This window comes from Hordeum vulgare, chromosome 5H (assembly GCF_904849725.1).
Source record: "Hordeum vulgare subsp. vulgare chromosome 5H, MorexV3_pseudomolecules_assembly, whole genome shotgun sequence".
NCBI classification, from domain to species: domain Eukaryota; kingdom Viridiplantae; phylum Streptophyta; class Magnoliopsida; order Poales; family Poaceae; genus Hordeum; species Hordeum vulgare.
Window position 1 is genome coordinate 169,282,649 of NC_058522.1, and position 72,089 is coordinate 169,354,737.

General features: G+C 46.5%; 1 protein-coding gene and 1 long non-coding RNA gene across 3 annotated transcripts; both read left to right on the forward strand.

Moving 5' to 3' along the window:
- Nucleotides 1-13,740: 13,740 nt before the first annotated feature.
- Nucleotides 13,741-46,748, forward strand: LOC123397937 (oxysterol-binding protein-related protein 1D-like). 2 transcript variants are annotated; one of them, XM_045092449.1, is made up of 8 exons: nucleotides 13,741-14,300; nucleotides 14,598-14,954; nucleotides 15,676-15,760; nucleotides 16,109-16,557; nucleotides 25,633-25,788; nucleotides 32,747-33,055; nucleotides 45,314-45,658; nucleotides 46,325-46,748. In XM_045092449.1, exons 1-8 carry the CDS (start codon nucleotides 13,920-13,922, stop codon nucleotides 46,481-46,483), a joined length of 2,241 nt encoding a protein of 746 aa, XP_044948384.1. In that variant the 5' UTR covers nucleotides 13,741-13,919; the 3' UTR covers nucleotides 46,484-46,748. The 2 variants fall into 2 exon arrangements, with proteins under 2 accessions (XP_044948384.1, XP_044948385.1); XM_045092450.1 differs by lacking the exon at nucleotides 32,747-33,055.
- Nucleotides 25,796-28,751, forward strand: LOC123397938. Its single transcript, XR_006610048.1, has 2 exons — nucleotides 25,796-28,229; nucleotides 28,367-28,751. It is a non-coding gene; the product is annotated as an uncharacterized LOC123397938 (long non-coding RNA).
- Nucleotides 46,749-72,089: the final 25,341 nt, after the last annotated feature.

Consider the following 72,089-nt stretch of genomic DNA (forward strand, 5'->3'; position numbering starts at 1 on the left):
GCACCCTCCAAGCAGCTTCAGCACAACCAGTAGACACTCCCTAGCCACCCAATCGAGCTCGCAGAGCCCCGGTGCTCGAGATCGACCGAGGCCCCTCCGCCTCGGAGCTCCGGTCGATCTCCGGCTACACGTCGGCTCCTGCGCTGCCCGACCTCTCATTACACTCCCCTCGACGCCAGGAACGTTTCCCCTAACTCTCCCGAGCGAATCCATACTTCTAGCCCCTAGTTCAACACGAACCCGAAACCCTTCCGCCACGAGCACCTCGTCGCCGGCGACCCAGACCATCTCCGGTGACGTCCCGACCACGAGCAGGTAGGCGGAGGCACGAGGAACCCGTTCCCGTTCCTAGCTAGGCCTGAGGACAATGGCAGCCTCGTTGGCGTCCATCTCCACCTCTCTGGCCAGAGGTAGGAGAAGGACCCAAAAGGTGGAGCCCACCTGTCGATGTCCTGGGGCAGCCAGCGCGCGCAGCCGTTGACGCTGACCCCAGGGCCCCGCAAGTCAGGTTTGAACCTAGCCCGCGCGCGCATGGTGGCCAGGCCTGCTGGCTGGGCCGGCTCGATCTGTTTCCCTAGCCTTTTTCTTTTGTTTTAATCCAGCAAACTAAATGATTTTTATAAAAAGATTTAGCTAGTAGAAAAATATAATTCTTCCACCAGTATTTTTCTAAAATGAGTAGTATTTGATTCTGTAATAGTTGACATTTATCAATAACAGAAACTATTTTGGTATAATAAATTGATATTAAAAAGCACTTGTTTGCTTCTGTTTGCTTTTACATAAATATGCTTAGCAAATAAAACAGTAGGGAACATTTTTCAAAATAATAACCTGAATTTATTCAATCCTTGCAACATTTTTAAAAGCACTTTGTGAACTGTTTTAGTAAAAGCTAGTATTTATTTATTCCTTTCTCGACGGTAGAGTTATCGAGTGACGGAGGATCCGGAGCGGAAGACCTCGAAGACCCCGGATACCTAGCTGACCAAGGCAAGCATGCCCATTTCCCATGACTTAAGTAAATAAAATGATGCATGCTAGAATAGCAAGTATTTCCCGTTGCATGAGATCACGATGCCGGTTCATCACCGATGTGATGGTACCGAAGGCTTCTTCGAAGCACTTGCATTATAGTAGTGATATTCACATGGCTCCTCGGAGCACAAACATGATGAGCTTGATCCTACCATCTACGAGGATTATGCTACTGTCATGTTGACTAGTAGAGTAGAATCACTGCATTGAGCTTGACCCCGTGAGTGTCATGATATTATCATGTTGACAAGTAATAATAGAGCATTTTATCATGAGCATGATGATGAGTTAAATAAAGAGTTTATGAAAACCCCGTCGGGTGCCACTAATGCCCGAGGGTGATGATGAGTTGGTGATCACTTTTGGTGAAGTGATGCACCGGTGATTTTGGTGTGAGTATGGTTTCGGAAATGGATTAGATTTATGATGTGTCGACCGTCCCAACCTTACCCAGTACGACCACGATACCCCTTTATGGGACGGGGCTTTGTTGATTACTCTGGTCGGTGCTAGCAAAGAGCCACATTACTAGTGGCGGGAGTGATCGGTGTCACTCTCGTGATGGGGTCGTGCCAGGTAGGACGACTATGCCATTATTATGAGTTCCAGGCACACCGTTGGTCCCTGCATGGTTGATACAGTCCAGAGTCGGTGCTCGTAAGACGTACAACATGTGGGCTGGGTACCAATCGAGTGGATCTCTTTGTCTAGTATCGTCGGGGGAAAGATGATGATCGGATACTTACCTCGGGTATATGTGATATACCGCGAGTCGTGGATGACACGGAAGTATTCCGTTTCTCGTGGGTCCAGCGTACTACCTCTGCAGAGTGTAAACTATTCGAATAGCCGTGTCCACGGTCAAGGACAGTTGGGTGGTGCTGCTTAAACTACGTCCTGAGTTTCCGCATAAACCAAGTGTGTGTGTGTGTGTGTGGTGTTAAAAAGGTGTTGTTATAATCATGATAATCACAATAATATGATCAAGTTCGGTGACTTGACATATAGGGTAAACCCGGATGGTTTAGCCCTCATTAATACCTTGAGATTATGACAAGTCCGATGACTTGGCATTTAGGGTGAACCCGGTGTGTTCAACCCTTTACGGATATGTCAATATCTGTAACCTAATATTCACAAGTAATTCTTTAACCTGATGCATATACATGATCATACCACCTCATCGCATTCCACTCAAGATAACTGTCACTGTTATTCATTACAATTTATGTCATGGGCTGTTTGCGAGTACATTCAAAGTACTCATTGGCTTGCCACTGGTTATGTTATTGACCATACATGGAAGGACCAGAGTTTGGCGATGAGTACGCCATCGGAGACGGACCTGCGATCTAGGACGCTTCCGAGTCAGAATGCCTGTCGGTGTAGGCTTGATGGCATGGGCACCGCTTAGCCCTTACGAGTTTCCGCTACTCGATGTATCCCTTTATTTGGCTTTAGGCCTTGCTCTTGAACCCGACCTTCTGGTCATTTGATGTAATAATTTGGTACTTGGATGTAAGACTCTATTATTCAGTATCTGTGTTCAGTGAACATTGATCCTTGGGGTCACTGGGCACGGCGAACTCGACTTGCTAGTCGGGGTCCCCACACATTATGTTCCTCCGTTGGCCTTGGCACTAAATCCCACACTTGGTTGCGCTCGAAGTTGTTAAGTTCTTCATGCATGGCCATAAGCCAATCCTCATCATCGAGCGCTTCCTGTACCTGTTGAGGTTCACAATACGAAACAAACGCGTGATGCTCACAATAATTTCAAATCTGTTGACGGGTGGATACTCCCCTTTTTAAACTGCCAAGTACATTCTTCATAAGATGTGACTTGACTCTCAGCTTGTTCGCAATCTTGGCTGCTCGACGCTCCAAGAGTTCTTCATTGGATAGCGGGGAAGCATCGACTTGTTTACTTTGCTTGCCCTTGCGTCTTGAGCCTCCCTTGGCACCGGCTGTTGGTGCTGCAGAAGGGAATTGTGAGACAGTATCCTCATCATCTTGACTTTCGACTTGAGCAGGTTCACTGGTTTGTTCTTGTATTTGTGGTTGCTCTTGATCTTGTGCTTCTACTTGGTCTGGATCTCGTGGTTGCACTTGATCTTGATCATGAGCAGGTTCAGAGTCTTGGGAGAGTGCTTGAATATCATGAGATATATCATCATTGTTGGGCAATTTATCTTGACCTTGAGCTTGTTCATTTTGTTGAGAGTCTTCTCTTTGTTCATCGGAAGCGTGTGGGGCTTGTGGAGGTGATGGCTCCATTTGAGTAGAGCATTGTCCTTCTCCTTCGGCTACAAGGGGTTCCTCGATGGGGAGTATTTGACCAATCCCCATTCTTCTTATGGCTTGGGGAGGAATTTCATCACCTACATCACAAAGACCACTTTGCTCCACTTGGGAGCCATTATTTTCATCAAACTCCACGTTACACGTCTCCTCAATGAGTCCGGTGGACTTGTTGAGGACACGGTAAGCATGAGAGTTTGTAGCATAACCAACAAAGATGCCCTCATGTGCTCTAGAATCAAATTTAGCTAAACGTGCACCTTTCTTGAGAATAAAACACTTACAACTGAATACCCGGAAGTACTTGAGATTGGGTTTGTTTCCAGTTAGAATCTCATATGGAGTCTTGTTCAAGCCTTTGCGGATATAGAGCCGATTGGACGCATGACATGCTGTGTTCATGGCTTCTGCCGAGAAGTTATATGGAGATTTGAATTCTGCCATCATTGTCCTTGCAGCGTCTATCAAGGTCCGGTTCTTCCTTTGTGCCACGCTGGTTTGTTGATGGGTATATGGTGCTGAATATTGGTGTTTTATTCCCTCATCACCTAGAAACTCATCCAAGGTGTAGTTCTTGAAGTCGGTGCCATTGTCACTTCTAATCATCAAGATCTTTGCTTCATGTTGACGTTGGGCTTCATTAGCAAAGTTGATGACAGTTTGTTGAGTTTCACTCTTCTTTTTGAAGAAATATACCCAAGTGTATCTTGAGTAGTCGTCAACGATCACCAAGCAATACTTTCTGCCTCCAAGACTATCAAATGATGGAGGGCCAAACAGATCCATATGGAGAAGCTCCAATGGCCTCTTAGTGTAGATGAGAGTCGTTGGACGATGAGCAGTTTCATGAATCTTTCCTTCAATGCAGGCACTGCAAACACGATCTTTAGCAAAACTCACATTTGTTAGTCCACGAATATGGTCCCCTGTCAGAAGACTTTGCAAATATCTCATATTGACATGAGCTAAACGGAGATGCCAAAGCCAGCCCACATCAACTTTAGCCATTAAACACGTCGCGGTCTTAGTGGGTCGCTTTGAGAAGTTCACCACATAAAGACCATTTTCGACATATCCAACATAGGCTACTTTAAGAGTCTTTCTCCTCAGGAGGACCACAATATCAAGATTAAAGAATGTGGAAAAGCCCATAATTGCAAGTTGACGAACCGAAAGTAAATTGTAGGCAAGTGACTCAACAAGCATGACCTTCTCAATAGATAACTCTTAAGAGACGACCACCTTACCAAATCCCAATACCTTTGACGAGGATGCATCGGCGAATTGGACATGGGTGGGCATAGATGGAGAAGGATGCACATCCACCACTAAGTCCTTGCTTCTGGTCATATGATTTGTTGCTCCACTATCGAGCAACCATGACACCCCACCGGAAGCAAACTCCTGCAATAGATCAAAGCTTGGTTTTAGGTACCCATTTTTAATGGGTCCTTTCATGTTAGAGACAAGGGTCTTAGGAACCCAGATAGCCCATTCAATGTACTCATCGTAGGAACCAACAAATCTGGCATAAACATGCCCATCACTAGCACGACATAAGACATAAGAAGAATTGAGTTTGTCGGCTGTGTTAGTAGGAATGGTTTTGCCCTTCTTGTGGTTTCCATAGTCCACCTTGTTCCTGTTCACCTTCTGAGTCCCCTCACACTCTTTGACAAAGATGTCCATGAGGGTAGGAGATCGTTTGTTCCTGTTCCTCCTTTTACCTTTTGACTTGGAGGTAAGTCCAAGTCCCTCCTTTCCTACAACACCTTTTTGAGTGCTCAAGAGGTCGTTCGGGCTCTTCTCACCTTGTATGCATGCCACAAGGCCCTTCTCAAGTTTCTCCTTTAACTTGGCATTTTCCTCCACAAGATGTACATGCTCACAACAGGGATTAGTTGCACAAGCATTATCAATTAACACAAAGGGAGGACAAGTAGAGATCTCCTTGGTGAGCTTTGCTTGGAGTTGATCTTGAGACTCTTTCAGAGAGAAATGAACACCTTTCAAGACCTTGTGGGTCTTGTCAAGTGTGTCAAACTCCTCTTTGAGTCTATCATGGCCAACCCCAAGAGCATACTTTTCAGACTTAAGCATACGAGTAAGAACAACATCATGATCTAGTTTCTTTTGCATTTTAGCGCAGTCATCGTTATATGACTCCTCAAGAGCCAAACGAAGAGTGCGCTCCTTTTCTAGAGCAATAGATAATTCAGCAATTTCATCGGCATAGTCACGACTATGTCCCTGAAGCTCGGAGATGGTCTCCTCATGAGACTCAATGAGGTCAGTGGCCTCACCCAGTTGTTCCAAGAGAGCAACAAAGTGCTTCTTGGATTCTCCCTTAATAGTGCACAGAAACTTGTCAAGATCATGCTCATTAAGTTCCCCAACATCACTATCATCAACACAATTTAACAATGAAGGAGCAGTAGCGATGTTGGTCTTAATGATGGGGGTTACCTAATTTATACCTTTTGCCATGAGGCACTTGGTGATGTGGTTCTCGTTGGGGGCGTCGAAGAGGGACACCTTCTGGGGAGAGGTAGTGGCAATAGCAACAGTTGCCGTTGCCACTGTATCATCATCATCATCATCATCATCGAAAAGGTACTCTTCAAGGGCCACCATCCCTTTTGGGTGGGGTTTCTTCACAAGGTTGTTCTTGATTGGAAATGATTTGGTTTTGTCTTTGCGAATGATCTTGCCCCCCTTGTCTTCCCTTTTCTCATAGGGACATTCGGCCACGAAGTGGCTCACGTTACCACAGTTATAACATGTCCTCACTTGTTGTTTGGGTTTGAATCCACTCGAGTTGTTCTTGGTGAAGGTGGGTCTTGAGTTCCTCTTGTTGCCCCAGAATTGCCTTGATGCAAGAGCCATGTGCTCATGATAGGCATACTTTGTGTCTTCAGGGCAGCTCTCCTCTTCCTCATGCTCTTCTTCTTCTTCAAACATTGCTTTTGCTATTAACGCAAGGTTGGGTGAAGTTGTTTTTGAGCGAACACGAGCAAGTGCATTGTCGGCTATTTCGTTCATGATTGACATTGCAATGAATTCATCCAACATCTCACTGGAAGACAAGGAGTGGAAGTCTGGCCGCTGACGAATGACAGATGACATGGCTTTGTTGAAAGGCATGATGGCTTTGAGAAACTTGCGCTTGACCCATGTATCATCCACATCCTTGCTCCCATTATCCTTGAGTGCCACAGCAGTAGTAGTCACCCTCCAATAGAGATCACGAGGGTCCTCGTCTTCCTTCACCACAAACTCATCGGCCTTATCAAGTATCACTTCATAGTTGGATCGTTGAATGCTTGAGCTTCCCTTGTACAACACCATAATATGCTCCCAACAATCCTTGGCCAAAGTGAAGGGACGCAAGTGAGGAAGATCTTCAGGTGGCACTGCGGACTGGAGAATAAACAAGGCGGAGTGATTGTATTGATTGTCTGCATCTTCTCTTGGAGTGAGGTTGCTTGGATCATGGGGATAATATCCTTGCTCGATGATTCTCCACAAGTTTGTTGAGCTGTGATTCAAATGAGACTTAATAGAAAATACCCAGTTAGCAAACTCACCTTTCACAAGCTTAGGAGGAGGACCAACAGGATTAAGACGCGGTGTGGGAACGGATCCTCCATAGACCATGGGGGGTGGAACTGAGGCATATGTTCCAGTCCCATCCTTTTCGTGAGATGAGGAAGGTCGCATACCTTTAGCCGCTTCCTTAGAGGAATTGGCCTCCGAATCGGTGATGGTGGGTTTAACCACTAACGTCGGTTCGGGTGGACTTTTAAATCCCTCAATTAACTCTTTAAGCATGGTCTTGACTTCGTTCGTCAAGGACGTCTTGAGGGCGGCCATAGCCGTATTCAAGTCGTCCCTTGTGACCGAAGTCAAGTCCATGGCCTCGGGTTGCCCATGGTTAATTCCCTCTTCGCCTTCCATACTCTTCGGGTGGTGAAACCCTTAATAAAGAGACGTGGCTCTGATACCAATTGAAAGGATCGATATGGTTGACTAGAGGGGGGGTGAATAGGCAACGACCACTTTTTAATTAATCTTAGCAAGTTAGGGTAAACAACATACGGGTTCACAAATATTACAACAATGGGGTGAACCTTAATGAAGCTAACAATGAGAGCTACTAAGACAAGTAAGAGATAGACAACAACATAAGCATACACAAAGTAAAGGTTAGAGATAACCACAAGTGGAACCAATGGAGACGAGGATGTGTTACCGAAGTTCCTTCCCTTTGACAGGAAGTACGTCTCTGTTGGAGCGGTGTGGAGGCACAATGCTCCCCAATAAGCCACTAAGGCCACCGTATTCTCCTCACACCCTCGCACGATGCAAGGTACCGTGATTCCACTATAGGTGCCCTTGAAGGCGGCGACCGAACCTTTACAAACGAGGTTGGGGCAAACTCCACACAAAGCTTGGAGGCTCCCAACAAGACCACGGAGCTTCACCACAATGGAATGTGGCTTCGAGGTGACCTCAACCGTCTAGGATGCTCAAACACCCAAGAGTAACAAGATCCGCAAGGGATTGGTGGGGGAATCAACTTTTCTCTTGGTGGAAGTGTGGATCTAGGCCTTCTCAACCAATCCCTAAAGAATCAATAAGTTTGATTGGCTAGGGAGAGAGATCGGGCACTTTTGAGCTTAGGGAGCAACAATGGAGCTTGGGAGGGTAAGAGATAGGGTTCCACAGCTAGAAGAACCCTTTATATAGTGTGTGGGGGGGAATCCAACCGTTTTCCCACTCACAGCCCGTGCCTAGCGGTACTACCGCTAGCACTCCAGCGGTACTACCACTAGCTGCAGCGGTACTACCGCTGGCACTCCAGCGGTACTACCGCTGGGCCCCTGGTAGTGCATAAGCACTACCACCGCCAAGAAAGTCTTCGCAAAAAGGTCCGTCCACGTACAACCGCTAGGCAGGCGGTACTAAGCTCCTCGAGCGGTACTACCGCTGACCAGGGGCGGTACTACCACTGGCTGTAGCGGTACTACCGCTAGCACTCCAGCGGTACTACCGCTAGGCCTAGCGGTACTACCGTTGGGGGACCATTTGCAAAGAAGAAAGAAACACCAAGGCGGGAGCCACTCCAAAGTTGCTGGCAAGGGGGAAAATAGGTGAAGTGTGCGCGTGCAAGATTGATTCCACCCAAACCTTTCCACTACGGTTCCCCTCTTAATAGTACGATTTTCCTATGACTCAAATAAAGAGAATCGTAGAGAACACCGTGCTTCCGTTCCACGAAAGAGGGGGGCGAGTCGTCTTGTGCCGTTGACATGTGTTATCTGAAATCTTAACACACACGATTAGTCCTTTGCGGTACTGTCATCAATCACCAAAATTACTTAGGCATAAACTATGCCCCAACATGAAGCTGAAAGGACGTGGATGTCGCCTAGAGGGGGGGTGAATAGGCGCTTGAAAATAATTACGGATTAGACTTGAACAAATGCGGAATAAAACTAACGTTTAATATGTTAAGCACAAAACCTAAAACGACTAGGCTCACCTATGTGCACGAACAAGTTATGCTAAGCAAGATAAACAACTAAGTGATAGCAAGATATATGACAAGAAACAATATGGCTATCACAAAGTAAAGTGTAAAGGGTTCGGTTAAGAGATAACTGAGGCACGCGGAGACGATGATGTATCCCGAAGTTCACACCCTTGCGGATGCTAACCTCCGTTGGAGCGGTGTGGAGGCACAATGCTCCCCAAGATGCCACTAAGGCCACCGTAATCTCCTCACGCCCTTGCATAATGCAAGATGTCGTGGTTCCACTAAGGGACCCTTGAGGGCGGTCACCGAACCCGTACAAAATGGCAACCCTTGGGGGCGGTTACCGGTACCCGTACAAATTGCTCGGGGTAATCTCCACAACCCAATTGGAGACCCCGACGCTTGCCCAGAGCTTTACACCACAACGATTGAGCTCCAAGACACCACCAAGCTTCTAGGACGCCAAAGCATCCACGAAGAACAATCTCTAGGGTACTAAGTACCAAAGGGTAATAAGCTTCTCAACTTCTCACGTCCACGTATCACCGCGGAGAACTCAAACCGATGCAACTAATGCAATGGCAAGAACAAACGAAGTGGTCAAGTCCCTCACACTCAAATCCCTCCACAACAACAAAAGCTATGGAGAAATATGAGAGGAAGAACAAGGAGCTCACAAAGAACTCCAAGATCTAGATCCAAGGGGTTCCCCTCACAAAGAGGAGAAACTGATTGGTGGAGATGTGGATCTAGATCTCCTCTCTCTTTTCCCTCAAGAACAAGCAAGAATCATTGGAGGGATTGAGAGTAAGCAAGCTCTAAGAAGGTCAACAATGGAGGTGAGCACAACGGATAAGTAGAGACCAAGGGGAAGAAGACCCCCTTTATATAGTGGGGGAAGGAATCAGACCGTTACCCTCACTTACACCCCGAGCCCAGCGGTACTACCGCTGGCAGCAGCGGTACTACCGCTGACCCTCCAGCGGTACTACCGCTGACCCTCCAGCGGTACTACCGCTGAGCCCATGATAGTGCAAAGATACTACCGGGCCAACCACCGCCAAGAAAGTCTTCGCAAAAAGTCCGACGTAGTACAGCCGCAAAGATGACGGTAGTAAAGTCTTGGAGCGGTACTACCGCTGACTAGGGGCGGTACTACCGCTGGGCCAGCGGTACTACCGCCAGCTCTAGCGGTACCACCGCTAGGGCGAGCGGTACTACCGCTAGGTCCAGCGGTACTACCGCTCGCCACTGAAACAACCATAACTTTCGCATACGAGCTCCGAATCGAGCAAACCCAAGCTTGTTGGATTCAGGACGACAAGAGCTATCCAAACATCTTAAGACCATGCCGACATGAAAAATGCCAATGATATAGAGATGTGAGACCTCTATGAATGAAGAACCGGCAAAAACTCCAACATCGAAAACATCATAGTAGATGCATATGGACTCCGTTTTCGATGAACTCGAGCTTGTCATGAAGATGACCATAAGCTCTAGAACTCACAAAGATAAACACCAAATAAGAACCAAGAAGTATGATGCAAGGACGCAAGTGGTTTGAGCTCTCAACGAACAATATGATGAAGCTACTCACTTGAGAGCCCCCCTTGACAAGTACATCAATCTATCCTAAAATCGAAAACCTATCAAGGGCAAACCTATACCTTGCACCTCGACCTCTTGAGCTAGATGATGATGATCTTGGCTTCCTCAAGATGGACCACCTTTCTTGATTGCATTGGCTTGATGAAGACTAGTTGATTGCTCCCCCATACTCACTATGGGTGAGCCACTCTTCAGCATATCTTCACAAGTCCATTGCCACCACAATGGACGACAAGCTTCAAGCATGATATATTCGTGGTGATCCACTTTAACTTGCACACCGCAATCTTGATGACGATCACCACTTGACGTCATCCTTCATGGGTTGTATGAGATCTTCCTTTTGACGCAAGCCCATGGAAACACACCTACCCCCCACATAGAACTCTCACGAAGACCATGGGTTAGTACACAAACACGTAATGGACAATGCTTACCATACCATGGGATCACTTGATCCCTCTCGGTACATCTTGTACGCTTTGTGTGTTGATCATCTTGATTTACTCTTTGTCTGAGATCTTGATCAACCTTGTGTCTCTATGACCATTCTTTGGATAATACCTTGAATACCATCTTGGTCATCATATAAACTCCTTGAACCCAACAGATGGACTTCAAGAAGTGCCTATGGACAAATCCTATAAATATAACTTAAGGCAACCATTAGTCCATAGGAATTGCCATCAATTACCAAAACCACATATGGAGATATATGCTCTAACAGAAGCGATGTTCACATATTGGGAAATAGTGAACATATTGCTGAAGCACCTGGAAAACCCTACAACGGTGTACAAATATGACCATGGCTACACAAATTTCCCCACGACAGTTGAGGGAGGATTTGAGCTAGAGCTTTATCGCAAGCCACACGGACGAGGGACCAAAAATACAGGCATGATTTGACAAACTATGTGATACAGTGAAACAAAAAATCTTTGAGTGTTAAGCATATTTTAGTCATCCAATGAAAGTTGGATCACAAATGTATGGTCATGCATAATGTCAATCCTGGAACAAATTTACTAATGATGGTCTTAGTCTTAGTTGCAATGCGAACTTATAATTTACAAGAGAGAATTACATGCTTGTGTCTTCATTAGAGCAAATGGACTACACACTGCTCAACTGAATGGTATGATCGAGGACAAGGAGCAATACCGACAACAAGAAACTTCAGTATGATGTGGTTGGATTAGTTACAAATTTCTTATCTTACTATTTAAAAAGGTATGCTTAGTTATGAACTAATAAAAATAATATTCAAAACAAATTAGGCATCGCTATTTCCTTTGATGTATTCGTCAAAACACACTTCATAATTCCTATATGTGTCATATTATCCAAAGGTTCATCTTACAACAATTATGATGCATTTATCATCAAATGGTAGAAACAAGCATGCACCTAGAAGTAGTCGTACACAACATTTGTACATATCTCCAAGATTCAAAATTCTTGAAAACGCCATGACACCTTTAATAAAAGCCAATGTCTCAAATAGTGGGCAGAAATATTTCTAGAGAGAAAACACCATGGCACCTTCAATAAAGGCTAATGTCTAAAATAGTTGTGTGAGATATTTTCACAGAGAACAACTAATCACTAATCAGTAAAACCTGCAACACCTGCTCTACTCTCTTCAGGTAAAATTCAAGTACGTTTAATTGAATAGGTAGTATAGAGGAACAAACACGTGTAAGTGAATGACATATGTTATATTACCTAGATTTTTATCTAAGTAGTTCAGGAAGATACCAATAATCGTTAGAGACCACAACTTGGTGGCCGGACGCTTGAACATAACTTGCCATCTTCACATATTTAAATGCTACAAACCATTAACTTCACCTATAGATGCACGCCGTTAACATGATGAAATATTTTCTTTTCTTGCAAAAATCAACGCACACTATCAAATTGCTAGCCATGGATTATTACAGTTAGCATTGTCACTGTGAGATTCACTTTGATCCCTCCCATAATCAAACAAATTTCAAAGGAAGATTATACATGGATTATAAATTGAAACCCCGCGGGTATTGATTCTACTTGAGGAATCAAAGTCCTAGAAACGAACATGTCCTTAGGGAGGGATGGGGTGCACCCGCAGATTAATGAACAATAAGGTTCGTCTTGAGCGACTGCTCGTCGGCCCGCCTAGGGTTCTAGGGTCGCTTCCATCACCGAAAAGTCAAATCGCAGTGGGACCTCCCACTTGTGGTCAACATCGATGGAGGCGACGGGTCCTTCCATGATTCGTCGGTGGCCTAACAGTGGAGTATCGAACCCCTCGTCACCACCGATCTAAGAACGGAGCCCCTACCTGTTGCAACCTTGGCGAAGAAGCTGCAAAGCGGAGGGGGAAGGGAGATGGATCGCTGCCCCTTCGATGTCCGTCTTCTTACCTGGAGCGACCTCACACGCTCCTTGGTGGGTTGTGCTTTCCCCAACCGCTAGATGGGCTGCTTGGCCCAATCAACGAGATGCCATCGATTTTTCCTCCGGAATAGCCTCCCAAGGACACACAACCCACTAATTAATTATGAAATTAAGTCATCCGATGGCCAACAACGACCCAAAATTGATATCTAACGGTCAAAAACCTTGATGGCCTAGGAGGGCACGGAAGGTGCCCAGTTTTAGTGTCCTTAATGGCAAATTTTATCTACCATCGATGATAGTTACCACCACTTGCGTTTTGTATATTGTATGTAGTATTTATTAAAACGAAGAGTATGTACGCGTAATATGTATATATAATAATGTTTAGGTAGTATATATACTTAATTTTTAGTAGTATATATCATATTTTGTATATGCTCTTTTTTACGTATAAATATATATGTATTTTACAAATATAATAAAAATTATGAGTTAACTTGTAATTTTTCATGCAACTCAATTTGAAATCTTTTATACTCCCTCGGTTCCTAAATATAAGACCTTTTAGAGATTACACTATGGACTATATACGGATGTATATAGACATATTTTAGAGTATACATTCACTCATTTTACTCCGTATGTAGTCTATAGTGTAATCTCTAGAAGGTCTTGTATTTAATAACGGATGTGCTCAATCTTCGTCAAAACACCACTTCACATTGTTACTACAGGCACTACCACCACCGCTGGCTACTGGCTAGTACCAGTGTACCACTACCACTCTTACATGCGCTACTTGATTATATATTATGGAGCAGTGCTCAATCTTATACCTCACGTGTCTAACTCTGTATCCGACGGATGTGATTCGTGTGTATCGACGAGCGAATGCAATGCATTGAGTAAAAAAAAAAGTACCACTACCACTCTCGCGGGAATGCCACTACGGTTTCCATGGCCTCGCAAACCCTAGCCGCCGGCGGAAGACCCTCCTGAGCGAACGACCCACCACATCGCGGCGGCTGTGTCTGGCTTCCCCATGAACCCGCTTTGCTGCATCGCGCCCGTATCGGTCGACTACGCCGCGGACTACCACCATCACCAACCCCGCAATGTCGCGGCCGCGACATTATCTGCACCTCCAGAGGCGGCTCCGCCTCAGCCCACTCCCCCTGTCGTCTCGGGGGTGCTGCACAAGTGGGTGAACTACGGCAAGGGGTGGCGGTCGAGGTGGTTCGTGCTCGAGGACGGGGTCCTCTCCTACTACAAGCTCCGCGACGGCGGAGGGGAAAGCGGTGAATCGTCGGCGTCGACAGCGGCGGCAAGGTTGATCGGGGAGGGTGACGCGCTGCGGCGGGCGCGGGAGGACGCTGCAGCTGCGGGGAAGCAGTGGAAGCCCTTCGGGGATATACACCTCAAGGTTCGCTACACTTCTGTTTGGCAGCGCTAGATTGGGTTTGTTCACACCTGGGGTTGCGCCATTGGGAAGTTAGATTGTTGAAGTACCATTGCTCGGGTAATGATTGGCCGAAGGAATATTGTTTCCTACCGGGCTAGATGTGTTTACAACTATCTATGATTTTGTTTGCAAAGAATTTAGTTTAATGCTGAAATTTACCATTATTACGGGATTATCCGAATGTTTTGACAGAATGCTAGAGAGAAGAACAAGACCAACATTGCTTAACAGTAAAAAGTTTCCTGCTCTGCTGTTCAGGTTTCGTCTATCCGTGCAAGCAGGTCGGATGATAAGAGGTTGTATATATTCAGTGGAACTAAGACGTTACATTTGAGGTGTGAAACTGAGGAGGATAGGAATGCATGGCTAGAGGCTTTGTTGGTGGCGAAGGATCGGTTTCCAAGGTCGCTGATGACCAATGATTTTGCTCCCGTGGCTGATATTATGCTGTCCACTGAGAAGCTGAGGATGCGTCTGCTACATGAGGGACTGAATGAAACAGTGGTCAATGAATGCGAGTCTATTATGATGACTGAGTTGCTGGAACTGCACAGTCAGATAAAGTCTCAGCAGCAGCAGCACTCTGTTTTAGTAGACCGGCTCCGTCAGCTTGAGGTAACTTTCTATTTCTAGTATTGTTTACTTCACAATGTTCTGAATTTTTATTGTGTTTACCATACTTACATAATGCACTTTTCAGAATCCTGGTAATATTAAAGGTGTTTATTATTTTAGCACACAGTAACATTTGGTTCTTCACATCACATATTAGTGATGAACTGAATATTAGCAGGGATTTTCATATTACTTCTTGTATACCATCACCACTACTAGTTTCGTTCTGATTGTTGCGTAATTGTAACCTTGCAGACGAGCATTTCTACTTTTCTTGAGACAGGATAATACTGTGTATGCATGGACATTTTGTGCATGCATGTAATGTTTGTGTAAGTCTGGGGCATTTTGGTGGACATTGGGATATAAACTGTCGATGGTTATAAATCCTGTCATAAATGTGAGATTCATTTAAATTTTATCCATTCATTTGAGAACCAGTTGTGGTTAATTATGTTTTATTCATATATTTGGAGAAAGGTTGACAATTGACATCATATGACATCATTTATGGATGAATCTAAAATAATTGCCCGTGTTATGGAAGTATGGATTAGTGGTTGTGCATAGAGAACACTTTAATTATATAAGCTGTGCATTGTTCCTAGCTGCCGTAAAGTTCTTTTTGTTTTGTAACTTGCGGTATTTTTTTTTCCGGTCTGAAATAGGAACCTTTTTAAACATAATCTGAAGGACTAAGATGGTTCAGTTCTTTTGGTAGACAGAGAAAGTTGAGCTGGAGAGAACGGTTGTGCATGAAACTAAAGAGAGGGAAGCACATGGCTATGTCAATGGCAGATACAGTGGTCAGTAGTTTCATCTTCATCCTACCATATCTTGCTTGTGATCCTGCCTTTTCTTTCTCTTTCTAACCTGCCATTGTAGCCTTTCAGTCCTAAGCAAGTTGGGGCATCCTAGCACCCACCTGCACTGCATATTATAGCTAGTACACCTTATGCATTCATACTACTTTAGAGATATAATCTTCTTGCACTTTTAGCAGCTTGTTGATATTACTAGTCTTCACGTTAGTATTGGAACATGATATTCTCTGTTGGCAAGCGGCACATTCTAATCTTATCCGAGTGCTAAATTTATGTAGTGCTGTCCCCTACGCTCCCAGTTAATTCTTTACTGCATTGTTGAATGTGCAGATTTTTATTCAGTTCTATCAGGCGGGAGTGCAAGCGAATCTGATCCGGACACTACAAGTCAAGTTGCAGATGCTGAATCTGATGAAGACGAAGTGACATACTTTGATACAAGAGATTTTTTGTCTGTAGAATCTCTACGAAGTGCTTCTCGAAGGAGGGAACTTGTAACAAATGGCTGCAATGCTTTAGAATCTATTGCAGACTCCAGATCGTATACTGCCAAATTTACTAAGTATCCCATTGTTAAACGTCGAGATAAGTTACCCGAGCCGAAGGAGAAAGAGAAGCCAATAGGATTATGGTCAATAATTAAAGAAAATATAGGGAAAGATCTCTCTGGTGTTTGTCTCCCTGTTTATTTCAATGAGCCTTTGTCTTCTTTGCAAAAATGTTTTGAGGATCTGGAGTACTCTTACTTGGTTGACAATGCACTACAGTGGGGAAAGCAGGTATAGTTGATAATCCACTCCAACTCTCTGTATAGCTCATTGATGCAAAACAGTTCTGTTTTCATCTCAGTATAAAATATTTCCCTGTATGCTCATTAAGTATTTGCCCGTACATTCCATTTTTGAAGCTTTCAGGTTTACATTTCTTTGTTAGATATTGATAGATAATTTGGCTATGTAGTTTTATGGTTAATTTCCGTGCATCATTTCTCGTTGTAATGCAAGACACTTGGAGAACTGTACATAAATGTCTCTTTGGGACTTGAATGCTTGATCCCGCAAGCTATGGAGTTCATCGGTTCTAAAACATGGCTATAGGATTTGCAAGGTTAAAGAAATAGAGGCATTAAGCCCTCGCTAGGATTTGAACAGAGACTTGCTTCTCCTCTTTGGCCTAGGCGGCCTTGCTCCTACTATGGAGCTGCTTGGAAGGGGAGATGGTGCTGCCTTACGTGAGTAGAGGCAAGTGGCGTTGATGCAGAGGGACATCGGTGTTTACGTGTTGGTGCTGGTGTAGAAGTAATGGGGGGGGGGGTGGCAGTTGATAAGCAGTGTTGCTAGAGTTTCCACATTGGTCTAGGAGGGGTTCCCACACATTCTTTAACTGAAGACCATGTTCCCTGCAAAGACTACACTTCGTTTGTAACAAAGCCCGAAGAAGCGCAAGCGCTTTTGCTCGTCATCTACCAGGACAACACACTGGAGCTTCTTGTCGCACCAATATTTCCTTCAAGTTCCCCTCCCTTGATACGGGGCAAACCATGGGATTGGCCCGATCTTCACGAACTAGAGGTGAATTTGAGGAAGATTGCTAAGGAAAAGAAAGAGGAATCACAAAGGAAACTAGCACAAATCAACACACAAGTTGCAATACAAGATGCACATGGATAAACCCTTGATCCAATCCATCCACAAGAGAGAGAGAGAGAGGAAGCAAGATAAGGTTCTTCCCCAAGTCCTAAGCATGGATTTCTAGCCGCGTGACTAGTCGTCGACTAGTCGATGAGTGTCTAGAGAGGGAGCCATCGCAGGCCCGAAGCTCCTATGGTTCGAAGGCTCGGATCTTTGGGTGTCGAGAACTTGCGGCAGTCTTCCCTTAGACTTGCTTGTCGATGCTTCCAGAAGCTCCCTTTGTCTTTACAATTGTTTCTGTGCTTCCAAGTTCCCCTCTTGGATGACAGAGGCATTCTTTGTGTTTGACCTTCTCCATGCCATGTGTGATGTTCAACACAAACCGAAAGGTCACATGGTAGGAGTGCCGATTTCTATATCACCCTCGAGAGAACCATGTAGACACTCGTAAAAGAAAAGATTCACCTATGCATATATGAAGTGTATGATGCGCATATCTCTTAATGATAGGGCACTTGCCATGGTGATGTCCATAGGATGCTCCGCATCATCTTCCCCCTCTTGAAAAGGATTAGACTAGATCCGACCTCGGATCGAAATCCACATCACCATCTGAAAAAGATGACTCGACGTTGTGGTATGGGACGCTCACCATGTACTTAAGGCCTACACATGCAAAAGACAAATCAAAGAATGTGTTTGCATGGCAGACGAATGCATCATCCATCATGATGCAACACTTGTCTTGCACATCACTCTTGGTACAAAACATGTGCATTGAATGCATGTCACAAGTCATGGCAGTATGTGCATCATGCATATTGAGCAAAGAAGGACAAGGAACATGCTTTAGATGGGACAAATCAAAATCTCCTAAGCATGTGAGGAAGCTATAGGGGCGTTCCCATGTTCAAGAATAAAAGCATTGTTGCACTCAACACATAGGAAAGTGCTATTGTTCATCATGGTAGAGGCAACAACAACAACAACAACAACCAAGCCTTTCAGTCCCAAACAAGTTGGGGTAGGCTAGAGTTGAAACCCATAAGATCTCGAAGCCAAGTCATGGCTCTGGAACGTGGATAGCTAACTTCCACGCACCCCTGTCCATGGCTAAGTCTTTGTCGATATTCCAAACCTTCAGGTCTCTCTTAACGGACTCCTCCCATGTCAAGTTTGGTCTACCACGACCCCTCTTAACATTCTCAGCACACTTTATCCGTCCGCTATGCACCGGCGCTTCCGGTGGCCTCCGTTGAATATGTTCAAACCATCTGAGACGATGCTGGACCAGCTTCTCTTCAATCGGTGCTACCCCAAGTCTCTCTCGTATATCGTCATTCCGTACCCGATCCTTCCTTGTGTGGCCACATATCCATCTCAACATGCGCATCTCTGCTACACCTAACTGTTGGATATGTCGTCTCTTGGTTGGCCAACACTCCGCGCCATACAACATCGCAGGTCGGATAGCTGTCCTATAAAACCTGCCTTTTAGCTTTTGTGGCACTCTTTTGTCACAGAGTACGCCAGAAGCTTGGCGCCACTTCATCCACCCATCCTTGATTCGGTGGCCCACGTCTTCATCGATATCGCCATCCTTCTGCAACATGGACCCCAAATATCGAAACGTGTCTCTCTCCGGTACCACCTGCCCACCAAGGCTAACCTCTCCATCCTCGTGCCTAGTAGCACTAAAACTGCACCTCATGTATTCAGTTTTATTTCTACTAAGCCTAAAACCTTTCGATTCTAGAGTCCGCCTCCATAACTCTAACTTTCTATTAACCCCCGTTCGGCTATCATCGACTAGCACCACATCATCCGCAAAGAGCATACACCATGGGATATCTCCTTGTATATCCCTTGTGACCTCATCCATCACCAAATCAAAAAGATAAGGGCTCAAAGCTGACCCTTGGTGTAGCCCTATTCTAATCGGAAAGTCATCGGTGTCGCCAAAGCATGGCATGTGCAAAGCATGGACATTGTTGCAATTGAACGTATGAAAAGAGCAAGGAAACAACAAGTTTGATGCAACAAGAAAACATAATCAAAATGGTCAAAACAAAGCATGGTCGAAGTATCATTGTGTTGGTGAGAACTCCTATGCAAAGAACATTGTGTCATCATGACTCCCTCGACATAAGAAGCATCATTAATAGTCTGTATGAAAAATGGTACATCAACAACAACAAAGCCTTCCAGTCCCAAACTAGTTGGGGTAGGCTAGAGTTGAAACCCATAAGAGCTCGAAACCAAGTCATGGTTCTGACACATGGATAGCTAATTTCTGCGCACCCTAGTCCATGGCTAGTTCTTTGGTGATATTCCAGTCCTTCAGATCTCTCTTCCTTCAGATCTCTCTTTACATACTCCTCCCATGTCAAGTTTGGTCTACCTCGACCTCTCGGCATTATCAACACACTTTAACCTTGTTTGCAAATAAACATACAAGCAGAAGAAGTATGGAGCATGTTTAATGCAAGACATGGGTCACAATGGCATGTCATCGGAATAAGAATGCCCAAAGCATTCAAAGTGGACACGGAAATATGAGCACAAGGTACGGAATGGACAATACCCAATAACCATGTGAGGGACGTGCAAACAAACATCGCGAGGACTTGTCAAAATGACGAATGAAGGATAAATACTCCATGGTGGCATCCATCTTGGTTGCTCTCGAGAGCTCGTTTTGTCAACTCCTGGGCTTGCGACGTTGACACGTAAGCGTGATGACCTACACAACACTGATTCACAAGAAAAAATCTGTGTGATAGTTGTACACATCATCCATTATGATATGTATCTTTATGTGCATGTGGGTGTTAGTTAGCACAAGATATGTAATGCACAAAGAAATTTGATGCATGATACTAGAATACATCATCCATCATGATAGGATTGTTGTTATACATAAAACAAGGGGATGAGTGTAACAAGTGTGGTGCATCATTAACATGCACATTCATGTCAAGCATATGGTGTGCACACATGCAACACATAAATGAGTCCAAAACATCTATCATTTATGAGGAAGCTATGCGGGGTTCCTCACGAGCAATAGTTTTAGCAACAAATATTTCATCATGCTCGAGGCAACAAAAAGAGTGATTGGGTTACATTCTAAGCAATGCATGTCCAAAGCATCAATGTAATTGCAACCAAAGTGATGGAAAGAGAAATTGTTCTTCATTCTCGATGCATCACACAAAGCATTGTCACCAAAACATATGAAAAAAGGGCATTGCAAGAACAATGTATAATACTACCGTGCCTACAAGAAACACAAGAAAAACAACCATACGACATGTTGGATGCAAGACATGGGATATTCTTCACATTTTTCATAATGAGGTGGTCATGGCATGGCATATGAAAATTGTCACACAAAGGATGGAAGCATGCCAATATGTCCACAAGTGATGCAAATGCCATTGACAAAGAACTTGTCGTCTATGCCATATTCGCAAATCAAGTTGAATTCAATGGGGATGCCATTGTCACTACGAGAAGATTTCAAAGTTTTCATTCTTGGAAATCTAATCCATAGCATATGACAAAGAATGAGGATTATCAAAACATGACATGACATATGGAATTTTTACAAGATGTCCTATGAAGCATAACATCACATCTAAAATACTCCACATGATCATCATCATACTCATCATAAATGGGCAATAAAGCATCATACGGGGAAGTCAAACTAGCATGTGACATAACAATAGGAGGATCATCAATATCAACAAGCAATCCAATTCATTCACATCCACTAGTGGGACAAGAACATCACCTATATTGTTACAGTCGTAGTTTTACTCACGCGGTGTAGGTGTGCTGGAAAGGACCAACTTGTGGCCATCTTCTTCATCTTTATGGAACCATTTGGGGGCTTCATCTTCTTGCGCCATGGCCATCATCCTGCCCATTCAAGGGACGAACTTGTCGAGTATTAGCGCTCTTCATGCATGAGACCTAGCACCAAATGTGAAGACACCGAAGAGGTAGATATTAAGTTGTTAGAGTTGTAAATGGCCCCACATGACCTATCAACTACCTCACTTAACTCTTGTGGTGGTTCACTCACTCCAATGTAGATGATCTCAGTGCCACGTTTTGTGGAGTCACTCAAGTGGTGGTGGTGGCTCTCCTCACATGGAAGTGGGGCATCACCTCATATATGTGGTTAGTGGTGATCACTCACTCTCGATATGGGTGCAACCCCATGCTCAACCATGTCGCCCAAGATGAAGTCTGTAAGATGTGGCTCATCATCAGTCGCATCCATAACGGAAGGGAAATTCCCATGCTCGACTATCTCACTATATTCGCCTCCATGGGTGGAAGCTTGTTCCTTGCTTACCACCTTGTCTCTTGTTTCCAAAGAATGTTCCATGGATGGAAGCTTGTTCCTTGCTTACCACCTTGTCGCTTGTTTCCAAAGAGTGTTTCTTGATTGGCTTCATTGTCATCCTCACCGTGCCTCCTTCAAGAAGAGCCGTGCTCGACTCGACATCTTTGTTGTCATGACTGTTAAGCTTCATGCACTAGCCAATGCAACCAAAAGTCCGAACTGATGGAAAAGGTTAGGCAATCCATATATACACTTCAACATCCCCTCTTACGTGTGACGCGGGAAGTCAACATGTGGATAGACTCAGAGGTATGGCTTAAGAGGCCTATACGTGGACACAAAGTGGGGAACAACATTTTTTGGATAATCTACGAAATCCAGGACTTGAACTCAAGACCTTAGGCCCTGATACCATGTTAGCTTCATGCACTAGTCAACACAACCAAAAGGACGAACCGATGGAAAGGGCTAGGCAATCCACATATACACTTAAACAATGACGAGGGAGATCGGAGACGCCGATCTTCGAAGCGTCATCTTGGAATATCATCGCGTCAAGCTTTGACATTTGATGGAAGTATCCTAATGCTCATATTGTTGGGTGTTGCTCGCCTTGAAGTGTGCATGAGCGCAAGTGGCCTTGGCCTTCTTGACGTGTCTTTCGGCCTTGAGAGCACCATCGAATAGGTCTTGGAGGGACTTGTAGTTCTTGAGGAGGTAGCCTTGGTGATGTCGTGCTTCAATCATGCTTAGCAGTGCTTCAATCCAAATGAGGCCTTGTTCACCGCTTCAACTCGAAGTACTTGTTGATGGACTTGGTTCCTTGTGTGGCGCGCTCCAATTGGCGCAGAAGAGTATCCGCTCGCTTGGATGTCTCAATGTGGACCAACTTGTAGGTAGGTTCTTTGAAGGAAGTTGACGCCACCATTCAGACATGTAGTCATGGAAGTTTCTTGTGGCGTGCCTCACTTGATCTCCGGAGGGAACTTGTCGATGGAGGAAGGATGTGTCTATGCTTCATTCCAACTTGAGATAATCTTTGTGGCCATGAGTCCCATAAAATGCTATCTCCGTGTCGTTGTTGACGTCATTTTAACTCGTGGTGGTGGTGGACTTGAGCCTGAGAAGCATCTCTTGTTCATTGTTGTGAGGGGCTTGTTGAGATTGCACTTGATGATTGGTTTGGTGGTGGCCCTTGTACTCTCTTGATGTGGAGGTACTTGGCTTGTGGAACTTGTGGGCAGATTTGCCACGACCACCATAGTTGTCATTGTTTGTGTGGGTCTCTCGCATAGAGTCTGGGCGATGAAGTTTTTGAGGCTATGCCACAAGTTCTTCCACAAGTGATCCACTGTCCCTGTATGATGGCACTAGTGCAAATGGTAAGTGGCTAAAGTGAAAGAACGATATCAAGTTACCCAAGTGAGAAAGCTGATATGCTGATAAGTGGTCCCAAACTGCACACCTACAAACTTGCAAAAAGGCTAATACAAAATTTGGCCAAGCTCCAAATGAACTCAGAACAATGCAAGTTGATCACAAGTGTAGAGGAAGGAAACAAAAGGAACACACATGCAAAGATAGCAGCAGGCTTGTGCAACCAAAGGAATGAGCGACACAATTTTTTTTTGGCCAAACGAAGACTAATGCTCGTGTTGCACAAACACAAGGAGAGACTCTAGCTTGATTGCATGTAGAGGGCAATGGATTTGTAAACACGGCACCACTCTAACGACTCGCAAACTTAATGTTTTCCTATAAGAAGTATACTTTGGACATGTATTTATTTTGCTCTTTCTCTTGCTTATAAGCTTTTCTTTCTTTTTTATTTTGATTTTTGAAGCTTTTCTTCCTTTGCTTTTTCTTCTTTGTGCCAAGTCCAAGATACAAGACTAGGGCCAGTTCTTTTGCTAGCTTCTAGAATAAGATGGAATACGCTGCCCCCTACCCAGCTTATTCTAGAAGCCCAACCAAATTTATGTTTTTAGAAGCCTACTAATTAAGACTTAACTAGTAGGACAAAGACGAGATATGGCTAACATGTACACAAGATACCAATTGATGCACCAAGTAGATATCAAATGATTCTTACTATGTTATTGCTCAAGATAGCAATGATGTATAGGACAAAGACGTCACTACGGGGCTCAAGTGTATGATGCCGACAATACTCAAATAGCTAGTCTCAATGGGATGAAAGTTTACGCAAAGGAACAATTGGCTATCAAAGGCAGTGTCAGGGAAGAGTAAGGTTATGCCGGTGAATGTGTCAAAGAGGATGAACTGGTGGTCATGCATGACGTAGTTGTTGGTGATGTACTTGGTGGAGGTCGATGTAGTGGTGATCGAATGCTCACCTGGTGAAACTTGGATGACGAGGCGAGCTTGATGGTTGGTGGAGGTGGTTGGTGTCGATGAAATTCCTCCAAAAGTGTCTTAACACAAATGATGTGGGAACCAATGTGGTGATCTTGGGCATGTCTTCAGCATCAAATCTAGCCCTAAAACATAGTCCAGAATGAAATGTTACAGCCAAAACGGTGAATGGTGTTGGGGGGCAGAAGGGAAAAAAACTCGGGTTTGAAGTCAAAATTTGATGAGGAAAAGAAAAACTTAGGCCAAATCCACGAAAAGGAAGGTAGATCAACTAGATCTGCAAGAGATCCATGAATCATAACCAACCAATTTGCACGAAATCCAACAGATCACTTGAAATTGACTTTGGGCAGGAAAAAAAAGAAAAAAAAGACTAGCAAAGGTAGGGAGCGGGTTCCAGTTCGTCGCAACTTTGCTCTTGATGCCAAATGATAAAGGGCAAACCGTAGGGACGCTCTTCATGATTTTGGAGGTGGATTCGAGGAAGAACTCGGCAGAAAACGGGAGGAATTATAAGGGAAACTAGCATAAATCAACACACAAGTTGGAAAACAAGATGCACATGAATTAATCCTTGATTCAAATCTTCCACAAGAGAGAGAGGGGGCAAGATAAGGTTCTTACCCAAGTCCTATCGGGTAATCTTCTCGATAGGTGGAGGTCTTGAAACTCCTCACAGTCTTCACCTTGCAAGGTGGCCTTGTTCTCCATGAGGAACATATCCGCATTGGAGGAATCCCACTATGGGAGGTAGATGAGCAAAGCTCTCTTATTTTAGAATCTTTGCTAACCCTGGAGAGGAGGTGGGAGAAGAGTATATAGTCCTAGGCATGAAGGGGTAAGTGAGGGGCAAAAAGGGAAAGATACATGGGCCATCAACTCTTGTTGGAGTCTAAATTGAGTTTACTATGAAGAACACGTTTTTTTCTAACTCTTGTTGAGGCAGATAGTACAGGATTCTCTACCTTAAAATAGTTATTACATCCATCAATTCTTTTCGGAGTCTAGATTGAGTTTACTATGAAGAATTGTTGGAGCAATAGTGTATAATCTCCAGTGGTTCATTCTAAATTCTGGAGCATTTGCTTAAGTTGGGGCTTTCCTGTCAATCCTTTACTTTTCTCCTTCAAAAATATGTGATTTCCATATGTCATCTATAACTGACCGAAGTTTTCTACTCCCTCTGTCCCAAAATAACTGTCTTAACTTTGTACTAGCTCTAGTATAAATTTGTACTAAGCTTAAGACACTTATTTTGGGACGGAGGGAGTAGTAAATATTTAATTTTAGTACTCGATAATTTTTTACTATTTTACCTGTATACCATATTTTATTTTAATATTTCTGGTTACTGAAGGCAGACACTATTCAATCTTATTTACAATGCCTTTTTTTATCAGTTTAACCTTTTGCACTAAGTTACTTTGCACTGGAGACTTATCATTTGTATTTTGTAATGAATAAATTCTTGGTGAAATACAATACAGGGTAACAGCTTGATGAGGACACTTCTTGTTGCGGCTTTTGCAGTATCAAGCTATGCTTCAACTGAAGGTCGGCAATGCAAACCCTTCAATCCTCTACTTGGTGAAACATATGAAGCTGATTATCCAGATAAAGGACTTCGCTTTTTCTCTGAGAAGGTTGTGTAGTTTCTTCTTAGATAATTGAAGTTATTATTACCCCTGGTCTCGTCGATGCATCCAACCAGACTTCTTACATTATTTGTTACATAATCATGAAACAACAATCTCAACAGAATAAGGAAGATACCAAAGCAACAAGATCAACCAACACCAGACGATAGTAATATGGCATCCAAGACTACTCTATAAACTAAGAAGCCTAGCACTTGCACGCCATCCAAACTGGGTTATAGACTCCCTGTTAATCTGTTCGAGCCACTTGGTGCCAAGCTTCATGGATTCCTTGTATTGCTCCTTTTGTAACAATGCCCATGACCAACAACCAACTGGTACACCAGAGTAGCACCTGCATACACGAGTGATTTTTTTTTGTCAACGTCATTCCTGCATGGCCAAATTGGAAGGAGTACGTAAGAGAGATCTGAAGGATTGGAATATCACCAAAGAACTAGCCATGGACATGGGTGCAATAAAGAAAAGATTTTTGATAGTTTCCTGTTCACAGTAAAAGCTACACCATGTGTCCCCCCTGCCACTTACACTTGTTCAATTGTCCTTTGTAAGGACTACCCTCGTGCATTAAAACCACAGGAATTCTGACCTTAGAGGCAGTTTCAGACTCATAACTGTTTTGATCTAAATCTGACCCACTTAACATTAAACAGGTCTTGCCCCTGAGTTAGTTGAACCCCCGCTACTTTGTGGACAATCTCATTCCAGTCATTTAAATGCTTTCCAGTGAGGGTCGGCGGAAATCAACCAGTGGATTTGCCACTGCCAGGACACAGCCAACACTTCTCTGAAGAATTCGACAGCCATGTTCTTCGTCAGTTAAGTTTGTATCGTCTGACAAAGGCTACAGTAGCTGTTGAACCGGTATGGGCCCAAGCCCATCAAGCTTATCTCTTAGGGCCCAAGCCCATGTGGGGTGCTGACCTAGAAGGGGACATCCAGTCCTCCCGTTCCCATCCAAGGAGCCACACGAGATCAACCCCTCGCGCTAGCCACCAGACCGCTGCTCGCCCCCGTCTGTAGGTACCTCTCTCCCTTGATTCTACATGGTATCAGAGCCTGGACGGCAGGACCTGAGGTGAAGGAGGTGGCGCCGGCCGGCGAGGTGGCGGGATCCGGCAAGGCGGCGGCGCAGATCTGAGCCGGCAGCAAGCACAACGAGCTCGTGGTGCGGAGAGGCTGCGCGTGTGAGCGGGAGACGCGGGGGCAGCGCAGGAGCTGCGTGCGTGCGCGCGTGCTGCGTGAGAGGGACCAGGCCGAGTGGAGGCTGCCTGTGCTGGCTGCTGCTGGTGGAACTGCGGGGAAGAGGAGGAGCAGAGGAGGAGCGGTAGAGGGGGAAGAAGGGCAGCTGCTGATGCCTGCTGGTGCATCTGGAGTGGGCTGCTACTGGTTGCCCAAGGAGAAGGTTGCAGCTGCTGTTGCCGCTAGTGCTACCACTTGTGTTGGTGGTTTGCTGCTAGAGTTGCTGCTTCTGCTGTAGTTTGCGGAAGAGGAGGTTGCTGCTGGGCAGCGCTGTGCTGAATTGCTACTGCTGCCTTGCTGTGTCTAGGAGGAAGAAGGGGCTGCTGTTTGGAGAGGAAGGAGGAATTGTTGGTGTTGTGCTGCTGCTGTTTGCTGAAGGTGAAGGGGGTAACTACTAGAGCTGCTACTGAGTTGTTGGTTTTGCTGCTGCTGAAAGTGGACGAGGTGTTGTGTGTTGGAGCTGCTGCTGCTGATTGTAGAGAGGGGCTTGAGGGGGAGAGACTCATGCTCAAGGAGAGGCTCTTCCTAATGGAGCAGGAGGTCAGCAAGGGATGCCGTGTCGTGACCATCGAGGCGCGTTTTGCAGGGGCAGATGGTGCTGCTGGCAGCGCCAAGAAAGCTGTTGTTCTGGAGGAGATGAGTGCGGGTGGTGCTCACCATGCAGTCATGGAGTACCTAGGGAATGATTGACATGAGAAGGGGTTATGTGGTGCCAAAGAAGAGTGGTGAGGACAGTGCAGAGAAGGCCAGTGCAGGGTCAGAGAAGGAATACAACATGACTGTAGCCAAGGCTGAGAGGCTCAGGGAGGAATTGGTAAGCCTCAAGAGGAAGGTGGAGGAAATCCAGGCTGGCAAGGAAAAGGGGGCAACACGTGAGAAGGATGCTTAGACCGTTAAGTTGAGGGCTGAGTTGGAGGAGCTTCACGCTTTCATATCACAGCTCGAAACTGCAGGCTTGAATGCTTGCTATGGAGACTGTGCTCACTGGACCTCCACCGATGAAGATAACCCGGAAAAGGCATCTCTTGCTGCTAATGAGAATGGTCTAGAATGGGTTCTAGACTCTGGAGCATCTAGGCATGTTGCGGGAACTCCTGCGTGTTCGAGTCTTACAATAAGCATCCTCCTTCTCACACGGGCACTATACAAACCGTCGATAGCACAAAACAGCGTCATTGGGGTTGGTGCAGTAAAGTGCACTCCGACCATCTCCCTATCCTCCGTTTTACATGTGCCAGCTTTTTCTGTCAATTTGGTCTGTTTCAGTGCTCTGATTGATCAAATAGACTGTCGTGTGATCCTTGACAAATTCGATTGCCAGATTCAGGAGCGAGCGACAAACGAGGAAGACGGTTGGGACTGGCACGAGGCGTAGGGGGCTCTGGTATATGAATCAAGGGGTGCAGCCAGACTTGGTTTGTGCTGCGACCATGGAGGACAAGGAGAAGCAGGCGATGATCCATCACTGTAGGATGTGCCATGTCTTGTTTGACAAGATGAGTAGAATATTTCTGGATGTTATGTGTGGAATAGGCAAGGGCAAGCTGACATGTGATGCTTGCGAATATGCAAAACACACAGGAGCTGCATATGTGAGTAAGGGGCTTAGGAACATATCTCCTTTTATGCTCATTCATTCGGATGTATGGAAGAGCCCAATTGTGTCACTAAATGGAATGAAGTACTTTGTTACCTTTATTGACTTCTATACTCGTATGACTTGGATTTATTTGATGCGTCACAAGGATGAGGTGTTCAACTGTTTTAAGGATTTTCATGCCTTGGTAAAGAATCAGTTTAAGGTGCAGGTGATCAGATCAGGACTGACAATGGCACAAAGTATGTGAACAACACCTTTGGAGCCTTGTTTGACCAAGGATTCTTCATTAGACTTCTTGTCCGGACCCCCCCTCAGAATGGAGTGGCAGAAAGGAAGAATCGACATATTCTTGAGGTTGCTCGGTCGTTGATGTTTACCATGAATGTGCCCAAGTTCTTGTGGAGTGAAGCAGCTACGACAGCCACATACCTGATCAATCGGACACCTTCAAGGATACTTGGCATGAAATCGCCGTGTGAATTGCTGTTTGGAGAAAATAAGTTTGTTGTTCCCCAAATGTTGTTTGGCAGTACCTGCTTTGTTCGTGATCACCGATCTTCCGTTGGGAAGCTAGATCCGCGGGCAGTGAAGTGTGTTTTTCTGGGCTATGCTTCGAGTCAGCAGGGGTACAAATGTTGGCGTTCCTCTGAGAAACGCAGATTTATAAGTATGGATGTCACTTTCAGGGAGTCAGAGCCATTCTATGGTGGATTGACAGACCTAAGTCTGTTGTTTGCGGAGCTTGACCACTTGCACTCTGTGCAGGATGGTCAAGAGGGGGAGAAGGCTGTATCTCATTCTCAGGATGATTCTATGGGCAGTAACACTGATGAGGATGTACATGTTCAAGTCCAGCCAATTGTGGGTACAATTCCGGTTGGTACTCTCACTGATGGTGATGTGTAGGTCCAGGTTCAGCCAAAATGGGTTCCATTCAGATTGGTAATCTCCAGCTCCCCGTTCGATATTGGTGGCAGGAGATTCCCCTAGTGTACTCTGGACAACAACCACAAATGCCACAAGTGCATAGCTCATTTGACACACGTCTCGTATATTCACGGCGGTAGCCACAAGTGCATGGGGAGCAATCAGTGCAGGGGGAGGAGCAGGGCAATGATGCAAGCTCATCTGAGACAGTGGAACTGCCTATAGCGTTGTGAAAGGGGACACGTGAAGCGACACAGAAGGCTTTACCACGAGATGTTTTTGATGATCATGACGTTGGAAATTTTGTGTCTTACGAGGCATTGTTTCCTTCCTATAGAGCGTTTGTTGCCTCTCTTCAAACTTTGTCAATCCCAAAGGCTGCAAAGCAAGATCCGAAGTGGCGTGAAGCGATGGTAGAAGAGTTGGAAGCATTGAGGAAAAACAATACTTGGGTGCTAACCACATTGCCAGCCGAAAAGAAAGCAGTGAGTTGTAAGTGTATTTATACAGTGAAGTAGAATCCTGAGGGGAAGGTGGAACGACATAAGGCCAGATTGGTTGCTAGAGGATATAGTCAAACTTATGGAATTGACTATGACGAGATGTTTGCTCCTGTGCAAAGATGAACACAATAAGGATATTGGTTTCCTGTGCTACAAACTTTGGGTGGAAGTTGTATCAACTACTCCCTCCGTTCCTAAATATAAGTCTTTTTAGAGATTTCGCTAGGGGCCTACATACGGAGCAAAATGAATGAATATATATTCTAAAGCATGTCTAATATACATCCGTATGTTGTCCCCTAATGAAACCTCTTAAAAGACTTATATTTGGGAACGGAGGGAGTAGATGTCAAGAATGCCTTCTTGCATGGTGAGTTGAAGGAAGAAGTGTACATGAAGATACCACCAGGTTTTGGTACTTCAGAGACCATGGGAAAGGTATGGGAAAGGTATGCAGAGTAAAGAAATCCTTGTATGGACTGAAGCAATCACCGAGGGCATGGTTTGATAGATTCAGGTGTGTTGTTCGTGGTATGGGGTATGGTCAGTGTAACGGTGACCACACGGTGTTCTACATACACTTTGATCGGAAGATCATCATTCTTAAAGTTCACGTGGATGACATTATCATCACTGGAGATGATAAGGAGGAAATAGAGAGATTGAAGGGGTGTCTGAGCAAGGAGTTTGAGGTAAAGGATTTGGGTAACCTATAATACTTCTTTGGTATTGAAGTGGCCCAGAGAGAGAAGGGAATATCTTTGTGCCAACGAAAATACACCTTAGATCTCTTGAGTGACATGGGCATGGTGGGATGTCGTGCAACCCCTACCCCGATTGAACAAAATCATCAAGTAGCGGCACAAGTGCAGCCCCTACTCCGATTGAACAAAATCATCAAGTAGCGGCACAATCAGCAGAGCTGGTGAATAAGGAAGATTACTAGGAACTGGTTGGGAGGTTATTGTACTTGTGTCATACCAGGCCTGACATTACGTATGCCGTGGGCGTGGTGAGCAGATACATGCATGAACAAGGAGTGGGCATCTTGATATTGTGCACAGAATTCTGAGATACTTGAAGGGGACTCCGTGTAAAGGGTTGTGGTTTGCGAAGAGTGGACATCTTCAGGTGGATGGCTATAGCGACTCGGATTGGGTCAGTTGTAAAGATGATAGAAGATCAACTTCTGGCTACTGTGTGTTTGTGGGAGGAAATTTGGTGTCATGAAGAAGCAAGAAACAGATGGTTGTGTCTAGATCAAAGCACAAGCTGAATCTAGAGTATTATCTCAAGGGTCGTGTGAGATGCTCTGGGTGAACTACCTACTGAGCGAGTTGAAACTTCTGAGGAAGGGACCCTGAAGGTGTGGTGTGACAATCAGTCAGCTATAGCCATTGCTAATAACCCAGTTCAACATGATAGGACAAAGCACGTTGAAATTGATCGCTTCTTCATTAAAAAGAAACTTGATGCCGGAATCATCAACCTTACTCATGTTAGCTCCAGGCAGCAGTTTGCAGATTGCTTGACAAAGGGACTGGGAACAAAGGACTGTAACTTGGCATGTGACAAGATGGGAATGATAGATATCTACCACCCATCTTGAGGGGGAGTGTTGAACCGGTATGGGCCCAAGCCCATCAAGCTTATCTCTTAGGGACCAAGCCCATGTGGGGTGTTGACCTAGAAGGGGACATCCAGTCCTCCCTTTCCCATTCAAGGAGCCACACGTGAGGAGCCCCTTGCGCTAGCCACTAGACTGCTGCTCGCCCTCGTCGGTAGGTACCTCTCTCCCTCGATTCTACAGTAGCCAACTACTCTGTTTTACTTTTTCTTCGTTCTTATCTCGTTTGTAAGGCTATAAAGCCAAGTATCTGGAGACATCGAGATCATTCTTCCTGTATTGGGATAAACCCTAGCCGCGTGGCGGCGTATCGTAACTTGGCCTATATTCTCGGCAATTAAACTCCAAATTTTCTAAGTTTTGTGATGTGAGTGAGAGTTGTCTAAATCTTCTTCTTCAGACCTTGCTTGGACTGACAGCCACCTGGAGAACAATGGCTACTGTGGCATCTTTATGTCAGACAATGTTGAATAATCTCGGGTACCTAACTGAAAAGGGCACATGCCCGATCCGTTTATCCTCCCAAAACCTAGGTGATCCATCATTTTTCGTACTGAATGAATCAACTTGTAAAAAAACGTCCTTCACCCTCATAAGGACCTTCCAAAAATGCGAGTCTGTTGGCTTGTCTTTAACCGAACTGAGTGGTTTTTGCCCCAAATATTTATTCGACATTGATTGTCAATCTACACCCTCTGTTCACAGCTTGAATATCCAATAACCTCCAAATCTTGAATACCGAGGCCGCCCTGGTCCTCGGGAGTACACAAAATCTCACAACATGCTAAACAAGATTTTCTTTTATGCTGACCAGATTGCCAAAAGAAGCGAGAACAATTATAGTCTACTCTCTTCAGCACTCTCTTAGGGATCTCCAAAAAGGACATCATTATTTGAATAGATTACTGAGTTATTTCCGAATAGAGTAATTCCTAGTTCATGACATTGTTTTTCTTATTACCCCGCAACTTTATGTAAGTACAATCTTTTTGTGTCATGTGAAGTGCTCACTCGGCTGATTAATTATAAATTTTATTATTTCAGGTCAGTCACCACCCTGTGGTTGTTGCATGTCACTGTGATGGTCGAGGATGGAAATTCTGGGGTGATTCGAATCTGAGAGGCAAGTTCTGGGGTCGATCCATTCAGCTTGACCCAATAGGCGTTCTAACCCTTCAATTTGATGATGGGGAGAAATTCCAGTGGAGTAAAGTTACTACTTCCATATACAATATCATTATAGGGAAAATTTATTGTGACCACTATGGCACAATGCACATCAAGGGAAGTAGTCGCTACTCTTGCAAGCTTAAATTCAAAGAACTGTCAATTATTGATCGGAATCCGCACCAGGTAAATCTGTAGTTTCAGTACAAAATGAATTTATATCAAGCATAAAATAGATACCCGTCTAGTCAGATGCTTGCTTGTAAATGTCTGTTTGGCCATAGACTCTCTTTTATTTGTACCGCAATAAGGGGGGAATGTCAGCTCAGGAGGAATCCTGGAGCGAACAATCGTTCCCCGAGAGGTTCGATTGAGGGAACCGTCCTTCCTTTGGGGGTTCGCTCCAAGAGCTGGTTTGCGTGACCTGCACCCAGAAATAAAGCAAAGTACGTGGGACAAAACTGGCTAGGCCCAATTAACTTTTTTTTTGTACAAAATTGCCGTAATTTTTTTTTAAAATTTTTATGATACAAGAATTGCCAAAAAATGCATAATTTAGACATGAGAAAAAATGCAAAATAATGCATGGATGTATATATAAAAACAGAGATAGAATTACCATGACAGTAGGAAAGTGCCACCTATATGTAACATGAAAATGGCACCTATATGTAACATGAAAAATGCCGTAACACAATGAAAAATTTAAGCTTATAGGTAACATGAAATTGCCATGCTACATACAAAAAGAAATTTGCCATGGTATGATCAATAAATTTGCCATGGTACACTACATAAATAAAACATTATCTACAATTTGCCATGGGGACATTTCAAAACATTCCTACAAATTGCCAGGGGTGCGTGGAAGTTTAGCTATCTAGGTGCGAACCATGAGTTGGTTTTGAGATCTTATGGGTTTCAGCTCTAGCCTACCCCAACTTGTTTGAGACTAAAGTCTTTGTTGTTGTATTGAAATGTACTCCCTCTGGAAAGGAATATAAGACCTTTTAGATCACTTGATCACTAATGGACTTCTGTTTTTAGCAAATGCCCATTAGGGTAAACAATATTTTACATTAAAAGTAGTAACTGATTAAAATTATAATTACTAGATAGATAATGCATCTTTAAAACATCAATATAGGCACTATGATTTTGTTCCTTCTCTTGGACGGGTCCCTTGATCGTGAAGCAATCCCCTTGTCCTCTTCTGATGCATTCTGTTGTTGTGTAGGACACTAGGAGGACACTAGGAGTAGTCTTTTTTTCGAGAAAACGCTAGAGATTTTGCGTTTCATTGCATTGAAAAGAGAGAGTTGTTACAATCGTCCTAGGAGGCCATTAAAGATTCCGAAACAGGAAATTCAGTGAACATCCCATGTTTGGGGGATGATGGCTCTAAGCCCTAGAGCACCAGCGCGTGCCCAGAGAGCGGCCTCGTCTTTAATCTTCGTGAGCATGGTGTCCACCGATGGTTGTCCATTGAAAACGCAGTCGTTGCGCTGTTTCCACAACATCCATCGGACGAGGAGGGTCATGGTACCCAGTCCTTTGCATATGGGCATTGGGACGGATTGCCTTGCAGATTGCCACCAGTCGAGTAGTGAGGGCTTGCTGTTCGGTGGGGCGCAAGGGATCCGCAACCAGTGCAACGCTACATGCCAGATCATTCTGGCGAAGGGGTAGGCGAGGATGAGGTGGTGCATGGTCTCAAGTGCTTGGTCGTAGAGGGGGCATCACGTGGGGTGTTGCAGCCCTCGGCGGGCAAGCCGGTCTGCGGTCCAACATCGGTCGAGGTGGGCAAGCCAATGGAAGAAGCGTACGCGCGGAGGTGCCTAGTTCTTCCATGTGAGCTTCCAAGCGGGGCAAGTAGGGGAGCCAACGAAGGTGGCGCTGCAAGCAGATTTGGCGGAATAGACGCCGTTTGCGCTCCATCTCCATGTGAGGCGATCCGGCTTCGAAGAGAGGGTTGTGCCGTCGATCGTGTGCCGAAGCTGGAGGTATTGCCCGATCTCGTGGAGGCCCACCGTGCCCTGGATGTCATGTGCCCAACGGTTGGCCTGTAGCCCCTCCGCGAACGTCATGATCTTGCGTTGGTGCTTTGAGATGTACGTGTATAGGAGCGGGCAATCTCACGGATAGAGCGTCCGCCAATCCATCGATCCTCCCAGAAAAGGGCCTCCCTACCGTTCCCAAGCTGCATAGTGGTGGAGGCGAAGAATAATGCACGCTCCTCGGCAGAGAACTGCAGGTCTAGGCCTGCCCATGCTCTCTAGTGGTGTCCGTGCGGCTGAACCAGAGCCATCGGGTGCGCAACGTGAGGTCGGAGCGTGCAAGGTTGCAGACGCCAAGAGAGATCCGTCGGGCCACTCGTTGCCAGTTGACGTGGCAGTGTCCGCCATTTGCCTCCGCACGCCCAGCCCAAAGGACGTTTCACCGTCGTATGGCTGACCGGCGATTACTAGCGATTCCTGCTTCATGCAGGCGAGTTGCAGCCTGCAATCCGGACCGAGGACTGGTTTTTGGAGTTGGCTCACCCTCGCGAGATCGCGACCCTTTGTCCCGCCCATTGTAGCACGTGTGTCGCCCAGGGCATAAGGGGCATGATGACTTGGCCTCATCCTCTCCTTCCTCCGGCTTCACACCGGCGGTCTGTTCAGGGTTCCAAACTCATAGTGGCAACTAAACACGAGGGTTGCGCTCGTTGCGAGACTTAACCCAACACCTTACGGCACGAGCGTTGGATTTTCTCGAGTGCCTTGAGGGTCTTCTTGGGTGGGGAAGGGGGGGGGGGGGGGGGTAGGGCGGGCAGCGCAAGAAGCTGGTGATTCGGAATTGCGCTGAGGATGGCCTTCACATACGCAAGGTGCCTGACCTTGTTGGGGGGGGGGGGGCAGCGCAAGAAGCTGGTGAATCGGAATTGCAGGATGGCCTTCACATACGCAAGGTGCCTGACCTTGTTGGGGGGGCAGCGCAAGAAGCTAGTGAATCGGAATTGCGCTGAAGATGGCCTTCACATACGCAAGGCGCCCGACCCTGTTCATGAGATGCGCTTTCCAGCAGGGGAGCATGTTGGCGGTCTCGTCAACCATGGGCTGTAGCTGGGCAACTGACGGCCGTCGTAGCGTAAGGGGAATACCCAAGTAAGTAATGGGCACCAAGATGGGGCAGCCCAGCAGCTCCACAACGTGCGCGGCCGTATCTTCCTCGTTGCGAATCAGGGTGGCCGTGCTCTTCGCGAAGTTGACCTGAAGGCCAGAGGCGTGCCCAAACAGCTACAAGATGCTCTTGACGGCAGTGATGTCACGCTTTCCAGCAGGGGAGCATGTTGGCGGTCTTGTCAACCATGGGCTGTAGCTGGCTAGCTGATGGCCGTCGTAGCGTAAGGGGAATACCCAAGTAAGTAATGGGCAGCTCTAAGATGGGGCAGCCGAGCAGCTCCACAATGTGCGCGGCCGTATCTTCCTCGTTGCGAATCAGGGTGGCCGTGCTCTTCGTGAAGTTGACCTGAAGGCCAGAGGCGTGCCCAAACAGGTGCCCGACCCTGTTCATGAGATGCGCTTTCCAGCGGGGGAGCATGTTGGCGGTCTTGTCAACCATGGGCTGTAGCTGGGCAGCTGACGGCCGTAGTAGCGTAAGGGGAATACCCAAGTAAGTAATGGGCAGCTCCAAGATGGGGCAGCCCAGCAGGTCCACAACGTGCGCGGCCGTATCTTCCTCGTTGCGAATCAGGGTGGCCGTGCTCTTCGTGAAGTTGACCTGAAGGCCAGAGGCGTGCCCAAACAGATACAAGATGCTCTTGACGGCAGTGATGTCACGCTTTCCAGTAGGGGAGCATGTTGGCGGTCTTGTCAACCATGGGCTGTAGCTGGCTAGCTGACGACCGTCGTAGCATCAGGGGAATACCCAAGTAAGTAATGGGCAGCTCCAGGATGGCGTATCTTCCTCGTTGCGAATCAGGGTGGCCGTGTTCTTCGCGAAGTTGACCTGAAGGCCAGAGGCGTGCCCAAACAGGCGCCCGACCCTGTTCATGAGAGGCGCTTTCCAGTAGGGGAGCATGTTGGCAGTCTTGTCAACCATGGGCTGTAGCTGGGCAGCTGACGATCGTCGTAGCGTAAGGGGAATACCCAAGTAAGTAATGGGCAGCTCCAAGATGGGGCAGCCCAGCAGCTCCACAACGTGCGCGGCCGTATCTTGCTCGTTGCGAATCAGGGTAGCCGTGCTCTTCGCGAAGTTTGACCTGAAGGCCAGAGGCGTGCCCAAACAGCTACAAGATGCTCTTGACGGCAGTGATGTCACGCTTTCCAGCAGGGGATCATGTTGGCGGCCTTGTCAACCATGGGCTGTAGCTGGCTAGCTGACGACCGTCGTAGCGTAAGGGGAATACCCAAGTAAGTAATGGGCAGCTCCAAGATGGCGTATCTTCCTCGTTGCGAATCAGGGTGGCCGTGCTCTTCGCGAAGTTGACCTGAAGGCTAGAGGCGTGTCCAAACAGGCACCCGACCCTGTTCATGAGATGCGCTTTCCAGCAGGGGAGCATGTTGGCGGTCTTGTCAACCATGGGCTGTAGCTGGGCAGCTGACGGCTGTCGTAGCGTAAGGGGAATACCCAAGTAAGTAATGGACAGCTCCAAGATGGGGCATCCCAGCAGCTCCACAACGTGCGCCGCCGTATCTTCCTCGTTGCGAATCAGGGTGGCCGTGCTCTTCGTGAAGTTGACCTGAAGGCCAGAGGCATGCCCAAACAGCTACAAGATGCTCTTGACGGCAGTGATGTCACGCTTTCCAGTAGGGGAGCATGTTGGCGGTCTTGTCAACCATGGGTTGAGCTGGCTAGCTGACGGCCGTCGTAGTGTAAGGGAAATACCCAAGTAAGTAATGGGCAGCTCCAAGATGTGGCAGCCGAGCAGCTCCACAATGTGTGCGGCCGTATCTTCCTCGTTGCGAATCAGGGTGGCCGTGCTCTTCGCGAAGTTGACCTGAAGGCCAGAGGCATATGCCCAAACAGCCACAAGATGCTCTTGACGGCAGTGATGTCACTCAAAGTGGGGTGGTAGAAGAGGATCATGTGGTTCGTGTAGAGGGAGACTGATGGATAAGTCTTTGTACTAGGGTCTTTGTGGGGCTGCAACACATGGTCCTTTGTGGGGCTGCAACACATGGTCCTTGTGACTGTTAGGATAGAATCCTTGACCACCAAGGACTAGCAGTTAGGATATCATCTTAGACTAGCATCTTAGGAGCATCTTAGACTAGCATCTTAGCATATCCTTGGCTGGCTAGCAGCCTATAAATATGTATCCCCAACCCCTCAGGTTGGTATGGCGTTCTGTGAGAAATAAACCAACGAAAATTGTCCCAACTCTCCTAGTGTCATCTTCAACTATCAATGCTCAGGCTGAAAGGTCTAACAAGTGGTATCAGAGCCTCATTGTCTTGTACCCTGAGCATTTCCTGCTCACCTCTCACCGGGAGCTGAGCAGCCCAAGCCGGTAGAGCAGTTGCTCCGACTGCCCCTGGTTACCTCCCTCCTTCCTGACTGTCTAGCAACAACTCGTCAGAAGCAACCTCTTCTTCACGCAACAGCCCCCCCTGCAGCAAGCCATGTCTGCAGGTCGCTCTCAGCACACGGCTACCTCGAGCATGCGGAGCTGGCAGGAGGCCGAGCGCGCCATGTCAGAGGAGCGTGAGCGAGCGGCTACAACAGCCGCTGCTGCGGCAGCAAGGGCGTCAAGGCTAGGTGCGGCGGAGCTGGCAGCAACCAGAGCGGAGGTAGAAGCAGCAGCAACGAAGGCAACACGTGAGGCCACGGCGGATGCCAAGGCACTCCGCAGCCGCTCCGGCAGCTCCAACGGCTCCGCGCCTGCGGACGACGACGTCGACGCGGACTGCGCCAATGTGGCGTGAGAGCGGATGGCGGAGTGGGCAGCCAAGCACGCTTGCACACATCGCGATGGCGCTCCAGGTGGAGGTGCGCACGGCGACGACGGCTGCAACGACCAGGACCGCGGCCTCTACGAGGTCCAGACTGTGGTCAGGGATGTTGGTCCTGGTGTTGGGTGGCCTACCCTCACCAAAACCAACTATGTCGAGTGGGCCGCGATCATGAAGATCAGGCTCCAGGTGCGGCACCTATGGGAGGCGGTCCAGGACAACAACGTTGACCACCAAGAGGATCGACGGGCGCTGGATGCCCTCATCGCTGCAGTCCCGCCTGAGATGCAGTTCTTGCTTTCCAACAAGCGAACTGCCAAGGAGGCTTTGGACGCCATCGCCGCGGCATGCATCGGCAGCGACCGTGCTCGCAAGTCCACACTGCAGGCACTTCGTAAGGAGTGGGAGAGCCTGGCCTTCAAGCCAGGTGAGGACGTTGATGACTTTGCTCTCCTTCTGAACACTCTGTAGAGAAGATGGTGAAGTTTGGCGATGCCACCTACACCGAGGAGAGAGTTGTCAAGAAGCTTTTCCGGTGCATCCTTGAGAAGTACAAGCAGATGGCTCGCTCGATCGAGTCTTTGCTGGACCTCTCCACGATGACGATCGAGGAGGCGATAGGCCGCCTCAAGGTCGTCGACACCGACGAGCCACAACCTCTCTCGGGGCCCATCGCCACCGGCGGGAAGCTGCTCATATCTCGGGCAGGGGTGGATTAACGAGCTATTCGACTCGTTAAGCTCGTGCTCGTTAAGGCTCGTGCTCGTTAAGGCTGACTCATTAAGCTCGTTAAGATTAACGAGCAGAAAACCCTGCTCGGCTCGTTTGAAACTCGATAAGCTCGTGAGCACTCGCGAGTGCTCGTTAACAGATTTTGATGTGTGACGGTCTATATGATAAGTGTGTAGATGTGGTTTTCAAGAAGAAAAGATAGTGCCTACAAAAGGAATTCACTAGTTTGTTACTTTCTATATAGATTAGATTGGATAGATGGAATGAGGTGCTACGTAAATTTTGTCATGTTAGATGAAAATATGTTGTATTGTTACTAATGAGCTTAACGAGCTACTCGTGAAACTCGTTAGCTCGTTAAGCTTAACGAGCTGAAATTGATGATTCTGTTCATTAAGGGGCGAGCCACGAGCTTAACGAGCCGAACTATCGAGCGCTCATTAAGCTCGCGAGCTATGAGTTTTTGGTCCAGCCCTAATCTCGGGAGCAGTGGGATGCCGGCCTCGCTGACAGGAAGAAGCAGCGCAAGACGCGAAGAGGCCCCCTGGGCAAGGTACAAGGATGCGTCGAAGGTGACGCCTGCGGAGGCGCCAAGGACGGCGCCGCTGGCAAGCCCAAGCCGGCACAGGACAACAGTTGCCACAACTGTGGCCGGCTTGGCCATTGGGCCAATGAGTGTCGACAGCCACGACACGGCCAGGCTCATGTCGCACAGGCGGAGGAGACGGCTCTGTTCATGGCGCATGCAAGCATCGAGCTACCTTCAGCGACACCAGCCGCAAAGGCTCTCCTCCACCTCGACGAGCCAAAAGCGCACGCTCTTCTCGGCGATGGCTCCGGGAAGGACAAGACTGGCGGGTGGTGCCTCGATACTGGCGCCACCCACCACATGACCGGTCGAAGGGAATTCTTCGCCGAGCTCGACTCCGACGTGCGAGGCTCCGTCAAGTTTGGGGATGCCTTTGCCGTGGAAATTAAGGGCGTCGGCTCCGTCATCTTCACCACCAAGACGGGAGAGCACCAGCTGCTCACCGGTGTCTACTACATCCCCGCACCAAGGAACTCCATCACCAGCTTGGGACAACTGGATGAGAATGGCTCATGCGTGCTGATTGAGCATGGGGTCCTACGCATCTGGGATCGCCAGCGTCGCCTTCTCGCCAAGGTACCCAGAGGTGAAAATCGACTCTACGTCCTTGATGTGCAGGTGGCACAACCGGTCTGTCTTGCTGTCCGCCGGGACGACGAGGCGTGGCAATGGCATGAGCGCTTTGGGCACCTTCATTTCGAGGCCCTGAAGCGTCTAAGTGCCAAGGAGATGGTGCGAGGCCTGCCATGCCTCGACCATGTGGAGCAGTTCTGCGGCATCTGCGTTTTGACGAAGCAGAGACGACTCCCCTTTCCCCAGCAGGCGAGTTTCCGGGCCAAGGAGAGGTTGGAGCTCATGCACGGAGATCTGTGCGTCCCGGTGTCCCGGTGACACCAGCCACACCAGGAGGTCGACGCTACTTCCCGCTGCTCGTCGACGACCTCTCTCGCTACATGTGGGTGATGGTCCTCGGCAGCAAGGGAGAGGCGGCGGACGCCATCAGGCGCACGCAGGTTGCTGCGGAGGTGGAGAGCAGCCGTAAACCGCGCGTGCTGGGCATTGACAACGGCGGCGAATTCACGGCGGCTGAATTCGCGTCGTACTCCATTGATGAGGGCATCCAGCGCCACTACTCCGCGCCGTACAACCCGCAGCAGAACGGCGTCGTCGAGCGGCGCAACCAGACGGTTGGGATGGCTCGAGCTCTCCTCAAGCAGAGAGGGATGCCGGCTGTTTTCTGGGGAGAGGCGGTGCTGACTGCCGTCTACATCCTCAACCGCTCGCCTACTAAGGCACTCGACGGCAGGACGCCGTACGAGGCCTGGCATGGGCGGAAGCCGGCGGTCTCCCACTTGCGGGTCTTTGGCTGCCTTGCGTTCGCCAAGGAGCTCGGCCACATCGGCAAGCTCAACGACAGGAGTACTCTGGGAGTTTTCATCGGCTACACGGAGGGCTCAAAGGCCTATCGCATCCTCGATCGAAAGACACAGCGTATGCGCACGGCATGAGACGTCGTGTTCAACGAAGGGCAAGGGTGGAAATGGGACAAGGCGGTGGACGACGGCTCAACGTCGACGTATGACGACTTCATTGTCGTGTACGTCCACTTCAAGGAAGCCGAGGGAGCAAGCAGCTCCTCTTCGCCGAGCACGTCTACCCTAGCCCCCAAAACTCCATTGACCCTGGTGCCTGCTACGCCGGTGGCGCCACAACCGGTGACGCCACATACTCCAGCCCCGGCAGTCACCCCTTCGGGCTCGTCTTCATCAGCACCAGCTCATGCCGAGCACAACCCGGTGAAGTTCGCTTCCCCGCTTACTCACGACGAGGAGCGCGTCGACGCGTATCATGGCGGCGAACCGCTGCGGTATCGTACGATGGATAGTCTACTCGGCGACTAGCCAGTGCCGGGACTGGTGCCACGCGACCTGGAGGCACAGCTACAACTCGCGTGTGAGGACGGCGAACCTCGGTCCTTTGCAGAGGCCGAGAAAGACGCGGCATGGCGCGCCGTGATGCAGTTGGAGATGGATGCGGTCGAGCAGAACCGCACCTGGGAGCTCGCTGACCGTCCTCGTGGTCACCGCGCAATCACCCTTAAGTGGGTATTCAAGCTGAAGAGGGATGGAGCCGGCACCATCATCAAGCACAAGGCTCGCTTGGTGGCCCGAGGCTTCTTGCATCAGGAAGGAGTCGACTTCAACGACGCTTTCGCTCCCGTGGCACGGATGGAGTCCGTGCGACTTCTCCTTGCGCTAGCTGCCCAGGAGGGCTGGCGTGTCCATCACATGGATGCCAAGTCGGCATTCCTCAACGCCGACTTGAAGGAGGAAGTCTACGTGCATCAGCCGTCGGGATTTGCGATCCCCGGCTAGGAAGGCAAGGTACTCCGCCTGCGTAAGGCTCTCTATGGCCTACGACAGGCACCTAGGGCGTGGAACGCCAAGCTGGACTCCAAGCCAAAGAAGATGGGCTTCGAACAAAGCCCGCATGAGGCGGCCGTCTACCGACGGGGCAGTGGAGGAAATGCCTTGTTGGTGGGCGCCTATGTTGACGACCTGGTGATCACCGGCATCAAGGATGCAGAGGTGGCGGTGTTCAAGGAAGAAATGAAGGCCACCTTCCAGATGAGTGATCTGGGGCTCCTCTCCTTCTATCTAGGGATCGAGGTGCACCAGGATCACTCCAGGAACGCGCTTCGACAGTCCGCCTACGCCAAGCGCATCGTTGAGCTAGTTGGGCTCATCGACTGCCACCCAACCCTCACTCTGATGGAGGAGAGGCTGAAACTGAGCCGCGAGAGCACAACGGAGGAAGTGGACGCTATGCAGTACCGACGCCTTGTGGGGAGCCTTCTCTACCTCGCCCACACACGGTCGGACTTGGCATTCTCCGTCGGCTACGTTAGTCGGTTCATGGAGCGACCGACGACGGAGCACCAGTAGGCAGTGAAGAGGATCATCTGCCACGGGGCGGCACTCTTCGTCGGGTACAGCGACCACGCCGGCGACATCGACACCAGCAAGAGCATGAGCGGGATCCTCTTCTTCCTCGGCAAGTGTCTCGTGAGCTGGCAGTCGGTCAAGCAACAGGTGGCGGCCCTATCCAGCTGCGAGGCCGAGTACATAGCGGCCTCCACCGCCTGCACTCAGGCGCTCTGGCTCGCTCGACCTCGCAGCTGGACAGGGCCGCCACCTGTTGCTCTCAGGCGCTCTGGCTCGCTCGACCACCAGCTGGACAGGTGATCTCCTTGTCTGAGACACCAGAACGGTGCAGCTCCTGGTGGACAGCAAGTCCGCCCTGGCCCTGGCAAAGAACCCGTTTTCCACGAACGGAGCAAGCACATCCGACTGAGGTATCACTTCATCCGAAGCTGTTTGGATGAAGGGAGCATCGAGGCGAGCTACATCAACACCACGGACCAGCTCGCAGACCTGCTTACCAAGCCTCTTGGGAGGATCAAGTTCGTCGAACTCTGCTCCAGGATCGGGATGATTCGACTCTCCCACAAGACGACGTAAGACTTAGGGGGAGAATGATGGATAAGTCTCAGCACATGGTCCTTTGTGGGGCTGCAACACATGGTCCTTGTGGCTGTTAGGATAGAATCCTTGACAACCAAGGACTGACAGTTAGGATAGCATCTTAGACTAGCATCTTGGCATATGCTTGGCTGTCTAGCAGCCTATAAATATGTATCCCCAACCCCTCAGGTTGGTATGGCATTGTGTGAGAAATAAACCAACGAAAATTGTGCCAACTCTCCTAGTGTCATCTACAACTATCAATGCTCAGGCTGAAAGGTCTAACAGAGACCGATGCATCTGGCGTCGCGGGTGAAGCTATTGTAGGACGCCCAGCTCTGTGGCGTGGTGGAGCAGACGACCAAGCGTGTCGACCATGAGCACGAAGAGCTGGGGTGATAGCGGATCACCTTGGCGAAACCCACACTTGTGCCATACTGCTGGGCCTGCCTCTCCGTTAACGAGCGCTGGGCCTGCCTCTCCGTTAACGAGCACCTGGTGCTAGCGGGGGAGAATAGGATGGCCAACCAATCAAGGAACCTGGTGCCAAAGTTGTACTGGCGGAGGGCATCAAACATGAAACGCCACCTGACGGAGTCCAGGGCGTAGGCTAGGTTCAGCTTCAGTAGTACGCGCGGGGCGTCGAGCTGATGCAACAGGCGAGCAGACTGTCACACGAGGATGAAGTTGCGAAGCGACAAGATCTTGGCAAATATCTTGGCCACCAAGTGTATGAGGCTTATGGGCCTGAAGTCGCCAAGGGCCTGGGCGTACGCGCGCTTGGGGAGCAGGGTGAGTAGCGCCTAGTTAAGGCAGCTGGATCCATGCCCTCACAGCTTGTATAGCCGGTGGAGGACGTCGATGAAATCCTGACGGGCGATGGGCTAGCACGCGCCTAGGAACTCGGCGGGGAAGCTATCGGGGCCAGGGGCCTTGTGTGCGGGGAGTCTTTTGATCGCCTGCCAAATTTTCCCGGCGTCGAAGGGAGCATCCAGGTCCTCTAGGCAGGAAGGAGTGATGAGCTTGGAGAGGTCAAGGGCCCAATCGCGTGGCGCATCCTAGCCCAGGAGCTAGTCGAAGTGCGCGTAGGACGCGGCTGTGAATCCTGTTCTTTTGATGCTTGTAGGTGCACTGCCGATGGAAGAACGACGTGTTGGCATCGCCGTCCTCGAGGTTTGCGAGGCGGGCGCGTTGCCGGGCAATGGTGCGCTCGAGGGACGCAAGGCCTAGGTAAGATGCCTTGATCTGCCGACGCAGCGAATCCTCGTGTGGGGAGAGTGCGCGTTGCTCCCGTGCGGTGTCAAGCCGGAGAAGGAGCTCTCGGGATATGGCAAGCTTGAGCCGAACATTGCCAACAGTCCGAGGGCTCCAGTAGTAGTAGTCTAACTAGCTAGGATTATAAAAAAAATATGGGTTCAAGATTCTGGGAGAATCTGGGGGAAGGTCTGATTCTCAAGATTCTCAGAGAATTGGCCAAAAGAACTGGCTTCCATAGAGAACTGTGGCTGACGTCCTTAAAGGGCGACATGGTCACTACAATGTACAAACAAAACTGCATATGTACTATGTATTTGCTATTGGTCATCAGTAATTTATTTGCAGTCTAAATATATTTGGGCACACTTAGGGTCAAGATCTTAAATAACTTGGATCAATCACGCAGGTGCATGGATTTGTACAAGATAATATAACAGGGGAGAAAGTAGCTATGTTAATTGGAAAGTGGGATGAAGCTATGTATTATGTGCTTGGGGATCCAAGCACTAAACCCAAGTGGTACGACCCAATGTCAGAAGCAGTTCTTTTGTGGGAGAGAGACAAGTCTTTGAATCAAACCCGATATAACCTTTCTCCATTTGCAATTTCTTTAAATGAATTGGCACCTCACATGTTGACGATGTTGCCTCCTACTGATTCTCGCCTGAGGCCTGACCAGAGGCATCTGGAAAATGGTGAATACGAGAAGGCAAATTCGGAGAAACTCAGACTTGAACAACTTCAGCGGCAGGTATTCCAGTATTATATGTTTGATTTAATCTTTTATCAATGTGTTTTCTTGTTTCTTTTTATCATAGCATCATTTATAGGAGTTGAGATTCATCACATTGTCTGACCAAGTACCGCGGCTAATATTATAAGTCAGAAATCATGGGTTTGAAATCTCGTCTGTCGTGTGTAATTTGTACTCATTAGTCTCATGAATGAAGAAGCATCTTCTAATTGTTCCGTGGATCTGATGCTGGCACACTGTTTGTAAAGCTCAATATCCGAATTAATGAAATGCTCCTTCCATCCCAAAATTAGTGTCACTGATTTAGTACAACTTTGTACTAAATCTGTACTAAACCAGAGACGCTTATTTTGGGACGGGGGGAGTGTGATTGTAGTTTCCTAGGCGTTTTTCCTCATAATGAAAAAGAAACTTCCTAGGCGTTCTTTCATTATTGGTTGTAGCACCTAGCATTTCAGACCCAGTTTATTTAATTTTATTCTAGTTTGATTTGCAAAGATGACAAAATTCTGACAGGTGAGCATTCACATTCATAATGAGGAAGAAATTATAATTTTGGTGGTTACGCTATTTGGCAGCATATTACTTGTGTTTATCATCAGGCTCAATTTTATGCTGGGCTTTGCCCCTGCTGGTGCGACCTGTAATGGCTTATATTTACAGGCTCGAAGGTTACAAGAGAGAGGCTGGCAACCAAGGTGGTTCAGGAAGGACGAGGACGACAGCTACTGCTATCTTGGGGGATATTGGGAAGCGAGGGAAAAAGGAATCTGGAACGGGATCCCCCATATATTCGGCCAGAGCAGTGCATCGCCTGAGTAGTCTCAGCTATAACCCTGCGCCTCTTTCTTTTATGGTAGTGGTATCCACATTTCATTTACAGGAAACATTGACTGGCACAAACTGAATGTGTGAATATATGCCAATTTACTGGTGGTTTCTGGTAGCCGAAATGTACTGGTAAATACTTGATGAGATTGTGTTAGTAAGAATGCAGTTAAGTAGGTAGGTTTAATGCACGTGAAATTCAGTTATGGGCTCAGCTGAAATATACTTATTTTGGAACAATTTGATCCCTTTTTCAGTCTGGATGTTTGTCTAGCAGTTTTGTGAGTTCTGCAATCATACTTATTACTGTAGGAGGCAGCGTTTTGGCTCCCATGCCTAGCTACTTCTGAAATTTGAACCACTTTCCCGCTTTTTATGTGTTGAGTCGTGTAAAATTTAGTCTTTTTCAGTTTTTTTTTTACCCTAAAACAGTACTTGTTGAAGTCCCTACCCCTAAGCGGTTCAGCATTCTAATCGAGCAATCTGACACAATGTTTACAGTCATCAACCCGTGCGGCTTCACAGGTTAGATATATAGAAATAATATTTGTACTCCCTCTGTTTCTAAATATAAGTCTTTTTAGAGATTTCATGCATGGGCAACATAGGGAGCAAAATGAGTGAATCTGCACTCTAAAATATGTCTATATATATCCTTATGTAGTCCCTTAGTGGAATCTTTTAAAAAACTTATACTCCCTTTGTCCCAAAATTCTTGTTTTAGATTTGTCTAAATATGAATGTATCAGTCATGCTATACTCCCTTCGTTCCTAAATATAAGTCTTTTAAGGAATTTCACTAATGATCTACATACGGAGCAAAATGAGTGAATCTACATTTTAAAATATGTCTATATACATACGTATGTAATTCATTAGTGAAATTCCTTAAAAGCCTTATATTTAGGAACGGAGGGAGTATAACATGACTTATATTTAAAAGACTTCTCCTTCCCAAACCGAATTGGAGTTGGAGTCCTCTCCACTTCGGCCGGCAGCCTTGGGGCTCCCTTGAGCCCCAAGGCTAGCCCCTCCCCTCTTCCTATATATACTAGAGGTTTTAGGGTTTTTGAGACACAACTGTGCCACGTGCAACTCAAACCTATACCTCGTAGTTCTTCCTTTAGATCGGATTTCTACGGAGCTTGGGCGGAGCCCTGCAGGAATAGATCATCACCATCATCGGCGCGCCGTCACGCTGTTGGAGAACTCATCTACTTCCCCGTCTCTCTTGCTGTATCAAGAAGGCGAAGATCGTCATCGAGCTGTACGTGTATTGAACGCGGAGGTGCCATCCGTTCGGTGCTAGATCGGGACGGATCATGGGACGGATCGTGGGACGACGGTGATTTGAATCACGAAGCTGTACCACTACATCAATCGCGTTTCTTAACGCTTTCTGCTTAGTGATCTACAAGGGTATGTGGATCCGATCTCCTTCTCATAGATGAACATCACCATGATAGGTTGTAACGCCCAAGATGCGGTCCTATCCTTATTTTGGCACGAGGGCCTCGATAGAGATAGAAGCGCATCTCGTCGTTTCGCAAGAATGGATATCCTTACAACTACATGTACTGAAGAGAAGAGTATATGAAATTGGCTTACACTTGCCACAAGCTACATCAGAGTCACATCAGCACAATACATAAACATCATGAAGAAGAGTAGGGTCCGACTACGGACGAAAACAAACGAGAAGAGAAAACGATGTCCATCCTTGCTATCCCAGGCTGCCGGCCTCGAACCCATCCTAGATCGACGAAGCAGAAGAGGAAGAAGCAACTCCAAATGAATAATCAACGTGCTCGCGTCAAGTAACCTTTACCTGTACCTGCAACTGGTGTTGTAGTAATCTGTGAGCCACACGGGACTCAACAATCTCATTTCCAAAGGTATCAGACTAGCAAAGCTTAATGGGTGAGGTATGGTTAAGTGGTGAGGCTGAAGCAAGCGACTAAGCAATATATGAGGTGGCTAACTTACGAGTACAAGAATAAGAGGGGGGAAGATCTACGCATAACGAACGTGAACTACAGATGATCAAATGAATGATCCTGAACACCTACTTACGTCAAACATAACCCCACCGTGTCCTCGATCGGAGAAGGAACTCGCGAAAGCGACAGTCACGGTTACACACTCAGTTGACATATTTTTTAATTAAGTTAACTTCAAGTTTTCTAGAACCAGTGTTAAACAAAGTTTCCACGTTGCCACATAACCGCGGGCACGACTTTCCGAAAGATTTAACCCTGCAGGGGTGCTCCAACTAGTCCATCACAAATTACCACAAGCCGCATAGAAATCCTCGATCACGAAGCTCGCGATCTCGTCGGACTCCTTAGTGGAAAACCTCAACTGTGAGATTACCCAAAGCATCACCGGAATTCCGATGCACAAGCTATCTCGTAAAAGGTAAAACTAATCCAGCAAGGCCGCCCGACGTGTCGACGATCCCGATAGGAGCCGCGTATCTCGTTCTCAGGACATGACGGATGAGCTAGACATCGGGATTGCTAAACCCTGGGTGACCAGGGGGCACCGGACATCGCTCAGGTGGGACCAACACTCATGCGGAGCACTGGCCCGGGGGTTGATTAATTATCCTCGGGGTCCGGAAAGTCCCTATGCAATTTTATTAGGTTATTAGGCAAATGTAGTACCAAAGTTGGGCCTTGCCAGGCCAGCTTTAATATAAAACACCAGGCTAGAAAGGCCAAGCCTTCCACCTTTTACCAAGTATATAGGTGTATTAGATTAGATAGCATTTAATAGGGAGATATAACAAGGAACCTACATTATCACATGGAAGCAACTGCATCTGCAACTAGCAACACTAACACATGGTTAAGCAAGCAGTAACATAGCCAATCAGTGATTTGCTAGGTTGTGAACAGGTTGAAGGTTTTCATGGCAATGATGAGAGGCTGATATTTCACAGGTGGTAGGCAGCGAGACATAACGATAGAAATGGTGAAACTAGCATGGCAATGATAGTAATGGTATCTGGGGAAATGGTCATCTTGCCTGAGATCCCGCTTGGAAGAAGAATGACTCCGTGAAGCAGACGAACCGACGTAGTCGAACGGGTCCTCACTTACCGACACGCTTGCGGAACTCTATCGAGACGAAGCAAACCGGAAACAAGCATCAACACAGATATTCACCACGACACATGCACGACAAGATGCAATCCACATATGATGCATGATGAGTTGGATATATGCAAGACATAGCATGACAATTCACAACAAACAATCACTACACATTAAGTGAAGTTCAATATGCAACGACTTGCATATTGACAAAACTCCGCATACGAATTAATTAGTTCTATCCCGATTAGGTACACGGAAATATTAAATGTTGTTAAACATGGCAAAAGGTGAAGCGCAATTAAACTACCTATCTAGGCATTTTAAATGAGGTCGGAAATGACCTATAGCATCTCCGAAACGACCTCACATGTTAATTTATAATTCTGACCAGATCTGAACTAACATGTTTTAATATTTGTTAAACAGCAAAATAAAAAGGTTCACGTGATTCTATGCATCGTTAAAATCAATTTACACATAGAGAACATCTCCAACGGAGCTACGGTTCAAAAGATACGAACACCACAAGATATGATGGCATGAATGCAATATGTGTGCAAATGGCATCCACAACATTTCAAAACACACAACCAGCAAGATAATATGAAACTATAAGAGATTCTAAGCAATTTTCATATAGGACACGATCAAAACGGAGCAACGGTTCAACAACTACGAGCTAAACAAGAAATCACTACAATCTGCCAAAATCACCCACATTGCATTTTCTACGCCCTCAAATAACTAGCTAGACAAATCCAAAATGCTCAAACAAGGCATGAGGCAATAGAGGGCAAGATGCACTACCGCATGAAACTTATAACACCTAGCATGGAAGCATGTATCACTAGGAAAAGAACTGACGAAATGGCATCCCACACACAATTTCAGACTTAGTGAAATCTCAGTTTTATGACACTGCAATTTTCGATCTGAAGGCATATCAACAACAACAAAATTATGTGCTACAGGTCTCCAAATGGCATGAAAGTTGACAGCATGCTAGAGAATCTTAAGGACTACAACTAACTCCATTGCACTAACCTCAAAAGAGCTACAGATCACGAGATAAAATCATGACAAGACAGCAACAAAATATAACAGATCTGAGACTTGGAAATATTTCAGCATCTCTAAAACAACACTATTTCCTAGCAAGTTGAGAACAAGCAAACTACACCTAAACATGGATTTCTATTGCAACCAAAATTACCAGAGGCTAGCCTACACATCCAAGGGCATATCTCTAATTGACAACTCCTTCATATCATGCACGGATTAAGTCCCACAAAATAAACAAAAGGGCAACATGGCAAAATATCACGCGCACTAACTTACTCGAAAGCTAAAACTAAATGCACATTTAAATTCTATGCATTTTTCTACCTCGAAAACATATATAACATGTGGGGTTGCAAAATATAAATAATGCGACACAAATATGCGAAATTATGTCCTAACGTGATATAATAAACTAGCGACGGAATCCTACATGCAAAAATAACAACAACCACTCTAAAATATATGGCAAAAGGTCCCTAAAAACATGAGCATTTTATATACCGGGTTTGAGCAATCCAGACACGCACTAAAATAAACACGGGATAATCTCCTATTAGGACAGCACGCAAAACTAGGCATATGGCGGGTCAAATCACTTCAAACATGCTTGCAAGTTGCAAATTATGAATCTACGCGAAAAACTACACAAGTTACATATAAATCACTCCGATCCGGTGCATGGTTTGGAATCTACGCTCGTTTGAAAAAAATGCTCTTTTCTCAAATTAAATAAATTCGTAAAACCTAAAAAAAACAAATTGGCCGAATCTGCGATTTCGAGCCGAAAGAGGCGTGACGACATATAGCTAAGTCGCGCACGAGCGCAAAATAGAGGGCCGGGGGTGCTGGTTCACCTTGGGCTTGGGGCGGTCTGGGCCGGCTCCGGCTGGAGGAGGCCGTGGGTAGGCTCGTGGTGCTGGGCGAGGGAGGCCGACTGGGTCGAGGGCGCGCGACGGGAGGCCGGCCCAGGCGGGGTCAGCGAGCGGCTGGAGGACGCCCTCGTCTCCCTCCCATGCCGCGCTCGCTGCCTCCCATGCCAGGGAGCAGCCGGCGGCGGCTGGCGAGGAGAGGCGACCAGAGGGCTGGCGAGGCGCGCTAGGGGCGGCGCCGACGGGAATGGGGCGAGGGGATCGATCCCGCTGGATCCGGGAGGAGGCACATGCGGCGGCTGCCGGATCTGGCGCCTGAGGACGCAGCAGGCGGCGGCGGGGCAGAGATCCGGCGGCTGCATAGGGCGGCGGCGCGGGACGGGATCTGGGAGGTGGAGCTGCCCGGTGACCGACGAGCTCCGATGCGGTGGCGGGTTGGCGAGGCTCCGGTGGAGTTCAGGAGGAGGCGACGGCGCTGCCATGGAGGGGCTCGGGAGGAGCTGCGGGAGCCTCGGGCTCCAAACGGCGGCGGCGGATCCGGGCCCAGGCGGGCCTCGGATGGGCTGCGCGGGCCGGCGGCTCAAGGGGGAGAGGGAGAGGTGGGAGGCTAGGGTTTGCACAAAAAACGAGGGAAGGGGGTTGGCTGCCCAAAATTAGGAGGAGGGGTCTATTTATAACAACATGGGGGGGGGCTAGGTTTAGCAGAATTTCGCCCCGGTTTCAACCTCGCGATCTAAATCGGACGGTTTTGCACGCGGGGACGGGCTAAGTGGCCGTGTAGAGTGGCTAGGTGGAGGTGAGAGGGAAAATAGCGCGGCACGACAACATGATTTAAAACACTGAAACACGTCTGACGATAAACCGAATACGGTGCCGCTACGGTGGACCGTTCGGGTACCCGACGGAGTCCGATTGCGACGAAATTTGACAGGCGGCCTACCTATATCTAAATGAGACCGGACGCCAAGTTTCCACCCAATCAGAGAAAGGTTTATACACACTTTTAAAAACAGGATTTGACGGTGTCGCGAGCGCGTGCGACTGTGGTCGGGCTCAGTACGGGCAACGACGAACACGGAGAGAACTGACAACTAATAACAGATGCAAGTTTGAAAACTGGCGGCAACGGGATGCTGATGCAATGCAGATGATGCGCATGGTGCGATGATGATGCGACAAATAAAGATAATCACACGACGAAAACGGAATAAAGGGGGAATCTTCTGGAACGTCGGTCTCGGGCTGTCACATAGGTCATCATGTGCGTAGGAATTTTTTTGTTTCCCATGCAACGTTCCCCAACAGTGGCATCATGAGCTATGTTCATGCGTAGATGTAATCTCGAGTAGAACACAAAAGTTTTTGTGGGTGTTGATGTTTGATTTGCTGCCCTCCTTAGTCTTTTCTCGATTCGGCGGTATTGTTGGATTGAAGCGGCCCGGACCAACATTACTCGTACGCTTACGCGAGACCGGTTTCATCGACCAACATGCAACTCGTTGCATAAAGATGACTGACGGGTGTCAGTTTCTTCAACTTTAGTTGAATTGGATTTAATCGAGGCGGTCATTGGAGAGAGGTTAAATAGCAATTTGCACATCTTCGTTGTGTTTTTTGCGTAAGTAAGATGCGATCATACTAGATCCCATAGCAGCCACGTAAAACATGCAACAACAAATTAGAGGACGTCTAACTTGTTTTTGGAGGGTATGCTTGTGATGTGATATGGCCAAAGACATGATGTGATATATTGGATGTATGAGATGATCATGTTGTAATAGTTAATATCGACTTGCATGTCGATGCTATGGCAACCGGTAGGAGCCACAGGGTTGTCTTTAAACTAATGTTTGTGTTTGCAGATGCGTTTACTATATTGCTAGGTTGTAGATTTAGTAGTAATAGCATAGATAGCACGACAACCTCGATGGCGGCACGATGATGGAGATCATGATGATGGAGATCAAGGTGTGGCGCGAGTGATTATGAAGATCATGCCGGTGCTTTGGTGATGGAGATCAAGAAGCACAAAGATCATGGCCATATCATGTCACTTATGAATTGCATGTGATGTTAATCCTTTTATGCACCTTATCTTGCTTGGAACGATGGTAGCATTATAAGGTGATCCCTCACTTAATTTCAAGATAAAATTGTGTTCTCCCCGACTGTGCACTGTTGCGACAGTTCGTCGTTTCGAGACACCACGTGATGATCGGGTGTGATAGACTCAACGTTCACATACAACGGGTGTAAAACAGTTGCACACGCGGAACACTCGGGATAAACTTGATGACCCTAGAATGTGCGGACATGGCCTCGGAACACAAGAGACCGAAAGATCGAGCATGAATCGTATAGTTGATATGATTAGCATAGAGATGTTTACCACCGAAACTACGCTCAACTCACGTGATGATCAGATTTGAGTTAGTGAATTTGGATCATTCCACACTCAAGTAACTAGAGGGATGTCTATTTGAGTGGGAGTTTATTAGTTAAAATCTAATTATCTTGAACATAGTCTAAGTCCACGTTGCAATATTTTATGTTGTAGATCAATACCTCACGCAGTAGCAACCATGAATTTCAATACGTTCCTAGATAAAGCTAAGCTAAAAGATGATGGTAGCAACTTTGTAGACTGGGCTCGTAATCTTAGGCTCATCCTACAAGCTGGAAAAAAGAATTATGTCCTTGATGCTGCGCTAGGAGATGAACTACCCGCTACGTCTGACCAAGATGTTTTGAATGCTTGGCAATCATGTAAGGAGGACTACTCAGTAGTTCAATGTGCAGTCTTGTATGGCTTGGAACTAGGATTTCAACGATGCTTTGAGCGTCATGGACCATTATGAGATGTTCCAGGAGTTGAGGTTTATCTTTCAGAAGAACGCCCGGATCGAGAGGTATGAGACCTCTGATAAATTCTATGCTTGCAAAATGGAGGAGAATTCGTCTGTCAGTGAACATGTGCTCAAAATGTCTAGGGTACTCAAACCGTCTAGCTGAGGTGGGGACTGAACTCCCACAAGAGGCTATCACTGACAGAATTCTTCAATCACTGCCACGTAGCTATAAAAGCTTTGTGTTGAACTATAACATGCAAGGGATGAACAAGTTACCCGGTGAGTTATTCGCGATGCTGAAAGTCGCAGAGTCAGAACTCCGGAAAGAGCATCAAGTGTTTCAAGAGAAACGGCAAAGGCAAGAAGGGTAACTCCAAGAAGAGCGGAAAAACTGTTGCCAATCCGACGAAGAAACCCAAGGCTGGACCTAAGCCAGAAATAGAGTGCTATTATTGCAAGGGGATGGGTCACTGGAAGCGCAACTGCCCCAAGTATTTGGCTGATAAGAAGGCGGCCAACGTAAAACCAGGTATATGAGATATACATGTTATTGATGTGTACCTAAACAACTCTCGTAGTAGTGCCTGGGTATTTGATACCGGTTCTGTTGCTCATATTTTCAACTCGAAGCAGGAACTGCGGAATAAACGAAGGCTCGCGAAGGATGAAGTGACGATGCGCGTGGGAAATGGTTCCAAGGTTGATGCAATCGCCGTAGGCACAATCTCACTTCAATTACCATCGGGATTAGTTATGAACTTAAATAATTGTTATTTAGTGCCTGCGTTAAGCATGAACATTATATCTGGATCTTGTTTATTGCGAGACGGTTACTCATTTAAGTCAGAGAATAATGGTTGTTCTATTTTTATGAGTAATATCTTTTATGGTCATGCACCAATGTGAGGGGTTTGTTCATATTGAATCTTGATTGTGATGGCACACATATACATAACATTGAGACCAAAAGATGTAGAGTTAACAATGATAGCGCCACATTTTTGTGGCACTGCCGCTCAGGTCATATTGGAGTAAAGCGCATGAAGAAACTCCATACCGATGGGCTTTTGGAGTCACTTGATTTTAAATCACTTGACACGTGCGAACCATGCCTCATTGGCAAGATGACTAAGACTCCGTTCTCCGGAACAATGGAGCGTGCAAGTGACTTATTGGAGATCATACATACTGATGTGTACGGTCCAATGAGTGTGGAGGCGCGCGACGGATATTGTTATTTTCTCAACTTCACTAATGATTTGAGTAGGTATGGATATATCTACTTGATGAAACACAAGTCTGAAACGTTTGAGAAGTTCAAGCAATTTCAGCGTGAAGTTGAAAACCATCATAACAAGAAGATCAAGTTCCGGCAAATATCTGAGTTTTGAGTTTGGTGCTCACTTAAGACAATGTGGAATTGTTTCACAGTTGACACCGTCTGGAACACCACAGCGTAGTGGTGTGTCCGAACGTCGTAATCATACTTTGTTAGATATGGTGCGATCTATGACGTCTCTTACCGATTTGCCGTTATCGTTTTGGGGTTATGCATTAGAGACAGCTGCATTCACTTTAAATAGGGCACCGTCAAAATCTGTTGAGACGACACCATATGAGCTATGGTATGGCAAGAGGCCAAAGTTGTCGTTTCTTAAAGTTTGGGGATGCGATGCTTATGTCAACAAGCTTCAGCCTGAAAAGCTGGAACCCAAAGCGGAAAAGTGCGTCTTATAGGTTACCTGAAGGAGACAGTTGGGTACACCTTCTATCTCAGATCCGAGGGCAAAGTGTTTGTTGGTAAGAACGAAGCTTTTCTTGAGAAGGAGTTTCTCTCGAAAGAATTGAGTGGGTGGAAGATAGAACTTGATGAGGTTGTAGAACCTCTGCTCCCTCTAGATGGTGGTGCAGGGCAGGGGGAAACCTCTGTTGAGGCGACACCGGTTGAGGACGAAGCTAATGATGATGATCATGAAGCTTCGTATCAAGTTACTATCGGACCTCACAGGTCGACAAGATCACATACTGATCCTGAGTGGTACGGTAATCCTGTCTTATCTATCATGTTGTTAGAGAACAATGAACCTGCGAATTATGAAGAAGCAATGGTGGGCCCGGATTCCAACAAATGGCTGGAGGCCATGAAGTCCGAGATAGGATCTATGTATGAAACCAAAGTGTGGACTTTGGAAGTATTACCTGAAGGTCGCAAGGCTATTTAGAACAAATGGATCTTTAAGAAGAAGACGGACGCGGACGGTAATGTGACCGTTTATAAAGATCGACTTGTGCAAAGGGTTTTTCACAAATTCAAGGAGTTGACTACGATGAGACGTTCTTACCGGTAGCGATGCTTAAGTCCGTCCGAATCATGTTAGCAATAGCTTCATTTTTCGATTATGAAATCTGGGAGATGGATGTCAAAACGGTGTTCCTTAACGATTTTCTTAAGGAAGAGTTGTATATGATGCAACCCGAAGGTTTTGTCGATCCAAAGAATGCTAACAAAGTATGCAAGCTCCAGCGATCCATTTATGGACTGGTGCAAGCATCTCAGAGTTGGAATAAGCGCTTTGATGAGGTGATCAAAGCATTTGGGTTTATACAAGTTGTTGGAGAATCTTGTATTTACAAGAAAGTGAGTGGGAACTCTGTGGCACTTTTAATATTATATGTGGATGACATATTGCTGATTGGAAACAATGTGGAGTTTTTAGAGAGCGTAAAAGATTACTTGAACAAATGTTTTTCAATGAAGGACCTAGGAGAAGCTGCTTACGTATTAGGCATTAAGATCTATTGGGATAGATCGAGGCGCCTAATAGGACTTTCACAAAGCACATACCTTGATAAAGTTTTGAAGAAGTTCAAAATGAAGCAGTCCAAGAAGGGGTTCTTGCCAGTATTACAAGGTATAAAGTTGATTAAGACTCAGTGTCCAGTAACTGCGAAAGATAGAGAAAAGATGAGTACCCTCCCCTATGCTTCAGCCATAGGGTCTATCATGTATGCAATGTTGTGCACAAGACCAGACGTCAGCTTGGCCACAGGTATGGCAGGCATGTTTCAAATTAATCCAGGAGTGGATCACTAGACGGCGATCAAGAATATTCTGAAGTACCTGAAAAGGACTAAGGAAATGTTTCTCGTTTATGGAGGTGGCGAAGAGCTCGTCGTAAAGGGTTACGTCGATGCAAGCTTTGACACTGATCTGGATGATTGTAAGTCTCAAACCGGATACGTATTTATTCTTAATTGGGGTACGGTAAGCTGGTGCTGTTCCAAGCAAAGCGTCATAGCAGATTCTACATGTGAAGCAGAGTACATGGCTGCCTCGGAGGCAGCTAAGGAGGGTGTCTGGATGAAGTAGTTCATGACGGATCTTTGAGTGGTGCCGAGCGCACTAAATCCAATAACTCTGTTCTGTGACAACACTGGTGCCATTGCTTTAGCAAAGGAACCAAGGTTTCACAAGAAGACCAGACACATCAAACGATGATTCAACCTCATCTGCGACTACGTCGAAGGAGAGGACATAAATATTTACAAAAGTGCACACAGATCTGAATGTAGCGGATCCACTGACTAAACCTCTTCCACGAGCGAAGCATGATCAACACCAGAACTTTATGGGTGTTAGATTCATTCCAATGTAAATCGCATAGTGATGTGAGACTAGATTATTGACTCTAGTGCAAGTGGAAGACTGTTGGAAATATGCCCTAGAGGCAATGATAAAATAGTTATTATTATATTTCCTGTTTCAAGATAATCGTTTATTATCCATGCTATAATTGTATTGAATGAAAGCATAGATACATTTGTGGATATATAGAGAAAACAATGTCCCTAGTAAGCCTCTAGTTGGCTAGCCAGTTGATCAAGGATGGTTAAGGTTTTCTGACCATATACAAGTGTTGTCACTTGATAACTGGATCACATCATTAGGATAATGATGTGATGGACAAGACCCAAATTATAAATGTAGCATGTGATCGTGTCATTATGTTGCTATTGTTTTCGGCGTGTCAAGTATTCATTCCTATGACCATGAGATCATGTAATTCACTAACACCGGAGGAATACCTTGTGTGTATCAAACGTCACAACGTTACTGTGTGACTATAAAGGTGCTCTACATGTATCTCCGAAGGTGTCCGTTGAGTTAGCATGGATCAAGACTGGGATTTGTCACTCCGTGTGACGGAGAGGTATCTCGGGGCCCACTCGGTAATACAACATCACAAATAAGCATTGCAAGCAATGTGACTCAAGTGTTAGTCACGGGATCTTGTATTACGGAACGAGTAAAGAGACTTGCCGGTAAAGATATTGAAATAGGTATAGAGATACCGACGATCAAATCTCGGGCAAGTAACATACCGAAGGACAAAGGGAATGTTATACGGGATTATATGAATACTTGGCACAGAGGTTGAACCGATAAGATCTTCGTACAATATGTAGGATCCAATATGAACATCCAGGTCCCGCTATTGGATATTGGCCGTGGAGTGTCTGAGGTCATGTCTGCATAGTTCTCGAACCCGCAGGGTCTGCACAATTAAGGTTTGGTGACGTTTCGGTATAGTTGAGTTATAGGTGTTGGTGACCGAAGGTTGGTCGGAGTCCCGGATGAGATCATGGATGTCACAAGGGTTTTCGGAATGGTCCAGAAACGAAGATTGATATATAGGATGGTTTCATTTGGTCTCCGGAAAGATTTCATGCATTATCGGCAGTGTACCGGGAGTGACGAATGGGTTCCGGATCTTCACCGGGAGGGGCCCACCCACCCGGGAGTGAGCCTAGTGGCCCAGGGGTGGCTCACCAGCCCTTAGTGGGATGGTGAGGCCAGCCCAAGAGGGCCATGTCGGATAGGAAGAAAAAACCGAAGAGAAAAGAAAAAAAGAGAAAGAGGGAGGTGGGAAGGGAGAGGAGGACTCCTCCTTCCCAAACCGAATTGGAGTTGGAGTCCTCCTCTCCACTTCGGCCGGCGTCCTTGGGTCTCCCTTGAGCCCCAATGCTATCCCCTCCCCTCCTCCTATATATACTAGATTTTTAAGGGTTTTTGAGACACAACTTTGCCACGTGCAACTCAAACCTATACCTTGTAGCTCTTCCTCTAGATCGGATTTCTGCGGAGCTCGGGCGGAGCCTTGCATGAATAGATCATCACCATCACCGGCGCGCTGTCACGCTGCTGGAGAACTCATCTACTTCCCCGTCTCTCTTGCTGGATCAAGAAGGTGGAGATCCTCATCGAGCTGTACGTGTGCTGAACGCGGAGGTGCCATCCGTTCGGTGCTAGATCGGAACGGATCATGGGACGGATCATGGGACGACGGTGATTTGAATCACGAAGCTGTACCACTACATCAACGAGTTTCTTAACGCTTTCCGCTTAGCGATCTACAAGGGTATGTGGATCCGATCTCCTTCTCGTAGATGAACATCACCATGATAGGTATTCGTGTGCGTAGGATTTTTTTTGTTTCCCATGCAACGTTCCCCAACAGTTTCTGTTTGTGCGTCGAGATGGCGATCTCGGGAACAATGTGAGTGACAGCTCTATGAGGTGGGGCTCTATCTCGACATTCATTGGGTGGCATCCTTGTCCCTCTTGAGCAGTAGGGGTGTCGGCTCGGTCGATGCGCCCAGAGGGGCGGTCTGACTTTACGTCGGGGCGGCAGCCTTGGATGTGATGCGACGTTCGTGGTATGCGAGCGGTTGCCTTGAGCATCGTGGGCTCCGGGTAGCTGGGTTGTGCGGTGTTGCTGCTCGAGGGAAGCGGTGGTATGTCGCGGCGGCGGCCCTAGAAGGCGATGCCCGTTGTTTGCGCTGGGCGCGACGGAGTGGTGGATGTCAAGGCGGCGGCCCCGAGAGTGTCACTATGGCGTCCAGACTTCTGTGGCAATGATGATGGTGGGAGCAAGGTCGGCAACACGATAATGGTTGCGGTAGCCGACTCTTCTCCGGCGTGTTCACAGTATTGCCTTAGATTGTTTGTTGCCGTGGAGTCGAAGCTACAGCTGCAGGACCATGTGGTGTACAATGACTGGCTGCAGATGGCCCGTTCGGAGATCTTCTGTGGCGCCAGCTGTGCCTGGTTTTGTTCTTCCGAGTTCTCCGTGAGAGTCGGAGCTGTGTTGTCTGGCCGCAAGTCAACATGTCATCGTTTAGGGTTGGCTTTGTCTTGAGTGTTTCAATCTATGTGAGTGGGTTTGACTCTTGTTGTTCTGGTTTTCGCCTGCTTTTCCGTAATTAACTGGGCAATTCTCTTCTGGTCAATTAATAGTTGAGGCAATCTCTACGTCCATTTCAAAAAAAGCTATGAATTACATATGGATGTATATAGACACAATTTAGATTCATTTATTTTTCTCCATATGTGGTTTCTAGTAAAATTTATAATTTTTTATATATTTGGGAACGGAGAGAGTATATGATTCCTTTAAAAGTCAAGCTCTTTTGTGTGCTTTCATAAATGTGATGTGTATACTGATAGCACTAAATATATCAATTGACACAACATTTGATTTTTTAAAGTAAAACTTTAATTACATGGTGTGTTGACTACGAACTCTAATATTTACCACATAAAAACTATATAGGTGAAACTACAAATATAGACTTGTAGTTGTTTTAAACACTTGCATAACAAAACGAAGTTGACGTGCCAAAAAATCTATCTAAACAATAGAAAACAACGTGTTCGTCTTCTGTGATTAGCATGATTCTAAAACTGCAGGAACAGAAAACATGCATATGTTCCTATAGATTTCATTGTTACAAAATCGAACAACTTTCATAGGAAAAATTCCTAAATACTGCAATCCACCAAAATTCCTATGAGGCCGACATAAATGAAGCGTCAATCAACAATATAGTTTTAATATACATGGCTTATGTACATATATCCAGAAGAAAATATACCAATACATTGTGGTAAATACAAATCTTTCACATGTGTTAGAAAAGTAACCTATCTCTATTACATAGCCCATGAGGCATATATATTACACATGACTTGAAGTACAAGGAAAGGAAACATTGCCTAATTGGACTCCCTAGACTAATACTAATACTCATTAACACTCCCTAGACTAACATGTGTTCCTAAATACTGTATCTGAAGAAGTGTAAAAAAATTGACAATCCAAATCCGCGTCTTGAGAATGTCGTCGTAGCACGAGGAGTCTTCAAAACCTGTCGAGTCGCCAAAGGGAATAACAAAGAGATGGCACATGAAAGAAAGACATTGCACCAATAGAAGATACAATATAAGTATTAAGAGAAGATGAATTGTCAAAGAAGATGACACATCAAGAGAATAAAGCATTGCACAGGTAATCATAGTCTATGACAACCGACGGCAAAAGAAGCTCGATGGTTAAGGCACGATGAACATAGATTGACAATGCAAAAGAAGTCTAGAAAATCCTATAAAAAACAACAAGGGCAAATAGGTCACAAAAGTTGTATAGAAAGAATCACAACCGAAGAAAGGTTGCGAGATAATGGTATGTGGACTCGCATGGCATGAGAAACATATAATATTGATGGATTAGATGGACAGAACTGAAATTATATAAACTAGAAAACACATACTAGATGATGGATAGAAAATCTAGCAGTGCGGAAGAAACATGACATTTATTTTACGAGATCAAGTAGCGAACCAAGACGCAAAAAGAAAACCAGGCAGCCAAACGGCGGAACTAGATCCATCATCCATGGTTGACTAACAGCAAGACGTAGTAGCAGCGAGAAGCTAGTACGTGGCGGAAAGGGAGCAACTATCGACAGGGGAAACATGGATACAATTGACCATGGATGAAAGTATTTCACAAATTGAATTGCGGTTAAAAAATTCACTCAGTTGACCCTTTTGTATGGCGCCCGACAGCCACGCGCCACACTATACTGTGTGACGCTTTAGGCAAAGGCGCCACACCCCCGGCCACACTAGCGCACCGTGGTGGTCCAACCCCGCCCCCAGTAGTGTGGCGCCTAAGCCGGAGGCGTTGCACTTGCATGTGTGGCGCCGAGCCCTTAGGTGCCACATAGTTGAGATATCCACTTGCGGGCCGGCCCTCCCCCACCCCCACTTCCACTCGTTCTCCTTCTTCCACCTGCCGGCGTCGGCTGCCTGTTTTCCTCCTCGCAATCCCCCCTTCAAAATTCGCCAGGTCTGTAGATTTCTTCCGTGGATTTATACCCCAAATCGTTCCAGAAGGTAATCTCCTCCGTTTTCTATCTTTCTATCCAAAAAATATTGCACATTCTTCAGATTTGTATAAGTTAGGATGAGAGCCATGTTTTGCTTGGATTCGAAATTTATATGAGAAGTTAGGCGTGATTTAGGATTCCTAGATGAGTAGATGAGTATTTAGGATTCCTAGATGAGTAGATGAGTATTTAGGATTCACAGATGAGTATTTAGGATTCATAATTTATAATATTTGTTGATTTGGTAATTGCTAGATGAGTATTTAAATTGTTAGATGAGTATTCCTATATGAGTAAATGATTATTCAAATGAGTATTCCTATATGATTTGTTCATTTGTGCAACCATTTTGTGGAACATATGCATGATTGTTTAGATGAATATATATTAGATGATTATTTTCTTGTAATATGTAGGATGGTGTGGCTTTTGAATGATTCCTATGACGTTGAACACCAGGCCTACTTGATGTCGGAGAAGGGGATGGTAACTAGAGCATACTATTATCTTCGAATATATTGTATTTATTTAAAAAGATCAAACCGTAATCATATCACTTCTATGTTTGCAGAAGCTTATGCCCTTGAAGATTCGGTCTCACGGGGCATCGAGTGTCATGTCGTAAGATGAGCGGTACACACCATACATCGAGATGACATAACTCCTTCCATTCATTCAGCTTGTGAGCCGGACAACGCGCAACCTGAACACTACTGCAATCACTGCACTTACGGATCGGTAGAGGTCGGAGACCCATAGTTTTCACCTCCGGACCGGAGAGATGACCGTGACTCTTCAAGATGTTTCCATGATCACCGCACTTCCAATCGAGGGGAAGCCTCTTTGTATGAGCACTGATTCTGAGGGATCACGGCATCAAATGGAGGCCCGTATTGGTATGTCACCTCGAGAGCCGGAAGCAGTAGACGGAGGAAAGAAAGATAGAGTCCTGACCGACGCTCCTTTCACTTGGATTGCAACCAGCTTTGCGAATTGTCCTGAGGACACCAATGAAGATGTGATCCACACTTATGCTTGCGTGTACATCTGTTATGTTATCTCTAGGACTATCTTCGCTGACAGCAGTGGAAAGAATGCTCAATGGATGTGGCTAAAGGCGTTGACAGTTTTCGACCACAAGTTCAATTGGGGGTTGGCCACATTGGCATACTTGTACCGTCAGGTAATAAATTGTTCATAGTAAGTTTTTCCCTTTTTTACTTTTTCCCTTAACTGATCCATGTTTGGCTTTACTTGTAGTTGGACGAAGCTTGTCGTAGGTCCACAAGATACAAAAAAATTGGTGGTTGTATGCTCCTACTTTGGTATGGAGCTGGGAATGCCTTCCTGTTGGACGCCCTAGAGAGGTAACGTTCAAGGCCTAGGATGACCACGACAACCATGTATGGCTTCCCACCCGAGCTTACAAGTGGGACGTGGTATCAGAGGTGATGAGCAATGTGAATATATTGTACAAGCAATACACCAACGAGATGGATTCGCTTATCGTCGAGTAGGTAAACATCACTCACCTGACTCCCTAAATGAAAGGAAAAATGAATGGTGCCTTTTTGTGCTGTGTTGTAGGTGGAATGTCAGCCATATGGTGTGGGGGCTAGCTTTGGTGATGCACACACTTTCCAGCTCAATCCAATCTGCTTGTAGGAAAAACATCTTTAGCTAATGCGGTGCCCACTGATATGCAATTGGGTGGTTGAGTTTCATCTCCGGCATCGTGTGTTGCATCAATTTGGGTTGTTTCACAGTCACCTACCGGAGTGGGTGGACACGGACGCACAACTTCACAGGTAACAAAGCATGCACAATAAACAACTATGTTTGTGATAAGTGTGGAGCGAGCTAATAATGAGGTATGCAAAATGCAGGTTGGATAGGAGGAGGCAGGGAAAGATCAAGGATTGGAATAAGCATCATAATAAGTACGTCACCATGTTTGAGCTTAGTGTGGAGGAAGCTAGGAGTATGCCAGGAACCCAGCTCCGCGAGCATTGTCCACTTGCGTTCAACAATTACGTCAGATGGTTTCAGGAGAATACTCAACTGGATATTTGTCCGCCGGCTTTTGACGAGGACATATTGGAAGATCCCACTTCATTCGATGAACTTGCCCATGGAGAATACAACAAGACTATTCACAAAGGGTACCAAACGCCTTTTGCTCCAGTGCTCAACTTTGTGGTAAGTGTGCTCTCCTATGTTATCTATGAACATTACTACACATCTTTGCTTGCCTTACATGCCCTTTTCGTGTCATCATAACGCAATGAGATCGAGAAACAAGCTGATGAAGCCGAGGCTATTCTAGACATAACACATAGAGGAAAAAAGGGAGAATTTGCACTTCGACTTTTCATCAAGGTGCTTTGTCATATTTCACAATTTGTCGAGTAGTGCAATATTTTCTACATTTTATATCTCATTCATCTTTCAATCTTACAAAAACAAGTCCGGAAGTTGTGCCGCTTATCCAACATTTTAGGTTGTCGTGACCCTAAATATTCAGAACCATCGAGATCCGGTTCATCCTATAGGAATACTCTAGACGATTGAAATACATTGGGAGCTCGTATGGACGATGGTGACATTACCTCAACAGCTCATTTAGAGGATGATGTGGTCTCTCTAGAGGTATGCCATACCCATCATACAGAAGAAAAGGGAGAATCTGCACTTTCAACTCTTCATACCATGATGACAATACAATTTTATATTGAAGGTTTAGGACGACATGATGTTGGAGTCTTTCCAACGCTCCGCTTACTTGTTAAAGCCTAGGAGGGGAATAAAGCGGTACACACCGGAGGATGATGCGAACAAAGGAAAGAAGCCGGTCTACGAGGGCTCACATATGATAGAAGATGTTAGAAGGATGAGAGGCATGGACAATGAAGATGAGTTGGAGGAACCGCAGCCGGTTCTGAGTAAGAAGCTACCTACTAAGAGGGGACGAGACCACAAGACGCGAGGAATGGAATAGTAGTGTTGTCGGTGTCTTAAGTTGTTGAACAAGTAGCAATGTCTTAAATTATTGTCTTTGGTTTAACTCCTTGTTGAACTTGTAGTACAATGAAATCAAGCTTTTGGTTCAATTGGAAGTTATGTTGTGCTTATTATTTGTTTATGAAGTTTTTGTCAAAATGCTATATCTCTTGGTGTATGTAGTTATGTTGAGCTTATTGTTTTTTGCGAACTTGTTTGTTCATCAAGTTTTTGAAGCTTGTGTGATGCCTAAGTTTAAGGCGCCACACAGAGTGTTGTGTGACGCTTACGAGCACGACGCTACACAATTTTTTGTGTGACGCCTTAATCTTAGGCGCCACACATTGTAAATACTCTCTGCTTGTTCGCTGGCTGGATCATATTTTGACTATGTGACCCCTAAGGCTAAGGCGCCACTCCATTTTTTGTTGCATGATGACGGATACTTAGGCGCCACACAATATAAATACTCTCTGTGTGCTCGCTGGCAAAATTTTGACTGTGTGATGCCTAAGTGTAAGGCGCCTGAGGCACCACCGTCCATTCTGGGCCGGGCTATAGTTGAAGTCCATGATACTCTGGCCATTGTGATTGATCAAAGTATGGTTCAAATCTAGGAGCCCATGTATGCCTCGTGGTCATGATAGAGAACTTGGACTCCCTCACGGTTAGCGCATGGTTGACGTCCACATTCCTAGTGCAAGATGCCGTGTACAAGTGAGAGCATGCGAGATGAACCAACCCTGGCCACCCGCAAGAGCATTTTGACAACGATAAAGATACCTTGAATGCCCTATTTCTGTGTTGCTGGCCATCGTTTGTCATTCCTCCGGGCTCATTCACTTGGTACGTCCAGTCCTTGTTATTGTATAACGTAGCTGTTTGGGAGTCAATCTTCCGTGATTGAAATTCCATCCATTTGTTAACCTTTTGTGGGAACTTGTACTTGTACTTGTCTTGCTCTCTCCCGTAATATGATCATCTGTTTCAATTGATTACTTTAGAAGGTATGCTCTCAACTTGTCGAATGTGTATTGAATTATTGTCGGCACCGGCAATGCACGAACACCCTTGAGCACCCGGTTGAAGCATTCTGCCATGCCGCTTGTCGTTTGACCGTATCTTCGGCAATCTTCATAATAAGCTCGTGCCCACTTTGGCCTAAGTTGAATGGGCATGTTTATAAACTCGAGACTCCCGGCATCAAGTTTTTTGTTTGCAACCAAAGCGTTGTACAATCTTGCAAATGGTTTGGGGGAAAAAGATTGACAATAGTCTTGAAGATCATCCATCAACTCCTTGCTACCACATGCCCAGTAGAAGTTTGAATAGAAATGCCTCATGCACCATCGATGGTGCAAAGTAGCATGCCCGGGAATGACAATGTCAACCACGATAAGTATTCCTGGATGGCGATCTGATATGACACAAATTTTCCTTTCAAACGGTAATACATTGGTTCTCAAAAGAAGCAAGAACTATTCCCAGTTAATATTTTTCTCTGCCTCAACCAAAGCAAAAGCCAAAGGCAACAACCGGTTATTGGCATCAATTCCTATTGCAACCGACAGAGTGCCCTTGAATTGTACGTCCAACTTCTGACGAGCGAGCGAAGAGAGGCCCGTCGCCGGTAGGCTTGGGCCGAAGCAGAGCGTAGCGAAGTCTGAAGTTTGAGCTTTGCACAGACTTATTTGGTATAACTCATTAGCCCTAATGGCTGTTTGGCGGCGAAAGTGTGTTCTTTGTTGTTCAGGGAGAAGGTTCTCATTCATGCTGCAAGATGGATTTGTCTCAAGGTGGAGTTTGTTATGTTATGCTTCAAAATCAAATATAAATAGGAAGGCCAACTTCCGAAGAGCGAGCGGAGCGAGGCCCGTCGTCGGTAGGCTTGGGCCGAAGCGGAGCGTAGTGAACTCTGAAGTTTCAGCTTTGCTCAGACTTAGTTGGTATAACTCATTAGCCCTAGTGGCTGTTTGGCGCCGAAAGAGTCTTATTTGTTGTTCAGGGAGAAGGTTATCATTCATGCTGCAAGATGGAATTTGTCTCAAGCTGGAGTTTGTTATGTTATGCTCCAAATTCAAATATAAAGAGGAAGGCCAACTTGTGACGAGTGAGCGGAGCGAGGCCCGTCACCGGTAGGCTTGGGCCGAAGCAGAGCGTAGCGAAGTGTGAAGTTTGAGCTTTGCTCACACTTAGTTTGTAAATCACATTAGCCCTAGTGGATGTTTGGCGCCGAAAGTGTTTTCTTTGTTGTTCATGGAGAAGGTTCTCATTCATGCTGCAAGATGGAATTTGTCCCAAGGTGGAGTTTGTTATGTTATGCTCCAAATTCTAATATAAAGAGGAAGGCCAACTTGTGACGAGCGAGCGGAGCGAGGCCCGTTGCCGTTAGGCTTGGGCCGAAGCGGAGTGTAGCGAATTCTGGAGTTTGAGCTTTGCTCATACTTAGTTGGTATAACTCATTAGCCCTAGTGGTTGTTTGGCGCCGAAAGTGTTTTCTTTGTTGTTTAGGGAGAAGGTTCTTATTCATGCTGCAAGATGGAATTTTTCTCAAGGTGGAGTTTGTTATGTTATGCTCCAAGTTCTAATATAAAGAGGAAGACCAGCTTCTGATGAGCGAGCGGAGCGAGGCCCGCCGCTGGTAGGCTTGGGCCGAAGCTGATCGTAGCGAAGTCTGAAGTTTGAGCTTTGCCGAGACTTAGTTGGTATAACTCATTAGCCCTAGTGGCTATTTGGCGCCAAAAGTGTTTTCTTTGTTGTTCAGGGAGGAGTTTCTCATTCATGCTGGAAGACGAAATTTGTCTCAAGGCGGAGTTTGTTATGTATGTTATCCACCAAACTCTAATATAAAGAGGAAGGTCCACTTGTGACGGGCGAGCGGAGCGAGTCCCGTTGCCGGTAGGCTGGGGCCGAAGCGGAGCGTAGGGAAGTCTGAAGTTTGAGCTTTTCTTAGACTTAGTTGGTATAACTCATTAGCCCTAGTGGCTGTTTGGCGCCGAAATTGTTTTCTTTGTTGTTCGGGGAGAAAGTTCTCATTCATGCTGCAAGATGGAATTTGTCTCAAGGTGGAGTTTGTTATGTTATGCTCCAAATTCTAATATAAAGAGGATGTCGAGCTTCTGATGAGCGAGTGGAGTGAGGCCCATCGCCGGTAGGCTTGGGCCAAAGCGGAGAGGCAACCGTGTTCAAATCGAAGTGCAAGTTACCATCAACGTTTTTATGGTAAATATCTCTAGAGCCTTGTCTAGTGATTCAACCACCTTCTCCTTGTATGGAAGCCAACATTGCTCAGAGTTGACATGCATGGTCTTCCAATGAATGTGAATTCCAAATCCCACATTATGTCGACCATCAGACTCAACAACATCACTTGGGTCCATCCAATCCTTTCGGACTTGTTCCAACAAGTCGACATAGCTAGGACAACACTCAAACACCATGTCAAGCTCATCCGGGTCCGGATCAATATTTCCTTGTAAAAAGACATCGTTGTCCACGTGATGAACATAAACAGATGTTCTCCCCATCCTTAAACAACACAACATACAATATTTTGTATAAGCAATCATCCAAATACTACAAAATCTGCATAATCGTAAGAACCCTAATCCCAACATCCAAACAACCCTAATCCTAGCCCCATCATACCCCTACCCAAACAAAACCCTCAATATTACATACAAAGAACCATAATCCGAACATACAAACAAGTGCAACTAAATCATACACATCCCAAATTTCATGAAGAACTTGGGTTTGCTCAAATTCGCAAAAAAGTGAGAAAATCAGATTTTTTTGGATGAGAGGGAGGGGATCATGGGAGATTACCTTAAGGGAGGGATTGGGGTCGAAATCCCAGACCAAACTTTCAGATCTGCTTGATTTGGAGAGGGATTTGAGGAAGGGGGAGAGGGGAACTTGAGGGGGACCTCTCTCTTTCTGGTTGATGGAGGTGAATGAGGAGGGGGTGGGGGGAGGCCGGCCCACGGGTCTGATAAGTGGCCGTGTGGCGCCTAAGGGCTTGGTTCCACACATCGCAAGTGCAACGCCTCCGACTTATGCGCCACACTACTCGGGGGAGGTGTCGGACCGCCACGGGGCGCCATCGTGGCCGGGGGTGTGGTGCCTTTGCCTAAGGCGTCACATAGTGTAGTGTGGTGCCTACTTGTTGGGCGCCACACAAAAGGGTCAGGTGAGTGATTTTTTTGAACACAATCCAGTTTATGAATCTGTTTTGTCTAGGGGTTAATTTTGTCAATTTTGCCAGCGGCAGGAGTGAGCGCAATAGCAAAGCAGTAGGAAGCACAATAGCCTCGGCACAGAAACGTGTGGGAATAGGGAAACTACCGGCGAGGAGGATCACATGTGGCGGTAGGAGGCACTGGCTTTGACTCACATGCAACCGAGTGGGCAGCCAGAGAGACGGACATGCAACCATGATTCAATGGGCGGAAGGGTGAGTTGTGTTACGTTATGCTCCAAATTCTAATATAAAGAGGAAGGCCAACTTCTGACGAGTGAGCGGAGCGAGGCCCGTCGCCGGTAGGCTTGGGCCGAAGCAGAGCATAGCAAAATCTGAAGTTTGGGCTTTGCTCAGACTTAGTTGGTATAACTCATTAGCCATAGTGGCTGTTTGGCACCGAAAATGTTTTCTTTGTTGTTTAGGAATAAGGTTCTCATTCATGCTGCAAGATGGAATTTGTCTCAAGGTGGAGTTTGTTATGTTATGCTCCAAATTCTAATATAAAGAGGAAGGCCAACTTTTGGCAAACGAGCGGAGCGAGGCCCATCGCCGGTAGGCTTGGGCCGAAGCGAAGTCTAAAGTTTGAGCTTTGCTCCGACTTAGTTGGTATAACTAATTAGCCCTAGTGGCTATTTGGCGCCGAAAGTGTTTTCTTTGTTGTTCAAGGAGAAGGTTCTCATTCATGCTGCAAGATGGAATTTGTCTCAAGGTGGAGTTTGTTATGTTATGCTCCAAATTCTAATATAAAGAGGAAGGCCAACTTCGGACGAGTGAGCGGAGCGAGCGAGGCCCGTCGCCGATAGGTTTGGGCCGACGCGGAGCGTAGCGAAGTCTGAAGATTGAGCTTTGCTCAGACTTAGTTGGTATAACTCATTAGCCCTAGTGGCTGTTTGGTGCCAAAAGTGTTTTCTTTGTTGTTCGGGGAGAAGGTTCTCATTCATGCTGCAAGATGGAATTTGCCTCAAGGTGTAATTTGTTATGTTATGCTCCAAATTCTAATATAGAGAGGAAGGCCAACTTTTGACGATCCAGCGGAGCGAGGCCGTCGCCGGTTGGCTTTGGCCGAAGCGGAGCGTAGCAAACTCTGAAGTTTGAGCTTTGCTCATACTTAGTTGCTATAACTCATTAGCCCTAGTGGTTGTTTTGCGCCGAAAGTGTTTTCTTTGTTGTTCAGGGAAAAGGTTCTCATTCATTCTGCAAGATGGAATTTGTCTCATGGTGGAGTTTATTATGTTATGCTCCGAATTCTAATATAAAGAGGAAGGCTAACTTTTGACGAGCGAACGGAGCGAGGCCCGTCGTCAGTAGGCTTGGGCCGAAGCGGAGCGTAGCAAAGTTTGAAGTTTAGTTGGTATAACTCATTAGTCCTAGTGGTTGTTTGGCGCCGGAAGTGTTTTCTTTGTTCTTCAGGGAGAAGGTTCTCATTCATGCTGCAAGATGGAATTTGTCTCAAGGTGGAGTTTGTTATGTTATGCTCCAAATTCTAATATAAAGAGGGAGGCCAACTTCTGACGAGCGAGCGGAGCGACGCCCATCGCCGGTAGGCTTGGGCCGAAGCAGAGCGTAGCGAAGTTTGCAGTTTTAGCTATGCTCACACTTAGTTGGTATAACTCATTAGCCCTAGTGCTGTTTGGCGCCGAAAGTATTTTCTTTGTTGTTCACGAAGAAGGTTCTCATTCATGCTGCAAGATGGAATTTGTCTCAAGGTGGAGTTTTTTATATTGTGCTCCAAATTCTAATATAAAGAGGAAGGCCAACTTTTGATGAGCGAGCGGAGCGAGGTACATCGCCGACAGGCTTGGGCCGAAGCGGAGCGTAGTGAAGTCTGAAGTTTGAGCTTTTCTTAGACTTAGTTGGGATAAGTCATTAGCCCTAGTGGTTGTTTGGCGCCGAAAGTATTTTATTTGTTGTTCAGGGAGAAGGTTCTCATTCATGCTGCAAGATTGAATTTGTCTCAAGGTGGAGTTTATTATGTTATGCTCCAAATTCTAATATAAAGAGGAAGACCAACTTATTACGAGCGAGCGGAGCGAGGTACGTCGCCGGTAGGCTTGGGCCGAAGCGGAGCGTAGCGAAGTTTGAAGTTTGAGCTTTACTCAGATTTAGTTGGTACAACTCATTATCCCTAGTGGTTTTTTGGCGCCGAAAGTGTTTTATTTGTTGTTCAGGGAGAAGGTTCTCATTCATGCTGCAAGATTGAATTTGTCTAAAGGTGGAGTTTGTTATGTTATGATCTAAATTCTA

Excerpts from the sequence above, each read along its gene's own strand:
- LOC123397937 (XM_045092449.1), top strand. The coding sequence starts at position 13,920 with ATGAACCCGCTTTGCTGCATCGCGCCCGTATCGGTCGACTACGCCGCG. Across the intron at positions 16,558-25,632 it reads CACTACAGTGGGGAAAGCAG|GGTAACAGCTTGATGAGGAC; the intron begins GTATAGTTGATA and ends AATACAATACAG. Across the intron at positions 45,659-46,324 it reads TTGAACAACTTCAGCGGCAG|GCTCGAAGGTTACAAGAGAG; the intron begins GTATTCCAGTAT and ends TTATATTTACAG.